At 38.3% G+C, this 71,552-nt stretch overlaps 6 protein-coding genes across 12 annotated transcripts in view; 4 read left to right on the forward strand and 2 right to left on the reverse strand.

Moving 5' to 3' along the window:
• Positions 1-1,290: 1,290 nt before the first annotated feature.
• rad54b (RAD54 homolog B) lies at positions 1,291-19,851 on the forward strand. Of its 2 annotated transcripts, XM_053487915.1 has the most exons (15): positions 1,291-1,413; positions 1,940-2,153; positions 2,703-2,928; positions 9,668-9,799; positions 10,210-10,506; positions 11,693-11,855; positions 12,795-13,020; positions 13,157-13,364; positions 14,534-14,673; positions 14,811-15,113; positions 15,967-16,118; positions 17,032-17,293; positions 17,908-17,974; positions 18,817-19,017; positions 19,420-19,851. In XM_053487915.1, the coding sequence occupies exons 2-15, from the start codon at positions 1,941-1,943 to the stop codon at positions 19,641-19,643; spliced, it is 2,814 nt and encodes a 937-aa protein (XP_053343890.1). In that variant the 5' UTR covers positions 1,291-1,413; position 1,940; the 3' UTR covers positions 19,644-19,851. The 2 variants fall into 2 exon arrangements, with proteins under 2 accessions (XP_053343890.1, XP_053343891.1); XM_053487916.1 differs by lacking the exons at positions 1,291-1,413; positions 1,940-2,153; positions 2,703-2,928 and adding an exon at positions 7,768-7,863.
• Positions 4,272-7,817, forward strand: LOC128514183 (fibrinogen silencer-binding protein-like). The gene is made up of 2 exons (XM_053487917.1): positions 4,272-5,405; positions 7,253-7,817. Exons 1-2 carry the CDS (start codon positions 5,008-5,010, stop codon positions 7,815-7,817), a joined length of 963 nt encoding a protein of 320 aa, XP_053343892.1. The 5' UTR covers positions 4,272-5,007.
• Positions 19,852-26,822: 6,971 nt separating the features above from the next.
• On the forward strand, positions 26,823-29,673 carry LOC128514381 (fibrinogen silencer-binding protein-like). Its single transcript, XM_053488216.1, has 2 exons — positions 26,823-27,257; positions 28,721-29,673. The coding sequence occupies exons 1-2, from the start codon at positions 26,860-26,862 to the stop codon at positions 29,298-29,300; spliced, it is 978 nt and encodes a 325-aa protein (XP_053344191.1). The 5' UTR covers positions 26,823-26,859; the 3' UTR covers positions 29,301-29,673.
• Positions 29,674-43,316: 13,643 nt separating this feature from the next.
• On the forward strand, positions 43,317-56,229 carry cdh17 (cadherin 17, LI cadherin (liver-intestine)). Its single transcript, XM_053487919.1, has 19 exons — positions 43,317-43,364; positions 44,914-44,973; positions 45,273-45,368; positions 45,669-45,806; positions 46,216-46,354; positions 46,451-46,609; positions 46,737-46,895; positions 48,813-49,012; positions 49,128-49,259; positions 50,787-50,937; positions 51,072-51,287; positions 51,755-51,831; positions 51,999-52,190; positions 52,306-52,550; positions 53,128-53,258; positions 53,544-53,768; positions 53,907-54,017; positions 54,115-54,231; positions 55,465-56,229. The coding sequence occupies exons 2-19, from the start codon at positions 44,929-44,931 to the stop codon at positions 55,560-55,562; spliced, it is 2,631 nt and encodes an 876-aa protein (XP_053343894.1). The 5' UTR covers positions 43,317-43,364; positions 44,914-44,928; the 3' UTR covers positions 55,563-56,229.
• Positions 56,230-58,859: 2,630 nt separating this feature from the next.
• pdp1 (pyruvate dehydrogenase phosphatase catalytic subunit 1) lies at positions 58,860-64,297 on the reverse strand. Of its 2 annotated transcripts, none has more exons than XM_053488291.1 (2): positions 64,228-64,297; positions 58,860-61,917 (listed from the first exon to the last, which is right to left on the reverse strand). In XM_053488291.1, exon 2 carries the CDS (start codon positions 61,881-61,883, stop codon positions 60,327-60,329), a length of 1,557 nt encoding a protein of 518 aa, XP_053344266.1. In that variant the 5' UTR covers positions 61,884-61,917; positions 64,228-64,297; the 3' UTR covers positions 58,860-60,326. The 2 variants fall into 2 exon arrangements, with proteins under 2 accessions (XP_053344266.1, XP_053344267.1); XM_053488292.1 differs by having other exon boundaries at positions 64,155-64,272.
• A 3,593-nt stretch (positions 64,298-67,890) lies between these two features.
• The window catches only part of hus1 (HUS1 checkpoint clamp component), a 12,542-nt gene continuing 8,880 nt past the window's right edge, over positions 67,891-71,552 (reverse strand). For all 5 annotated transcript variants that reach the window (XM_053488163.1, XM_053488161.1, XM_053488158.1 and 2 more), the window contains 3 exons: positions 71,361-71,460; positions 68,956-69,078; positions 67,891-68,284 (listed from right to left, as the gene is read on the reverse strand). In XM_053488163.1, coding sequence (XP_053344138.1) covers positions 68,202-68,284; positions 68,956-69,078; positions 71,361-71,460 — 306 coding nt within the window. In that variant the 3' untranslated portion in view covers positions 67,891-68,201. The remainder of the gene's footprint in view (positions 68,285-68,955; positions 69,079-71,360; positions 71,461-71,552) is intronic.

Consider the following 71,552-nt stretch of genomic DNA (forward strand, 5'->3'; position numbering starts at 1 on the left):
GGTTAAAACTATCACTGTCACTTATTTTAGACATAGATTAGAAATAAATGTTACCAATATGACCATCCATCCGTCTAGAAACCTCTGTAGTCAAACTAGGGACCATGGAAGGCAGTGGTGACCATTGTAATTATTCCCATTTTTACAACCGTGGTACAGACCTCCGATCAACATTCATACACACATTTAATTTTGGGAATGTCAACTAACCTAATCTGTCTTTGGACTGTGAGAGGAAACCAGAATACCAGGAGGAAACCTGCCAAACACGGGGAGAACATGCACACAGAGCTTGAGGTGGAAATCGAACCCCGACCCTGGAGGTGCAAGATGACAGTGCTAACCACTACACCACTGTGCCACCTACCAATATTACAGCATGTCCCAAAGTGTTTTATTCCTCGGATTAATGATTCTGAGAGTCACTTTAATACCTGTTAATATTTACCCTCTTATCAGCCATAAAAAGTCATTCATTCACATTCACAAGCATGTCTTTTCTCTCTCTCTCACTCTCTCTCTCTTTCTCTCCCTTAAGCTTACTTAAACAAAAATGCAGCTGTGTCATGCTATCAAAAATAAATCAATAAATCAATAATACATTATAAAAAAAAAAAAGAAAAACACAAAATCCTTTGTCTCAAAGGCTTGCTAAGCTGAAAAACATTCTGGCCATTAAAAGGCAGTGACATTATTTTGAAAGTGTTAAACAAACATCTCCAGGGTCCCCTGTAACAAACTGTAGTGTGTGCCCTGCGATGGATTGGCACCCTATTCAGGGTGTACCCCGCCTTGTGCCCTAAGCCTCCTGGGACAGGCTCTAGGCCCCTGCGACCTATCGAGGTTCACCCCATCGGCCAGGAGATGGCGCTAACATGCACTTCGATTTATGAACTCTTTTACGAAACAGTTAGAGGGAAAGCATGACTGATTTAGAAAGCTCAATTTTGCCATCATTAGATCATCACATATAAAAACACTGCGTTTGACATTTTGGAGAAAACATTATTAGGCATCGTTTGATGAGAAACATATCATTGAGCTCAACATGGAAAACTGCCCTCTCCAAGATGACAACACGGTTGACGTATTCGGCGTTTCAGCCGACCGGAAATGGATTGGGATATGTTTAAAATTTCATGAGGATTTAATGTGCAGGTTGTGGATTCAGATATTAAACATTTTAATTTTTAAGTGATAAACAAAAACAAACAAACAAACAAACAAACAAACAAATAAAAACGTTATCGCCAAGCGGAACAATTTTACGTCATTTCCGGTGAAACTGCGCGCGCGTTTCGAGAGGGACGCGCTGTACAGTGTTTATTATTTATATGGTTGTTACAAAGCTACAGAATAATGACTGATTCAGCGTAAATTTCGAAATACAGGCGAGAACAATCTAAACAAAAGGCAAGTGATTGATAAATTTTGACACACTTTACACATGTTTCTTGAAAATGTTTAAATGTCTTTACTGTAAGCAGTTAGCTTTCACGCGCTTCTCGGTTCTGCAGCTGTTAATGTACCTGCGGTTAGTCAGATTTCACCTTCACATATGTGTCGTTTATATATAAAAAACAAAACAAAGATCCAACACATATAGGTTCTTAATATTGTCTCAGTATAAAAACAGACTGTTTAATTAACACAGGATCATAATTAGCAGCATCATTTATACAGTCTTTGATTTTTAAAATTCTGGCCCTGGTCATGATTGAGTGACTTTCACATTAAGATTAGCCAGTGTATTTGTCAACACTTTTCTTTGGGAAGCAGGCTTAAACCTGAGAACCATGAGGAAACCAACACAAAAATTCCTCAGATGTTACCCTGAGCTCAGGATCTATTTTGTGGTGTTTGGGAGCTCTGAAGCAGTAACACTTCTTGAATAACTTGTGATGATTGTGATTGTTTTCCTCCTCGTCAACTACAACAGGATGCGTAGGTCTGCAGCACCGAGTCAGCAACTACACGGCAATGCCGCAAAGAAGCCACGGTTTGTACCTCCTGCCCCGGTGCATACAGGTACAGTGCCAATCGTGAACCGGGACCCAGTGACAGCATCCGACACTAGACCGAGCACGAACTCAGGACGAGTCAAACAGCCAACATCAGCACCCAAACCAGCACTTGGCAATGTCTTAAACAAGGTACATTATGAACTTTTGTGTGCATACACAGCTAGATTAGTGTGGAAGTCAACCTTGTGGTTAGGGATGGAGTGATTTAATGTATTTTGCTACATGAGCAGTGGACAAAGATGTGTCTAGGAATGTCTTCCATTTGTTAGGGCACTGGCTTATGTGTTTATGCTCACCGAACAAAGATTTTAAAAATTTTGGCTCAAAAACAGACTTGTATGGTGAATCCTAAATATAAAAGTATTTTAAGATATATCTTTAGTTATATTTCTAACAATTGATATAGTGAAGCTTTCTGCAAAGTCAGCGCCCCCTTTTTGCTATGTGTTTTTTTTGCCAGGTTATTTTATTAAGTTCAAGAAAGAAATTAATTTACTCAACTGATTATATTACTAGACCTTTTACTAAAAGTGGTCTGATAGTGGGTGATTTTTCCTTATTTTTTTTAAGGACGAGCTGCATTTATAGTACACCAGGTCTCTGCTGTGCCTTAATAACAATAAACTGGAACTGATTCGTAATCTCCGCACTATTAATTGAAAATCTTTTCCTGTGCAGGTGCAGAAAAGTTTGTCTGATAGGACTGTAGAGACTTCCACTGTTACCAAAGTCCCAGCTGTGGGTAAAGCTTTAGCCAGGGTTCTGAGTGCTGTCACTCAGGAAGAGAAGAAAGAAAACTGCCTGGAGTCTTTAAGCTCCCCTTTGGAATCAGGAGAATTCCCAGATTCGCCCTCACCACCGCAGCCAGAGATACCTATTGCAAGGAGCACCACCACACCAACCGGTAAGGTTCACCATTGAAGGAGCTGGAACAGTTTTTGCAGTTTACAAACACTGCTAACATCACAATTACATTTTAATTTTTTTACGGTATTTGGCAGACGCCCTTTTCCAAAGCCACTTACACTTTAATTCATTATAAAGTGCTAGTCAAAAGTTTGGATGCACGTTCTAATCCAATGTTTTTTTTGTTTTGTGATTTATTTTATTTTATCTACATTCTAGAACAATAATAAAGATTTCAAAACTATGAAATAACACATGCGTTAGATAATTAAGTAACAATTACCAATAACGGGTATTTTAAGACGCGAAGGTCAGCTGTTCTGGAATAGTTCTTGCAAGAACTGTATTTTCAAGTGCATTTAAACACCATGATGAAACTGGCTCTCATAAAGACCTTCCCAGGAAGGCAAGAGCAAAACATACATCTGCTGCAGATAAGACGTTTTATTTCTAGTTACCAGCCTCAAAAATCACCAATTAAGAAACAAATTAAGCACCTCAGATTAGATCCGTTATGAAGACTTTATAGAGCATGAGTAGCAGACACATCTCAACATCAATGTTCGAAGGAGATCATTATATATTTTGGATGCCTTCAGCATTACTTTACAATGTAGAAAAAAGTAAGAATCCGGAAAAACCATGGAATTTGAATGTGTGCCCAAAGTTTTCACTGGTAGGGTAGATATGAGCAGTTAAGGGGTTAAGGGCCGTGTTCAAGGGCTTAACAGTGGCAACTTAATGGTGCTGAAGTTTGTATTTGGACCTCCGTTCAGTAGTTCAACACCTTAACCAGTAAGCTCTCTGGTCCTCTCACTGGATGCAGTGTTGCTTCTCTTCTGTGTTTTGTACCATATAGAGCTGAACTCATGACTAGACACTTGTGGCCACTCTTAACTATTGGTGCTGTTATTTCTGATTTTATTCGCTTCCATTCTTTTTTATTATTATTTTTTAATAAACTTTCGTGTATCAGAACCCCTTTAGAAATCCAAAAAAAAAAAAAAACCTTTTAACAAGCACACATAACAAAATATTTGCCATGTTTGCCTGTTTAGACTTCTCATCCAGGTTTCAACAAGCTAGGAATGGTTAGATCAATCACAGTGGTAACCCCTAAATACCCATGTTACACTTTGGCCGTCCAATTCAGTATGTTCTGGATCAGCCACTGGATGATTATATACTGCAATATTAATGCTTTGAGTGATGCTTGAAAATCCTGGACAGTGCTCCGATTTCTCTTTTTATTGCATTTTTCCTATTTTTTCCTCACTAATATAAACATTTTGCACTGTTCTTTAAGCATGGCGGAAGGGGGGGTGCAATCCCTTTAGCATTTTCATATTCATTGAAATATTCCTGTCAATCAAATGCTGGGCAGAGCTTACAGCTGCACTGGGTAAAGACACAGAGACAGACTCTGTATAATTTTTTTTTGTGGTGCCAGCAGCTTGTTTGTTTATTTATTTATTCGTTTGTGATCACATTTCACAAAACATTTTAAAATTGTTTCAGGCTGAGAGCTCGTTTGTTGACCTTCTGTTTCACAAACCCTACTATAAGTGATTTGGCATCTGTCTGTTTACATGTTTTGGAATTCTTATTACAGATGTACCCTTCTATACCACACACAAACTTTAGATTTTTTTATTTATATATATGACACTACATAAAATAAATAACAACCATTTTGTCAATTTGTTTATTTCTTCCTTGCCATAGGAGAGAATGATTTTCCTGTTGTTGTGCAGTAGGGTTTGTTATGTAGGTCAGGCCAGGCTTAAGCAGCTTTACTGAACCTGCGTCAGCTTAAGCTTAGAGGAATTTGAGCAGAGCCCTCCCCTATAGGCGTGGGCCTAATCGAGGCTGGCCTAGTTAAGCCTGATTTTTTTTTTTTTTTTCCCCCTTCACGTTTCTCTGTGTGAAGAGTGACCATATAACTAAAGCAGCATAGAACTCAAACACTTGTTTTAAAAGGAAAGACAAACAGGCAGATAGTTCAAGGGAAAAGACAGGGGAAGAGGTGAGGAGAAGAAGCAGAGATTAGGGCATACAGGACCATCTTAGAACCAAGATGTCTGCTTTGTTAATGACAAGCAGCATGGTGGGCAAGGTGCGCTCTTCGAACTTTACTATGTCTGAGAAACTGGACCTGCTCCGCCTGATTCAGCCACATATCCGCATTTTGGAGGAGCATGCAAACAAGCATGCTGTTATTGTGGACAAGAACCGGTGCTGGGAGAGCATAACCGAGCGCTACAACAACCTGGGAGGAGAGAGGCCCCCCCGGACCGTCCAGGGGCTCCGGACCCTTTACAAACGACTCAAAGAGAGCGCCAAACAAGAACTGGTCCAGCGGAGCCAGGACCCGGCGGAGAATCGGGGCAGCATCTCAGAACCAACCAAACGCATCATGGAGATGATTCCACAGCTATTTCATGCAGGGGACAAAGAGCAAACCACGCTCCATAGGTAAGCACAAAGGATGCTTTTTGTACACATATAATGCAGCTAAAAGCACATGCATAAACAGTACACACATGGATGATTGAGCACAAGTGATAATGTGAGCATCATGTAGCATTAGTGTGATTAACTTAACACTCCACCTACCTTAATTTTGTGCTTATTAGACTCAATTTAATTGATTGTGTGTGTATATATGTGTATGTATTGTATGTATGTATGTTGTGTTTGTGTGTAAATATTAATTCTAAAAAAAATTATTGATACCAAATTGCATACTTAAATTACCACAAACACAACTACAGACTGATTTATCCATTGTGACAAAACTGTTTGAGGTTGATTTATAGCAATTTGTAAAACAACATTTGCTATCAAACTGTTTATATATACAATCCATCTAAAAAAAAAAAGCAGTATTGTGAAAAAGACCACCCCACCAGTTTAATTAAAAAATTAAACTCTCATGCATCCTAGATTCATTACATGATAAGTGAAATATTTCAAACCTTTTTGTTTGAATTTCGACTGTGTATCTCTTAGTCTAGTTCAGTACATGCAACCGCAATCATGGAGAAGCATTCTGATTTGACTCTTGTCCAGAAAGATTAAGTCACAGAAGCTTATCGCTGAAAGCTCTGGTTGTTCACAGAGTGCTGACTCAAAGCGTATTCATGGAAAGTTGACTGGAAGGGAAAAGTGTGGTAGGAGAAAGGGGTATAAGAACCAGGGATGACCTCAGGCTTAAGAAGATTGTTAAGCAAAGCTGCGAACAAGGGAAAGCTTCACATGGAGGAGAGCGAATGGTTAGTGCATCAAGAGCCACCATGCACAGATGTCTTAGGAAATGGCTCACTGTTGCATTCTGAGTATCAAGCCACTCCTGAAACAGACAAGGTCAGACGTGTCTTACCTGGGCTAAGGGGAAAAAAAAAAAAACTGAACCACTGCTCAGTGGTCTGAAGTCCTCTTTTCAGATAAAAGTAAAATCTGCATTTCATTTAGAAATTAAGCTCCCAGATCTGGAGGAAGAGTGGTGAGTCACAAAATCCAAGTTGCTTAAAATTCAGTGTGAAGTTTCCACAGTCGGTCATTATATAAGGTGTCATGTCATCTGCTGCTGTTGGTCCTCTGTATTTTTCTTCAAATGCAAAGTCAATGCTGCTGTCTACCAAGAGATTTTAGCCGATTTCCCTTACAGCAGGACTTGGCACATACCCACAGTACTAAAACTATTGCTACCTAGTTTGCTGACCGTGATATTACTGTGTTTGATTGGCCAACCAACTCGCCTAACCTTTTAGTCTGTTGTAGTCAATACTTTTAGAGTATTATCAAGAAAACGATGAGAAAAACCCAACCCAACAGTACAGATAAGCTGAATGCTGCTATTAAAGCAACCTCATCAGCTGGAGATTTTACTTTACATGTAATGAATCTACAATACATGACTTTAACTTTTTGCATTAAATTATGAAAAACTTTTCCATGATACTCTAATTTTTAAGATGCACTGTATACACCTCTCCTCTGTGCTCTTCAGAAATCATGATTGCTTAATTTCAAATCCATAGTGGTGGGAGGTGTAAAGGGGCAAAAAAATATAAATATTGCATCCTTGTTTGTCATCGACCCGACATGTTTGTTTGAGTATAGACAGATTATGATTTTTTTTTTTATATTATCTTTTAATATTTTATTATTTTCTTGTTTTATTATTTATTTTATTATAGTCAAAAAGTGTGATTTTTAGGCTTACTTTTAGATTCCATAGCATGAAAGTTTATGTTGAGTTTTACTTATATTTTAATATAAAAATAATACAATCGGGCTAACTTATTTTTTTCTGTTAGATTGCAAAACTCCCCAGTCGAGCCATCCAGCCGCAGTTCGTCTTTTCCTGCCATGCCTGAATACACACCTGCGCCCAAAGCAGTGAGAGTGGAGTCAGATGACGTTAAACCTCCACCTGATCTCCAGCTTGTAGTCCTGCATGATTCACCTGTTAAATTAACACCACCACTTTGTCAGGATCACGTCGCACAGACTGAGAACGAAGTTGAGGAGGAGGAAGAGGAAGAAGAACTAGCCTCTACTGTTTATGCAGCATCCTTCTCACCTTGCCCCTCCTCCGTGCATCTCCCTGCAACACCTCCAGCTCCCGTGTCCAAACGCAGCCTATATGAGAGGGGCGGTGTTTTGTTTAGAAACCCTGCCCTGGAGGCGGAGTCTTTGCAGATGATGCGAGAGGAGCATGAACTTTTACTGGCCAATCACAGGAAGCTTGGACAATATTTAGATGAGAAACGGGCGGGGGTAAAAAGAAAACAACAGTTGGAGGAAGAGCTCTTGAAATCAAAGGTCAAAGTGGAAAAATTAAGGGCTGCACGACTACTTCATGGACTGCCCCTAATGTAGCACACACGGAAAAAGTAGTGTTAATTTTAAGACAATGACGCTGCTGGTATGTACAGTTTAATAAATTACCATTTCATTTTATTTACCTTTTTTTCGATATATAGAAGATGTAAAATGTTAACTGCCTGCAAATTTGAGGCAGATATTAATGTATATTGTTGTGTTTTTCAATAATAAAGACTGATTTATTTATTTGTTTGTTTATATGTTGTAATCATGCTTATTTTATTTCCTCTACTTGCTCTAATTTATTAATAGATTTTCAGATTTTTTTTTAAACAATTACTGCTTCACATTGCATAGGGTACACAATCTGTAGGTAAATAATGTGCACAATGACTTATTTTATTATTTTTTTAAATATTGTGTTTCCCATTACCCAACATTGAAAACATGATTTTAAGCCGTCAACGATGAACAGTTTTTGTCTGCACTGGTATTGTGTTACACTAGTGACCAATGCTGTAAGATGAAGATAATTTGCTGTAGACCTGTAGCTCTTGTCACTCACAGGTGCGTACACACTCACACATTTACTCATATACTACAGGCGATCTAAAAATGCCAGTCAGCCTACAACACATATCTTTGGACTATTAAAAACTTTTTATAGTAAATAATACATTTTTAAAAAAGAATCACTCTTTTAAAAAAAATGCCACATATAACTTGAGGTTGAATCCTATCTCTGTTTACTCTTTTTCTTGCTAACCACTATGCCACTGTGCCACCAAAATATTCAAATACTATTTATCAAAAACATAATAAAAAATCACAGTAATGAATATTTAAATTTGGTTTTCATGTTAACAAATCAATGTGTCAGTCTATAGATGTGTTTGGATTCTCCCAATCTTTACTGTAGAACATTTTGTTTGGTTCCTTCAGGATCAATAAAGAATCTATCAATCAATCCATTAATCACCTGGATTATAGCACAAGAGAGTGAGTTAGAGAGAGCAAAAATACAATTTGAGTTTAGAGTAATCAAAATACAATGGTTCTAGAAAACTTGGAGAAATAAAAATAATTCCTGTTTGCCTTTGGAATATTCTAATACCCATCAATATTACTATAAATAAAACCAACAGAATTAAACTTTTTAAGATTTAAGATTAAGTCATCCATTAATATTGGTAACACCAAAGTGGTCTCCTCCTAAATTGAGGATTGAGGATAGTCCTTTAACTGTCTTTACCTTTGATTATGCTGCTCTGTGATGGCCAATTCGAGTATGAAAATAATTCCTCATGCTCCCAGAACTACTTTTTTCACGATCTGAGTCCTGAAATATGCCTGTGTCATCAGGAAAGAAACGCTCCATTAATGTAATAACCTGGTCAATTAGTACATTGAGGTCATCAGCTGACTTCATTTTATTGCCACATAACGTTGCTGAGCCTAGACCTAACCAACTGAAACAACTGGTACAGTGGGCACTATGCATGAAGCGTACATCTCCGCTGACCCTGCCAAGCTCTTTACTGTAGAATAGTTAGTCTAGTCAGTCTACCCTCATCAGACCACATGACCTTTTCTCATTGCACCGAGGTCTTACTAGTCAAGTCTTACTAACAAGTGATTCTCTTATAATCAGACTGCTGTTTAGTCCCAGTCCTGGAGTTCTTACGCAATGTGCATGTGTAAATGCTCTTACTTTCAGTAATAAACATGGCTGTGATTTCTACTGTGGATTTTTTTACTCATGTTTTTTTTTTCCAGCCACATTTTGCAAAGCCCAGTGATACATAATGCTAATGTTTTTGTATTGTGATTATATATGAATTTATATATCATATGTTTATCCCATGTTTGTTATAATTTAATCGGGTTTTGCAACTGTGTTACAGCACGGTACTACAATGTCATGTGGTGCAAGGTATCATCTAGGAAGCACAAACGCTGGGAAGGTGATGCTGTGCTCGTGGCCACAGGACGCAGTGTTGTCCTCAAAGACATGGAGGGAAAAGATATCGGACGAGGTGAACACCCCACTGCACACATTTAGGCTTAAAGTTTTAACAAATGGTATCCTCTTAAAGAGGGTTTGATCTAGAGCCTATCCTACGTGCAATTCGTGTGAGGCAGAAATACACTCTGAATGAGACTCCAGGCTGGCAACTTACACTAGCCGATCCACTAACCAGCTTGTTTTTGAGAAATCACTTTTGTTTACATTTTGCTCGTTTTTACACTCATGGTTACCTTAAAAGTTAGATTTAAGAATTAACTTAAGAGATAATTTGGTATGTTTTTCAGGCTGCTCTTTATTCGCTTTTCTTTGTAAAATATTAAGCTATCAGCATGTCAGCTAAGCAGCATAGGTATACATTTACTTTTCTCATAATGTGTTTTTGAGCTGCAACTTCATTTGTATGAATGTGTATTTAAGGCTCAGGTTACAAAGCATCTGAGCTGGAGAGTTTGTGTGAGGGCCAGACTTTAACGATAGGAGGGAAACAGATCGAGGTCATGGGGGTCATCTCGGATGAAGACTACGCTAAGGGCCGATGTTTTCAAGACACGATCGTGGAGGTGTCTCTCGAGACGGCTGCTAAAGCTCCAGTGATTCATCAAAGACCTCAGCTAGCCAAACCCTTCGCCAGACCAGCGCTGAAGGATGCCACCATGAGAGCGCCTGAACCTGAGGGGCCTGTCTATAAACCCAGACATGATCCTAATAGTCCAGGTATGTAACTGGCCACAGGAAAGTCACAAGTACAGTGGAATTGTAAATAACCTTGGATTATAAGCATAATTCGTTCTGAAAGTGGGCTTGTATTTCAAAACACTTGTAAACCATAGCAAATTTTCCCATAAGAAATAATAGAAACTCAAATTGTTTGTTCCACAGCCCAAAAAAATAAATACATAAAAATAATTATTACAAAATATAAAGTAAAAATAAAACAAATTAACCTGCACACGTTAACGGAAAGACTGTTTTATCCGAAAAATTGACAAGGAACAGTGCTAATGGCACTCGCTTGAGCGCATAAAAATAAAATAAAAATAAAACGAATTATTTTGTCAGTGTGTGTGTGTGTGTGTGTGTGTGTGTAAGAAGAGGCACGGTGTCCAATGACGCGCGCACAAACAAAGTGCAGGCTGATACAGAGAGACAAAACTTTACCTTAAAAAAAAAGGTAAAAATAAATCCCAGCAGATAAGTGTTTTCGTTTATGCGTGCAGGCGCTGTGTGTATGTGTTTGTGTTTGTGTGTGTGTGTGTGTGTGTGTGTGTAAGAAGGGGCATGGTGTCCAATGATGCGCGCACAAACGAAGTGCAGGCTGATACAGAGAGACAAAACTTTACCTTTAAAAAAAAGTAAAAATTTAATCCCAGCAGATAAGTGTTTTCGTTTATGCGTGCAGGCGCTGTGTGTATGTGTTTGTGTTTGTGTGTGTGTGTGTGTGTCTGTGAAGCGACAGAGCAGGCAGTGTTTCCATTACAGAGAGAGAAAGAGACTGACTGTGTGTATGTGAAGGTGAGAGGAGAAGTGGTGTGTGTGTGTGTGCGTGTGTGTGCGTGTGCGTGTGTGTGTGTGTGTGAGTGAAGGCGAGAGGAGGAGGAATGTGTGTATGTGTGTGTAAAGGCGAGAGGAAAAGGTGTGTGTGTGTGTGTGTGTGTGTGTGTGTGTGTGAAGGGGCACGGTCTCCAATGACGTGTGCACACTTGAAGTGCAGGCTGATACAGAGAGAAAAAGTGGATTTTTAACCTCTCTAATGAGACTTTCTTTTGCACACACACGCATACAAATACAAAATAAAAAATGTTTACCCACAATTCCGCAGCCTAAGAGAGAGAAAAAACATTGGTTCAGTTGTACATTAGTACAAAAATTCCTTTAAAAATTTTGAAATTCCTTTCATTAGGAGCCCTTGTGATGCCTCGGCCTCCAGCCAACCATCAGTGGCTTTGTAATAAAAGTGGACTCCCATTAGTGGACGTAGTTGTGGACCCACACCTGACAAATCATCTGCGACCACATCAGAGAGAGGGTGTGGTCTTTCTGTATGAATGCCTCATGGGAATGAGGTAAGAGTCTTTGTTTATTTGTTTGTTTGTTTTTCCCACCCTGCTATAAAAATACACTTTATAGACAATTCCATAATCACTGATTTGTGTCATTTGTGGCAATTAAGCCTGGAAATAGAATCTGCTTGTCCTGGGTACTAAATTGACCAATTTGCCCTTCCCTAAGGAGGAGCCATTGGTGGGAAAGGGTATACTGTAGAACAGGGGTCTCCAAATCCAGTCCTGGAGCGCCGGTGTCCAACACAGTTTGGTTATTTTTCTTCTCAAACACAGCTGATTTAACTAATCTGTTAATTACTAGGTTCAGTGGGTGTGTTTAAGTGTTGGTGAATTACAAACTGTGCTGGTGACTGGCCTTCCAGGACTGGATTTGGAGACCCCTGCTGTAGAAGACTAAACGACACCAAGATTATTGTTTGCAACCCAGTGATGATAAACATCTGCGACAAAGACAATAGAGAGAAACTTTTTGAAGAGAGGGTATCGCTAGTTTAAAATGCAGCTTTTTTGAAAGCACTGATATACACAGAATAACCAAAACATTATGGCCACTCAACCACCAAGTAAATATAATGATTATTTTTTTAAAGAATTTTACACAGGAAACAAACTGTCAGTTTTTTATTGCATGTATGGGATGTATGAAAATACATTTGTGGGTCTTGTGAAATTCATGTCTTGTCTTTTTGGTCACATGGGGGACCAACAGTGTATTTATATTGGTCATAATGTTTTGGCTCATATGTGTATTTTGCTAATTTTATTGTTAGTCTATCAAACGCATTAAAGCAATTAACTAAATCCAACCAGGATTTTTTTTCTACAGTGTTGCCAGTTAACTTAAAGCTTTTGACTAGCTGAATGATGAATGTATTTTATCTAAGGGGTACTTCAGGAGGTCACTGAATTAGTGTAAATGTGTTGTTCTGTATGCTGCAGGTTGGCTGGCCGCTGTGGAGCCATTTTAGCGGATGAGATGGGTTTGGGGAAGACACTGCAGTGTGTGTGTGTATTGTGGACTCTACTGAGACAGGGACCCTATGGTGGGCGACCAGTACTGAAGAGAGCATTGGTGGTTTGTCCTGGCAGTTTGGTGAAAAACTGGGCTGCTGAATTCAACAAATGGCTTGGCAGAGAGAGGATCAGCGTTTACACCGTTGATCAGGTTTGTCTTGTGGTTCACAGTTAGAAGTTTTCTTTGTTTATTCTGGAGTGTGAGCTTAATTAGCTACAGTAATTCATAAGCCAGTGAATAAACATACCGTATGTGAGTGTGTACCGAATGTTTTTGTTTTGTATAGGACCACCGTGCAGAGGACTTTATATCCTGTCCACGGTCTCCTGTGATGGTGATCAGTTATGAGATGCTACTGCGCTCTGTAGACATTTTGAAGAAGCTGGAGTTCGAGGTGGTTATCTGTGATGAGGGTCATCGGCTTAAAAACAGTAATATCAAGACAGCTGGTGCTCTGGCCTCTCTGGCCTGTGAACGCCGGATAATACTTACGGGTCAGTCAGACAATCCCACAAACTCCCTTTACTTTCTTAAATGTCTATTTTCTGTGGAGGTGCATTTGAGAATATTAAATAAAATTCTGAATATATTGAATAGAATTCTAAATATGTTGAGTGAAACTTGAGAATATTAAATAAACGTCTAACTTTATTGAATGAAATATGACATCAAGGCACAGCCAGCATCTTGTGTTTTCGGCAGAATGAGTGAGTCAGCTAGGAATTTATTAGCAGCAATTTTATATAATAAAGACATGATTAACACACTGGTAAGTGCATGCATAACCCACAGTAGTGAGGAGGAAAAAAAGCTTGATTGGCTGATACTGAGTTGACAGTGTTCTGATGGTTCATGTCTAAATGCATAAAATACATGCAAGTGAATTGACGTCATTCAAAAAGGAGATTGCATGTATGTATGTACTGTATGTATGAATCGAGATAGTGATTTTATTTTATTTTTTTCAAATAATTGAGAAGCCCTTAATAACAGTATTTATTAGTGTTTTTTGCAACTAGAAGTCTTAAAGTTGTATAATTATTAAGGCCCAAGCACTATAGGGTGTGCAAAACCCTCTTGTTTTCGTAAGGATTATTATTTTTTTCCACTCTTTTGGGTTTTTTGGGGGTCTTAACATGCTCAAAAACTCATGAAATTTGGCAGGCAGGTTAGAATCTGCTGCCATTAGGATGCCTGAGAGTTGCGTGGTCCGCGCACGAGATTTTGCTTTATAGCTCATACACACTTTCCTGTAGGCACATGAAACTCAGTACACATTTAGAGCTCATTGAGCCGAACAACTTTTTTTTTTAAATGCACCCGATGGATTTTAATATACTCTTTCTAGGGAATTATAGCAAACCAGGCCAATGTGATCTAAAGACACTGAGGATGCAAAATTGCAGAGGGATTTTTGATATCTCAAACGGGTCAGCTGTGACGATGCCTTAAACATATGCTGAAAAGTGATTGTTGATGGCGATGGCACACCCATAATGCTTGGGCCCGTCATCGATGCTTGCAACTATATTTTGATATTTTAATCAAATTAACTGTGAACTGTAGATAAACAGACAGAATTACAAATACAGTATAATAGAATACAACTATTTTTATATATTTGTTATTTTTAGCAATTTTGGTATGTGTTTAAAATCAACAGGCACTCCTGTTCAGAATGATCTGCAAGAGTTCTACTCCATTATTGAGTTTGTGAATCCAGGCATTTTGGGTACTTCAGCAGCATACAGAAAGATTTATGAAGAACCGATCCTCAAATCCCGCCAGCCCAATTGCATTGAGGTAGCGCACACACCAAAATAATAATTAATTTTTACTTTGTATGTGTGTATTTTTGTGTCTCAGACCTGTTTAGGCACACAGTTTGGAAGTTTAATTATTGTGAACATGTACAGATCTGAAGCTGTGTTCTGTTTTAGGAAGAGAGGTCCATAGGTGAAGAGCGGGCAGCAGAACTTGCTCGGCTGACCGGAGCATTCACTCTTCGAAGGACTCAAGAGATTATCAACCATTTCTTACCTGGGCGGATGGAATGGACAGTGTTCTGCCGACCCACAGAGCTGCAGGTGCAGCTGTATAATGAGCTGCTGTCTAGTCGACCTGTCAGGGCCTGTTTTGCTGCCGCCAGCACATACGCTTCCACACACAGCCCTCACCTTGTCTGCATTAACGCTCTGAAGAAGCTTTGCAACCACCCTGGTCTGCTTTACCACACAGTAAAGGTTTGTGATAGTGCGCAGACAACTGCTTATGTTACTTGTAGATGCATATTTCTCTTATGGCCTTATGTAGAAATATAAAGAAACAATTATTATTATTATTATTATTTTAACTATGTCATCACCTGTATTTAATCCTCAGTTTTTATGTGTTTAAAGTGCCAGAAAACCAATTTTTTTTTTAATGATTGTGAAATTCATGGAATTTTATTACTTGGGATTTCTTTAAATGTATAAAAGAAATATAATTTCAAGATCATGGCTAATTTTTCTCCCGATCCATTATCTGAAAGCTTACCGAATACTTTTCTTTAGCGCCAGTAGGGGCCATTTGTTATACTGTAATTTTAAGCCATGTAGTGAACTTTGGTTTGTTGTAATGTAGTAAATAGAACCACTCAGTTTAAGTTTAAGTACCGATCTGGGTTTGGAGGCATGGATGTCAGCCACGTGTCATAGGATCCCAAGGTTTCAGACACTTGGGAAGCTGAGCCTGGCCCGTGTAGTCCAATCCGATAGAAGACCTAGTGTAGCTCAAATTGCTAAAAAGTTTTATTCTGGTTTCCACAAAGGTGGGTTTTGGTTGCAGAAGTCAGGAACCTACTTAGTATTAGCTGAGTGGTCATAATGTTAAAGCTAATTGGTGTATATACAGTTAGTAGTGTTTGCCATCTCATGGTTGTTAGGCAACATTATTCTTGTAGTGCCAGTGAAAAATGTAAAGCTGATTTGTACATTAAAACTGGCTGAATACCTGAATGATTTGAGGTAAGAGGGGAATTGTTTGGAATATCAATTTGGATGGTTTGCATATGTACTGCAATATTGTGTTTCTTTATCTTTGCTGTAATTTCAGGAGAAGAAGACTGATGATTTATATGACAGCCTCTCTGTTGACCATTTCCCTGAGGCATATGCTACTGGTAGTTTTTGCACTGGAGATTCTGGGAAATTGCTGGTGCTCACAGACCTTTTGGCTGCTATAAAGCACGTCAACTGCACAGACAAGTACAGTCATGCACATCTTTTTACTTGGTCATAAATTAGAACATAATAACATATTCCATATAACATATATGAAATATGTGCCTTGCTTAATTATTTACCCCCAGAACTTTTTTCATTATATAGTTTCACTAGCTGAGATTGATATTAATTTAATGTGATTAATATGTAGAAGGTGCTAAAAAATTCTTTGACTCGAAATTCAAAAAGCGATCAGTGGCCATAGAACCAACACTGGCTGCACTTATAGCTACAAGCTAAATTGGTCTTCAGAACTGAGTGACTACACTGCTGTAAGCTACTGATGAATTCTGTAGTGTATAGAGCTCTATGGTCTTGTCCAGATACACTCAAATGCTACACCCCAAGTATGCTAAGCATACCAATTATTAAAATTCATATTTATATTCATCAGTTTGTCAAATAATTGTTGAAAATTGGAGGGACTATTGTATGTACAAATAGCTTTTTAAATCCATTGTGGTGATGTACAGAGGCAAAATCACGGAAGTTGTGTCCATGTCAAAATACCTGTGAACCCGACGGTGTGTTATCTTTTAGGAACAGATGTTTTTTATATTGAGATTACATCATATTTTGCTTGCATACAAGTTGACCCCATACATCATTTTGATTTTTCATGATAGCTAGTTGCACTATAAGTAATTACATGAGTTTAACAGCAAAGGGTGTAAATTGTGATAATTTACACTGGTAAATAATTTTCCAAATTGTAATGACACTCCCAATCCATATTGAATTAATTTCTGTTCCATGTTTTAACATTAACAACTTCAGTGAGGTATGAATAGTTATGCATAGCACTGTATTTAAATATGTCTGTTTTGACTTTGGGCAAGAGGTGATTGAGTCCTCCTTTAATTTTTTATATTTTTTTACTTTCTCTTGTTTGCAGGGTTGTTCTGGTGTCTAATTATACAAAGACTCTTGATCTGCTACAAGACCACTGTGCTCACCTTGGTTACACCTGGTGTCGCCTTGATGGACAGACACCTGTTGCCCAGAGACAGCGGATTGTAGACTCCTTTAACCATCCGAGTTCCTCCAATTTCCTGTTTCTTCTCAGTTCAAAGGCTGGAGGAGTTGGGCTCAATCTTGTTGGTGCCTCACATCTGGTTTTGTATGACATAGACTGGAACCCAGCTAATGACATACAGGTTAGTCCAAGAAAAATAGTTATGTAAACTATATTACGTATTAAAATATAATAATAACATGTGGCACTGTGGCTTAGTGGTTAGTAGACAGTGTCGCCTTGCAGCTCCAGGGTCTGGGGTTCGATTCCCGCCTCAGGGTGTGTTAGGTTTAAAAGAAGAAAAAGTGTGTCCGAGCTAAGTTTTAAGCTGAGAGAAGAGGAGCTGCAGCTTCTTGTGTCTGCTGCACCTTGATACACTTACTTGTCCAGGCATTATGTTTAAAGATCTCTGTTTATTCTCAGTAAAAGAGAGCACATTTAAACGGTGCTGCGTCCCGAACATCAAAAGAACGGAGTCAGTCTGTAGTGTGTAAATTAGCATGTGAGTGTGTGTATGTGTGCCCTGCGATAGATTGGCACCCCATCCAGAGTGTACCTGGGATAGGCTCCAGGCCACATGTGACCCTGTATACAGGATAAAGCGCAGTAGACAATGACTGAGTGACAATAGTCTAAAAATGTTTCCTCCTTACCATGTGTGTTTTGTTATACTGACAGATTCTTGTAAGCATTGATTTTGTTCATTTGAGTATTGCTTGAGTAATGTATTTTGCTATATTTGTATTAATGCTGTAGGCAATGGCCCGAGTCTGGAGGGATGGGCAGAGGAAAACAGTTCACATCTACAGATTTCTAACAACAGGTTGGACAATAACATTAATGTTCTCACTGTTTTTCTTTCCTAGGCCATCAATGCTCTATTAACGACCTTACTGCATCACTGCAACACCTGTTTCCTACTTAAACAATAACATACTGTGCACTACACTACCATAACATCACTACTACATCAATTTACTTATTGAGTTCACAAATAAATTTGACCCTTTTTACTTTTAAATGCTTTTAAAAAAGGATTTTTTCCTGTTTTCTTTTTCATCAGTCAACTTTGCAATACATTAGGTGGTCTGAGAAAACCGGCATAATGTTGCTGGGATGAATTGTGTCAAAAAGTCTAGGCAAAACCTCTAATTGAGATTTGTCAGTTTTGCAATTATATTATTTTGTAATGGAAAATGTAATAGAAATTGTCAAATCTAAATGTTTTTTTTTCAGTCTGCTGCCTACATCCAATTGATGGGGGACAAAATCTGTTCAGTTACATATGAAAATTCTTTTGTGTGGCAATTCAGGTGTCGCCACACAAAAGCTTCACAAAGGATTGTTATTATTTATCTTTTGAAATAGTTTTTTTATTTAATTTGTATGCTCTCTAGTCCTACGGTGGTATTATTTTATACAATTGTAACGAAATCTGTGAAAAAATGTATATCAAAGTGGGATATTTACGACATCATGATTCAAAATTAATCGGAATACAAATCAAGTCGGCACCTACTGTAGGTATCGTGATAATATCGTATAGGGTGTTCCATTGTGATTCCCACCCCTTCATAATTTAGCTTTAAATTCACTTAAAATTAGCAGCTGTCCCCTCAAGGAGAAATCAACCTTTTTTTCAGTGTAAACTTTTTCCTCTGTTAGGCACCATAGAAGAGAAGATTTACCAGAGACAGGTGAGTAAGCAGGGGCTTTCTGGAGCTGTGGTAGACCTTGGTAAAAAGGGTGAGCACATCAACTTCTCGGTTGAGGAGCTGCGTGACCTTTTTACCTTTGACCCCAATACCGACTGCCTCACTCATGACCTGCTTGGCTGCAAGTGCTCAGGCGATGGAACAATGGCAGGTAATGCAGACAAACAAATTCAGCATTGTTTGTATAAACAACTGTCTAATAAATGTTTCGTTGAAGCATTGTTCTGTGTTTGTGTGAAGGATGTTTTTTTCAGTAATGTACATGCATTACAGTCAGAACACATCTGAGGTTTTTTAGGTTGCTCCTTTGATTTACATTCTGATTTGCTGCAGTGATTTTATGCACTGTTTTGTGTATAAAACTGAGTACAATGTGAAAAAAACAAAGCATTTTGCAATTAATATACATATTTAGGAAAATAGTAATGTATGTTAACTACAGTACATTACATAATTTCTTTAAGGATATGAATTATTTAAATTTAGTCCATTTACTATAAATTGATATTTAATTAAAGTTAAAAAAAATGTTTTCTTTTTTTATATTTGCAAGATGTGGTTGAGGACGTAACGATAGCCACAGGAAGGGCATGTCAGTTGGGTCGCCGTCCCGATGCTGCCAACATCCCACAGAGAGTCAGCATGTCGGAGCTTATGCAGTGGAAGCATTTTTCTGGGACCGTCTCGTCATATGGTGATGTTTACTTGGACCATGCACAGAGTCATATCACATTTGCTTTTCAGAGCACTACTTCCAAAACCCGAGATATGGAATAAAAAACTTGCATGCAAAAAAACATAAAAAAGTGGATTTGATAGATGAAATAAATCAAATGTAATTAATATGTAAGTACTGTATATGTAAGGCTAACAAAATGTAATGTGCTTTTTTAAAAAATAAAAGTGTGTATTAAAATGTATTTGAATGTTTTAAAATAATTTTAATGCTACAATGCCTCATGTTCTGTTTTGCATCCCTCTTTAAATAAGGAAAAAATTCAAGATTTTGTTGTTTGGTTTTACCAATACTGCATAAAAGAATGTCTGAGAATTCAGAGTTTTTTTTTCTTCTGGAAAACCCTGAACAGCATACAAGAACAAACATTTAATTGAACGTTACAAAGTCATTATACAAACTTCTTGACAGTTCTTGATCATTAAACTCTGTGACATCACATGCTTTAATCACCTAAGAATTGACTATACATTAGTTATAAAATGTATATATATATGTATTTAAGAATGACCTACAGTAGGTCTCTGCTGTGAACTCGTGCTGAACTGTCAAAAACTGTCACGATATGCCTACCAACTGTTACAAAGTACCTACTACATCTAACAATTTGCTATTACTTGTCAAGAATGATTTCTCACATGTTAGCTGTGACCAGTATACCCATGTTTTGGACATCTATAAGCTGTTCATCAGATTATCATACAGGGTTGGTGTGGATGTACAGTATAAAAATGAAAATAGTACAAATTATTGTGTTGACAGATTCTCTCTCTCTCAATCTGCATATGTGAAAAGGGAGAAATTTATTACACATATCCCTTAGTTGCTTCATCTGCACACTTCTGTAATGCTGTAATCCTAATATAGTATTTGTTGATGACACACACACACGGTCATTACCACACTATGGGCAATTGTGGAACGCCAAGCAGCCTAATCCGATTCTGGATTATTCATTGCATAAATATTTATTTATGGCCCATGTCCCTCTACCTACATTAATCTTAAGACCTTAATGGGGAACAAATTGGGGCATTAGAGCTTACTACCTAGTAGATGGGTGTATCTGGTATACAACAGATAATTTACTTTTTTTTTTTCTTTAGGTGCGCCAACCTGTATTTACAGAAGCTGTGCGCACTTCTGTGAACGTCACCATACAATACGTAGTATCTATTTACATTTAGTATGTTAGTGCACAGGCTTGGATTTATCTATGGATTTACTATTTTGTAAAGCATAATATTTAGCAGTTTAGTAAGAAGGGCTCAATTTAGACATTTTAGTGGTGTCTTTACAAGCTCTCCAGTAGTGATAGCTCATAGCTGTCCATGTCAACACTAAACAAGGTAAAGTGCCTTGCAAAAGTATTCATAAGTCTTAAACTTTTCCACCTTGTCAAGTTACAACCACAATTACAACAGAAAATGTTTTGAGGTATGTCCCTGTTAGCTTTGTTGGTAGCTAATGAAATTTTTGTCCATTCTTTTTCTTCTTCCCTGGAGCATATGTAAACAGCCATTTTTAAGTCTTCCCACAGATAATAAGTTGGATTTAGTCCTGGATTTTGACTGGGCTATTCTAACATGTAAATATGCTTTGATCTAAACCATTCCATTGTAGCTCTGGCTGTATGTTTAGGGTCGCTGTCCTGCTGGAAGGTAAACCTCTGCCCCAGTATCAAGTCTTTTGCAGACTAACAGGTTTTTGGCTCCATCCATTTTCCTATCAACTTTGACTGGCTTACCTGTGCCTGCTGGCTGCTTCTCTGACAAATGACATCTTAATCAGCTTTTCAGTTTAGGTAGATGCCAAACACTCATTTTATGAGGGGATATTAAAAAGTTTTGAGATTTGCACGCGCATCACAGATCTGGTCATTTTCACTGTAAGTCCTTTCTCAAACCTGGCAGTAGAATTCGCTATTGGATGGTCTGGAAGAATTTCTGATGCACAATGCTGTTGCTTTAACTCAGGTTCGTACCCATGTACCCAAGTTTCATCTCATCTGATACTCGACATGAAGGACGGATCATCCACAGGGTGTCCAATGCATTTATGTGATTTAAATTAAAAGTTATCATACTGCTATTATTTTGAACACCACTGTATATGCCATTTAAAGCAAATCTTAATTTTGAATAATTAAAAATAAAAAGTCTACCAAACAAACCTTCTAGAGAATTTAAGTTCAATTCTAAAACCGCTTTCTTAACTGCCGACATTACTGTATGCCACAGGCATATTCTACTTTACCTCTGTTTTAACATTTACTTCCGCACTTTCGGTTTGGGAATCACCTTTACTGGTCAAATTATCTTTGTCTTCTATTTTTTGTGGCATATAAATGTTCACATTGAAGATACTTTAGGAAAATTAAAACAACAGTCTTTTTACACGTTTTTGAAAGGTGCTTACTGGGCACCTTGTATGTAACATATTTATCTATAAACTGAACAACTTGTTCAGAATTTCTATGTTTGTGGAGCATTTTTGATGCAGAATAAACAATGGACATGGGGAGAACCATTCTGTTAACGTATTATATTATAAGGGACCTATAGTATATAGTAAGTCCATAAAAATACCCTGTAAAAATTTCACCTATAGGCTGTACAGCACCTCCTTCAAAAAAACATGGCATCTAACATCAAACATGCGAGTTGCATTAACAGGATTACGTCATAAACTTTTCAGCGCATTCTAATTGTTCTACGGTTTCATCTCCACCTTCATGTATTAAAATATGTTAACTTGTCCATCTGCTATCAACAAAAGAGAATGAACAGTGTCATGGCTTCATTAAAATTAAGCACTAGCACAAGTATTTCACTGGGTATAGATTTGCTACATCCTTGCTATTTTCTTAATGCAATAGATACATTACACAGAACCTGTTCAATTTTTGATGGGTACTGGGCATAAAAAAATATGTTCAATTGCATCTGTCATCTGCATGCAATATTTGATTCTTAAAATATTGTGACAATGTTAATCTCTCCGACACAATGTTCCCTTTTGTCATTAGTTTTCCCAGTTAAAAAACATTAGGAGTCTATCATTTTCATCATAGGTTTATTTGTAAAGGATAGAGACAGGATATCAAAAATACGAAAAAAGCACATGATATGAAGAATATAAATTGAGTAAATAAGTATTTGATTCTCAAGCTCTGATGGACAGGTCCCTGTTGTCCTTTGACAGCTCCTTGGTCCTACCCAAAGGTGAGGTTTAAATGTAAGATGGAGATTTTGTGGACAGGTGTTTTTTTTTTATACACATAATGTATTGTTTGTCAGGAGCACCTTCATAAATTCATATGGGGCAAGGTTCAAAATGCCATCAAAGTACTGATCGAGTACTTCTTGTGTGAAATCTACAGGATGTGTCCGTAAACACATAGTGCTGTTGCTTATCATGTAGCTTCTCAAGTAGCTCCTCAAGTAATTAATTCTCAAAATTTTGATTTGTGTTGTGTTTATCGTTGTGTCTATTAAACTTATAGATTTTAATAATGGTTCATTAAATATCATTATAATATTTGTTGTCCACATACTGGTAGTTAATATAACCTTTATACATCAACTTTGGCTTTAACTTTAGCTGGCACACAAGAAATAAAAGGAAATATAGGAAATAAAGCAATTTTCAGGTGTGGGTTGCAGGTCCAGATTATTAACAGCAACTTTCAGCTGACATTTTACTTTTTCCCAATTTGGAATAACAAGTGAACTAAACGTTTACAAAAAAATTGCCTTTACAAAAATGTGCCTTTTTACAGGGAATAACACAATTATTGCTACACTTGTGCAAAAACATTATGTAATGCATTTACTAGCTAACATTTCTGAATCTTTATTATAATTTTGTGGTCTACAGCACAATACATGCATTTTAAATAACAGTCAGTGGCGAACGCAACAGATTCTGGCCCAGAACTAACTTTATCTAAAAACTGCTTTTTGACAAAATCATACCTGATAATTTTGTTTTAGTTCTTTAGTTACATTCAGTTCAGTTTTATGTGTATAACGCTTTTTAAACAATGGGGATTTTTGCAAAGCTTGACAGAAAAAAAAAAAATCAAAAGTTGTCTTTTCCTTTTGTTAATTCTTTTTATATTTTTAAACACACACATGAATGCTTCTAATACCTTCCTTGATTTAGACATAGGACTTTCTTCGTTATCATTTCTTGAACATGCAATAATTTCTCCAACAGCATCACTGTTAACAAACTGTGACGTATCTGTTGAGGTTAAATGTACATTAATGCCACAGATACAAAGGTTTTCTGCGCTGAGGCTTGTCATTAAATCTTCAATATTGAAATACAGGTTGTGCCAATGTGTGTTGAAAAGGACAACTAATGTTCCAGTGTCTGATGCCAAACCACATGCATTATGAATTTTACAGAGACACATATAAATCATTGTTTTGCAATAGCATACGTGTCCCTTTTTATATTGACAAGACAAGATTCAAGACTACAAAAAAATCTCCCTTACACCTATTTCAGTGATTGTTTTACTATTACTTTGCATGTTTTACTGAAAAGGCCACCAAACCAGTAAGAAAACGGACACATTTATACAAACACAAGCAGAAACATCTCTTCAGCTTTCTAAACACAAAACGTGCAAATAGCTGACACAGTTATATTTTATTTCTACTGTCCCTACGGAACACCTGTGAAACGCTCACCGTATAAGCTATTGTTATGTCATATTATAACACATTTCCTCTTCAAATACATGGCGCATAGGAAAAGTATATTAAATTCCATTGGATGCGTTTTGCGAACAACCCAAGATAACTGACTTCCTGTTAAATAGAGCCCATGACACGCAGCGTGAAAGTTGCTCAGCTCATTGACATTTATTTCAAGGTAAAGAAACAGATCTGGTGGACTCATGGATGTTGAGTATTAGGGTGAACTGGTATGTTTAGATGCTGTCTTCCCCACTCTCATTGATCACTTAGGTTAGTTGACGGTGAGATGACTGTTAGCTTTACATTTTAGGGAGCCCTCATGTCTGTGTTTCCTTCTGACTTTCCCTTAGTTAGTAGGTCCTGCTGGAGTCTCTGCTTGCACTCTACACTAAATATATATATTCACCTTATACATTATGTGACTGTGAACATACCTAACTGTTATCTCTCCTCTTTCCTCTTCTGTTCTCTCTCCCCTCTCTCTCTTTCCCTCTCTGTCGAGCTACACATGTCGTTCCTGAGCTGTCAGTGATCCAGACTCCCTCTGCCCTCTGAACTGGACCTGTCTGACCCATCCTGGTGCCCCGCTTCTAATTATAGATCTCGTCACATGGATTCCCCGCCTGTCTCTTTGGGATGCGTCCGGTGTCTGGGGACGGTTTAACACTACCATGAAGACAGTTCTGCCTCGACTGATGTTGACAGCTGTTTCTCTGAGGACTTGACTTGGCTGCAGTTGCTCGATAGTTCAGGACTGGAATTTCCTACGAGTCTACCTTAGCTTCCAATAACTACCTGGACTACATATTAACATAAATTAACATCAACTGTTATACTGAACTGCCTGCCACCTAACACACAGTATGAATGCAGATCAACTCCTGCTTTCTGTTTCACCCAGATGAGGATGGGTTCCCTGTAGAGTCTGGTTCCTCTCAAGGTTTCTTCCTATTACCATCTCAGGGAGTTTTCCTTGCCTCTGTCGCCCTCGGCTTGCTCACCAGGGACAAACTGACCATGTTGATTCATACACACTCACATTCCATACAAACTTAAATAATTCTTTTGATTGTGTAAAGCTGCTTTGCGACAATGACAATTGTTAAAAGCGCTATACAAATAAAATTGAATTAAATATAATTATATTACTTTAATTTTATAAACAAATGATGATTACAAAAATAAAGGATATATGACATAGATGTGAAATGTTTTAAACATTTAAAATGAAAAGCTAAATTATACATTCATGTGTCTCACTTATGCCCCCTGCTGGTGAAGCTCTAAGCTAAAGCCCTTGTGTTTTGTCCGTTTTAATCTCTTAAAGACCTATTCTTATTTCTGACCACACATAATCACCTGTACCATTGTTAATGCGCTTTTGTGGAGTTAGAAATCTAAATTATGTTCTCATAGCACACTGGTTTAGGTCTAATAATTAATTTAGAGCTAAACAATGTAGTTTTTACAAGCACTGATCTTTAATAAAAAACGATAGAATGAACATAATTTGATTTATGTTTAATCTAAGGGTTTACGCACCCGTCTTAGTTTGTAATCTACAGCGATATCCAGCAGAAACCTTAACATTTATACTACACGAGCTCCGGTTTGAACATGAACTCCTCCGTCCCTCTGTGTGCCCGCCCCATGACGCAAATGAGCCAATCAGCACGCGGGGTGCATTTGATTGACATCCCGATGATCAGCGACGACTAAGCAGAGCTCAAAGCAGAGCTCAAGCATAAGAAGCGCTCTTCCGAGTCGTCGCCTTGAAATTAGGAACAATAAGTGTTTTCTGGCACATGCTGTCTTTACAGTCGCCATATAACTATGTAGTGAGGGGAAATACTGAGAAAACAGCGTTTAATTCTCGCATGGAGTTTAATAAACTTTATTAACGCGATTCGCAACAAAGCGGTTCGTGGCTGCGTCCCAAACCGCACACTACCGCACTACATAGTGTGCCAGATTAAAATAGTACAAACCATGGCTGGTGAAAAGCCACCGCACTAAATAGTGTGCAGTATTAATCCCGGGCTTGTTCTTTTGTCCTCTCCTGCTTACGAATAATAAAAAAATGGCTGCTGAAAGTGCAAAGCATTTTGTCATGATTAGTTTAGTTATTTCCAATAAAAAACACCTTTATATCCTCCATGCAATATGAGAGGATGTCTTTTTTCTGTTGTAATGCAGTGGTCTTTGTTATGTAGGTCAGGCCAGGCTTAAGCAGCTTTACTGAACCTGCGTCAGCTTAAGCTGAGAGGAATTTGAGCAGAGCCCTCCCCTATAGGCGTGGGCCTAATCGAGGCTGGCCTAGTTAAGCCTGATTGTTTTTTGCTCTTCACGTCTCTCTCTCTCTCTGTGTAAAGTGTATGTGGCTGTGTAACAGAACCAGCAGATACTCACATGCAATTATTTCCAAAGAAAAGACAAACAGGCAGATAGTTCAGGGGAAAAGCCAGGGAAAAGAGATTAGAGGGAAGAGGTGAGGAGAAGAAGAAGAAGCAGGGATTAGGGTGTACAGGACCATCTTAGAACCAAGATGTCTGCTTTGTTCATGAAGAGCAGCATGGTGGGCAAGGGGCGCTCTTTAAACTTTACTATGTCTGAGAAACTGGACCTGCTCCGCCTGATTCAGCCACATATCCGCATTTTGGAAGAGCATGCAAACAGACATGCAGTCATTGTGGACAAGAACCGGTGCTGGGAGAGCATAACCGAGCGCTACAACAACCTGGGAGGAGAGAGGCCCCCCCGGACAGTCCAGGGGCTCCGGACCCTTTACAAACGACTCAAAGAGAGCGCCAAACAAGAACTGGTCCAGCGGAGCCAGGACCCGGCGGAGAATCGGGGCAGCATCTCAGAACCAACCAAACGCATTATGGAGATGATTCCACAGCTATTTTATGCAGGGGACAAAGAGCAAAGCACGCTCCATAGGTGAGGACAATGTATACATGTTTGCATACAGATAGATGGATATAACAAGATAAACACAATACAGTACACAAAACCACATGCATATACACATACACAAATAAAGGGAGATTGGGCACAGTGTGGATAAGTGGATAACATCATGTAATTTATTTAAACTACCTTTAGTTATATAAAGTGTACATATGGTGTAATATATGCTCATAAAAATGTTTCATAATTTATTTTGAAAAGTGAAACTTTTCTACATTCATTGAACAGGAAGTGAAGTTTTTCGAACCTTTGTGTTTAAATTTTTTTAAATAATGATTATGGATTGAAGCTTATGAAAATCCAGTATCTAAAAAATGTAAGAATATTTCCTAATTTTCAATCAATAAGTAATTTTCAAAACAGAAATTTTAAACTTCTGAGAAGTAGTCTGTTCATTTATGTACCCAATACTTGGTTGGGGCCCCACGTGATAGTCTTCAGCCTCCTAACTGAGTGGTAGTAGCTCCTTAATGTGGGAGCCCCCTAGTGATGGGGAGAAATTGGACACGACTAAATTAGGGAGAAAATTGGCTGAAAAATAAGAAACTGCATCATTCTGCATCAAAGCGGTATGGCATGGAGGCGATCAGAACATGGCACTTTTGAGGCATTATTGAAGGCCAGGTTGCTTTGATAGCAGCCTTCAGCTCGTCTGTATTGTGGGATCAGGTGTTTCTCATTTTCCTTTTTACAGTACACTATAGATTCTCCATGGGGTTGAGGTCAGGTGAGTAGGCTCTTAAAGCACTGACTCCAGCCTTATTCTACTCTTTGTGAAGTGCCCAAAGTTCTTGAATTGGTTTTGTTCCTTTTCCTACCACATTTTTCTTTTCCACTTAACTTTTTATGAATATTCTTCAAACAGTACTTTGCAAACAGCCAGACCTTTCAGCGATGCCTTTGTATGAATAGAAAATTATTTAAACTCAAAATTAAATATTCTAATAATATTAGATACTATATTTGTAAGTTTGAAGGACTGCCATAATTTTTGCATATTTATTTATTGATTTATTGTTGAATTTAATTGCACTGTAATTTTTTATTTACATTTTTGTGATTTTAGACAAAAAAGGTTTTAAAATATTTCACTTTATATGTCATTAATGTAGAATATCAGTTTTACTTTTTTTATTTAAATTATGAAACACACACACACACACACACACACACACACACTGCCCGATAAAAAAAAAAAAAAAAGGATTTGGATGTAAATATTCTGGAGGGATATTTATGATGCATTCTTCTTGTAATTAACCATATAACAGTAAGTATCAACATCTTTATTATTGCAGCTAAAATAAAAAACAAACAAAAATATTGATAATTGTGATATTAAACTTACTCACAAATACTGTTGTATTGAAGGTTATGTTAAATTTTGCTTCTGTTGACATTTGACGTAAAAATACCTTAATTTGTTCCATAAGGTTGCAAAATACTATGAACTCTCCAGTCGAGACACCCAGCAGCAGTTCGACTCTTCCTGCCATGCCTGATTACACACCTGCACCCAGAGCGGTGAGAGTGGAGTCAGAGGATGTCAAACCTCCACCTGATCTTCAAATTGTAGCCCCACATGATTTACCTGTTATATTAACAACATCACACAGTGAGGATCCCAGCGCACAGACTGAGAATGAAGTTGAGGAGGATGAAGAGGAAGAGGAAGAAGAACTCATTTCTAATGTTTACACACCCTCCCTGTCACCTTGCCCCTCCTCTGTACATCTCCCTCCAACACCTTCAGCTCCCGTGTCCAGACACAGCCTGTACGACAGGGGCGGTGTTTTGTTTAGAAACCCTGCCCTGGAGGCGGAGTCTTTGCAGATGATGCGAGAGGAGCATGAACTTTTACTGGCCAATCACAGGAAGCTTGGACAATATTTAGATGAGAAACGAGAGGGGCTGAAAAGAAAGCAACGGTTGGAGGAGGAGCTCTTGAGGTCAAAGGTCAAAGTTGAGAAACTGAGGGCTGCACGGCTACGCCATGGTCTGAACCTAATGTAGCAAACACACAAAAGGCTGTGTAAAGACAGCGACACTACTGACTACCGATGTAGTAACCATTTTATTAGACTTATTCTGTCTATAGAAGAAGGAAATATCTTAACTGTCTGTAAATTCAGACATCGTTGTATTTTGTTGCAATAATAATGAGGTACATTGTTTGGTGCTGTAGTCATGTTATTTTTAGAATAATCCTTTACAACTGCTTCACATTACATAGGATACTCAAATGCAAATACATTCTGTGCCAAATGACTCCTTTATAGCTTTTTAAAGAAGACTTGTTCTGTAAACCAGCACTGGACACATGACAGCTAAACAAAAGCACAGACTTTCCTGCTACACTGTTCCTCTGTCTTCACCACTCCTCTCTTTGTGCCAAACCACCTTCTTAAAAACTAGTTTTTTACTTTTTTCTGCCTTTGTTCAATGAAAGTTTTTTCCCGTAATTTAATAAAAAAAAAAAAAAACTCACATTCCATGTTAATGATCATCTCCTGGACAAATGGCTAGATCGATAGATAGAAAGATAGATAGACTTCTCATTTGTCTATAGGACATTGTTCCAGAGGTCTTGTGCTTAAAGCTTTTGTGTTCATTTAAGACGAGAGAGGCGTCTCTTGGCAGACCTTCCAAACAAATTGTACATGTTCAGTCTTCTTCCAATTGTGCTGTCATGGACTTCAACATTTAATATGCTCACTGAGGCCTATGGTGTTTGAGATGTTGCTCTTGGATATTTTTGTATTTCTCTGAGCATTGCACAGTCTAATCTTGAGGTGAATGTGCTAGGACGTCCACTCCTGTGAAGATTGGCAACTGTCTTGAATGCTTTCCACTGTCAAAAATATTCACTCTAGAATGTAGAAATGCAGATTGTTTGGAAATGGTATTAGAATCATTTCCAGATTGATATGCAGAAAGAATTGCTTCTTCAAGTCCATTGCTTATGTCTGTCCCTCTTGGTATTGTGTTAACACCCACCTCAATGCTCCAGACCAGCTTTTAAATGCTCCAAACATCTGCTTTTATAGAGGTCTGCAAACGTGCTAATGATCAATTAATCAAGGGCTAATTATTAGCAGCACCTGACTGCAACTTACCCTCTTAGGTCCTGTGGAAACAGTAAGGGAGTACTTAGTATTGCAGGCATATTTTTCTTTTTGGATTAATTTTTTGTGAAATATGTAATGGCACTCTGAAAAAAAAATTGTCAGAGATCTTATTTACCTAATACCGCTGATGGTAAACCACTAATGTTCAATTGTAGCAATGCAAAAAGTGATAATAGTGTTGGGAACTTATTTTCTTCCTTTGTCGAATCAGAGACCAGAAGACGTTGGGATATCCTTCAAGCAGAAGTTACTCTTTACTGAGAACTTGCTGAGCGTCACTGTAGTCATCCAAGTCTGACTAAAACTCATCTCTGGAGAGTATTATACTTTACCATGGGGAGTGATACAAAGAGGTGGAGACAATCTAAACAAAGCATAGTGTAGTACAGGAATCAGCCTGGTACCGGAAGTTTCCCAACCCTGATCTCATCAGTATAACAGTGGCTTTCAAATGCATAGGTGCTAATCTAATCAACCTGACAGTATCGCCCAGACCTTCACATTATCATAGAGACTATGATAGGCCTTGAGATTACCATTCACATTGACTTTGGGACCCTACCCAGTGGTCAGGAAGTACATAAAGACAAAAGGTTAATGTCTCAGACATCTGGACTACCAGACTTGATCTTCCTAGAATGTCACCAACTTTACTTCAAAATATAAACCCCAATGTACATAACTCATTATTTCAGTTTATATACTACTACGTTGGAAGCCCGATTTAACATTTCATAAATTTGTAATCATACAATAGCATCAATAATAATTTGTGCAAATTGGCATCTCTATAAAGCTTGTCAGCAGTCTTGTCTCCAGTAATTGAAAAATATGCTCTGTTGGGTTGAGAGTAGGTGACTCACTTTGATGAAAGAATAAAGAATAAAAAAATATTCCATTTCTTCACCTTGAGAAACTCTTGGGTAGCTTTCACTGTATGTTTGTGTCATTATCTCTCTGTAATATTAAGCAGCATCCTATCAGTTTTGGAGCATTTAACTGAGTCTGATCGGAGAGTATAGCCCTATTGTCTTCAGAATTAATTTATCACCAGTCAGGTCATCAATACGCACAAAATTGTGCAGTTATTCACTTCAGTTGTCTTCCATGCCGTTCCAGGCCCTTTGCGGTCAATGAGATTTTTATTTCTTACCGCTAGCTTTTATAAATATCAGGAACTACTAACTGCACTTCTACTGCTCTTTATGAAGCACAAATATCAGCCACTAGATGATGCTAAGTTTGAGAAAACGAGTTGTACAGCTCTTTGATCTCTCTCTCTCTCTCTCTCTCTCTCTCACGCTTTATACTGCCTGTATACAAGTTGTGTGTAATAAAATAATAAATACATAATGAAATTGTTACCTATACCTATGTATAATATAAAACTTTACAACTTTACAAGGGCAAAGTGCTAAATACTACACCATGCAGCTTACTATAAAGTCTCTTTGTATATTAAATGGAATCTTAAGCAACCCTGTAATCTTGTGTTCTTAGAAGTTAACAGCTGTGAAGACAAGGGGAAATTGATTGTTTTTTTTCTTGCAAACTTTACCTTTTATGATGTACGATGCAACTACTGCTCAAAAACTGTTTAGTAATATTTGATTTTTTTTTCAAATATAAAATGAAATTATTTTGTATCAGTCTTTGCATCAGCATGAACTCTGTAGCTTTTTTCAATTTGATATATTGTGACTGTTTTGTCCTTTGGCATTTTTTTTTTCAGAGCTCCACATATTCAATTTTGCTTTATTTACTCACTCATCGTCTATACCGCTTTATCCTGTATTCAGGGTCGCGGGGACATGGAGCCGATCCCAGTTAGCTTAGGGCATGAGGCAGAGTACACCCTGGACAGGGTGCCAATCCATCGCAGGGCACACACACACATACACACACTCACACACCCATTCACACAATACGGGCGATTTGGGAACGCCAGTTGGCCTAATCTGCAGGTCTTTGGACTGTGGAAGGAAACCGGAATACAGGTGGCAAACCCACCAAGCACAGGGAGAACATGTAAACTCCATGCCCACAGTGACGGGAATCGAGTCTGGCCGGGAATTAAACCCGGACCCTGAAGGTGCAAGGTGACAGTGCTAACCACAACACCACCGTGTTGCCCGATTTTGCTATATTGTACATTTATTTTAGATTTGCAGATTTAATTTACTGTAGCAGAATTCTAGTGCATTCAAAGTTTGCTTAGACAATTTCAGAAATTAATGTAATAACTTTAAGAAGCTTAGGATTTATCATAATAAAAGTTAATGAGAGTGCTTCAGGAGGAAAAGGGCCCGTGTTAGAGGCAGTACCTTTTTACTCTTAATACCATCTGAAAAGCCACCCAGGAATAAAAAAAAAAAGGCTCTTTAAAAGTCCAGTTCCTTAGTTCTAAACAACTGAAAATACCACAGGCATCTGCCAAAACATGTATATTAAAAAACCAAACAAGTGCTGCATCTTTTGAAAAAAGTGTTAATAACATCCAGGAGGACTGGGGCTTGAGTTACATTTAGGCAATTCTCGGACGCCCTTTTTATCTCATTATATGTTACGACATTGATTATTTGCATTTAGTGCTTTTGTATGGGATTGGGGTTGTGTCTTTTCCTTGTTCTTGCAGGCTCCACCCACTTCTGCCATTTCCTGTAAATCTATTGGTTGCTGCTCTGCCTGTCCTTTGTTGGGTTCGCCTCCTCCCAGATGAGACCCAGAGGCCAACTTAAGGCCTTTACTGTTTATCCTATAATTAATGTTATTCTGTGTATGACGCCCTTGCTACGTTCCTGGCTACACTAACCCTAACCCTAACCCTAACCCTTTTGATGATTGCTTGATTTTTGTTTGCCTATTCTGTGTATGACCTTTTTGCTTGTTTTGACTACGCTTTTGTGTTTGCTCCTCTTTGTTTTTGTTAGCTTGGATTGTAAATACCTTTGTATATATTTGTATTAAATTCATTATTTAGTAGCAGGGTAAGGAGTCGACACCATTTTGTTTGAGCCTATAATAAGAGCCTTGTGGTTGTGGGTTTTGAACCTGGGACCTTCTGAAGGCCTTAACAATTGAGCTACCCCTGACCAAGTAGACTGTAAACATGGAAAAGTTGAGAAAATTTAAAATATTGAGGCAACATGATGCAATACATTTCTGAGTTTTCTCAACAGCCCAAAGCTGGTTATTAAATTATTTTCAGCTAACTTATATGCTTATATCCTGCCAAGTTGATTTGTTTTGTTCACATTTCTTTTTATTGTTAATCCCCCCGCTTTTATTTTAAATAGATAATTGTTTTGTTAACTTTGTTAAAAATTCAAACAAAAATTTTAACAACATTACATGTACTTTTTCTGCAAGTACAGACCAAATCCATCTATGGCCTGAAAGACCTGCAGTGAAGAAGAGCTCTTACTCCAAGGCCAGTACAATATACGATACCAGACTAATAAACTATACTTGCACTGTTTCCTGTAACGATTGGCACTAAATGTGGAGAATAGAGAGTGATGTCTTAAGATAAGAACACAACCCAGCTGTAAAGCCTGGAAGCAGTATCATCATGCTGTAGGGTGTTTTGCTGGAAAAGAAACCTGTGTACATCAGAAAAGAAATGTCATTATGAGAAATGGACACACAGAACATAACAAGGATTTACATTTAGAAGTTTTCAGTCAAAACTCCCTTCCTCGTATCTAACACTCTACTTCTTAAGCTCAAATACATCATTAGCCTTTGCATCGCATATAATACCACATACTGACAGCTCATACTCTTCAAAGGACAAAGCCTGTCATATTTTCAGGTTACCATAGAGATTTGTTGATTATAATTACCTTGTACAATCCATTTGGATGGATCCATCCACTCGTCCACCAGCTCCATTATCAACACTGTTAAGACTATCCGGTTTATCCATTCACTGTTTCACATTTGTCACAAACTGTCAATAAAACGCCCGTTCGGGTTTTTATATGATCATCGTCTGTTGAGTCTGTATTTCCGTAATAGAAGGTCAGACCTCAACAATGAACCCGATGGGCCTGGACCCTTTACTCGAGCTGGTGGAGTCTTCACCTCCACTGCACCACTTTCGGCAACAACCGCTTCTTCACCGACACCACCCGCTCACGCCAGTCCTATGGCAGCACCAGCTGGCTTTAGCGCCTTTGGTGGTGATGCAGGATGGCAGCGTAGTGCACGATTACCAAGAGTTTACAGCCTAATTCCAGGAGATGTATACTCATTCGGCAGACTCTTCCACCACTGGTGCGAAACTGTTTAAACACAAGCAAAGCAAAAGTTCCATTACTGACTTTGTTTTAACTTTCAGAACCTTAGCCGCCGCCAGTGGATGGAATGAAGCAGCACTCCTGACGAAGTTCCGGTAAGGGCTGGATACACATCTGAGGCAACTCGCGGCACAGAACAGCTCGGTGGGATTGGAGCGGTTCATCTGAACTCCCATCCAAGTGGCAAACCGTCTCCAAGAATGCACCATCGAAACCTCCATGCATCACGAGCCATCTGCAGTTCTCTGCCCAACAGGAGTGTGATTCATTCCAGAACCCATGCAAGTGGAACCGCAATCACTCTCCAGACTTACACCCACCGAGAGACAGCGCCAGCTGATCCCCAACAGCCTCCTCGTCCATTGGTGAGCAAGATATCTTATCTAGGCAAACCTATGGCTGCTTTAAGTACTGATGTAGTTCTTGATACTTTCTCTCTTTCTGTTACAGTAAAGGCACTCCTGGATTCGGGGTCAGCTGGCAACTTCATCTCTGCCACTTTGTGTTACCAACTCAATATCCCCATGATCCTCCACCCAACACAGTTCAAAATACGCTGCGTCACCGGTGCCCCACCTTGGGGGGGATGGGTTTGTTACATCACGCCTCCTATCAACATGCGAGTGGGATGGCTAAATCGGGAAAGCATTAAATTTCTAATTCTGGAATAATCCACCTCCGATGTCATTCAAGGACGTCAATGGCTCGCCGAGCACCAACCCATCATCTCTTGGGATAGTGGAGAGATCCTAAAGTGGGGGTCAGAATGTATGAGTCGATGTCTACAGGCAAAACCCATCCTATCCGTTTATACCACACCTGTGGAGAGCCCCATCGTCCAGCCCTGTGTGACTATCCTCATTCACCGCATTACTACACTGCATTCATGTGATCCAGGTTCTCAGGAGACTCAGACAACATCAACTGTTCTTAAAAGCCTAAACTTCTACAGGAGATTCATCCGAGATTACAGTTCCCTTGTTTCCCTCCTTACCGATCTCCTAAAGGGCAAACCCAAAACTCTCGTCTGGAATGCTAAAGCCACCAAGGCCATGTCTACACTCCAAAAGGCGTTCACTTCAGCACCTGTCCTTGTTCTTCCGGACCTCAACAAACCATTCCTGGTAGAAGTCGACACGTCTCGGTCAGAAGTTGGAGCCATCCTCTCTCAGCAGCAGGGGAAACCTCCTCAGTACCATCCCTGTGCTTTTTTCTCCAGAAAGCTTTCATCTGCCAAATGGAACTATGACGTCGGGAATCGAGAGCTCCTGGTGATCAAGCTGGCATTAGAGGAGTGGAGACACTGGTTGGACGCTTTCCTGGTCTTAACGGATCACCAGAACTGGAGGAATATCTGCGGGATGCCAAACGCCTCAACCTGCGGCAAGCCAGATGGGCACTATTCTTTACCCGGTTTCGTTTCACCATCAGTTATAGACCAGGAACAAAAAATGTCAAGGCTGACAATCTCTCTCGCCACTATGAAGCGGAAGACACTGCAGAAACACCTGAACAAATTCTTCCCTCAACTCTGTTTGTCTCTCCAATTCAGTGGGAGAGTTAAGAAGAAATTAGGGGGAGGGAATGTCGGGACTGCGCAACCACCAAGCCCTCCAGACATTTGGCAGCAGGAAAGTTATTACCCCTTCCAATTCCCGGAAGTAGCTAGAAGTGGACTTCGGCCCTCATTCCGAAGGCCATACATGCATCCTAGTAATCGTTGATCGATTCTCCAAATCCTGCTACCTAGTTCCATTACCAAAACTTCCCTTGGCTAATGAGACGGCCGAAAAACTCCTCAACCAGGTTTTTAGAATTTACAGCATTCAGGAGGACATTGTATCCAACAGAGGTTACCAATTTATCTCCAGGTTCTGGAAAGCCTTCTTTAACCTCCTGGGTGTGACCGTAAGTCTGTCTTCTGGATATCATCCCCAAAGTAATGGACAAACCGAACGTAAAATTCAGGAGATAGGCTGATACCTCCGTACCTTTTGCCATAACCACCAATACTCCTGGAGCCAGTTTATCGCCCTGGGCCGAGTACGCGCAGAATTCACTCCGGCAACCCACCACAGGACTCACTTCCTTTCAGTGCGTACTCGGCTACCAACCACCTCTCTTCCCATGGAACAGAACGCCATCTGAGTTACCTTCCGTGACTCACTGATTCCAGGAGAGTGAGAGGGTTTGGGACTCAGCTCACCAACAACTACAACGCGCAGTTTAAAGATAACGCATCGTCCCCGACGTGAGGAAAGCAAATACTCCAACCTTCCGACCTGGACAAAAGGTCTGGCTATCCACACGCAACATCCGTCTTCGACTGCCCTGTAAGAAGCTGAGTCCCAGATTCATTGGTCCCTTCACCATCCCACAGATCAACCCCATCACATATAAGTTAAGTCTCCCACCCACATACAAGATTCACCCTACATTTCACGTCTCATTACTAAAACCTTATCACTTACCCAGTTTTCCTGTGTCTATAGAGTCTGGTCCCAAAGACGAACCCCCACGGCACTGGAGCTGGAGGACGGAACCATCTACGCCGTGAAAGAAATCCTGAGGTCCCGCCGTCGAGGTGGTCATCTCGAAGATCTCGTCGACTGGGAGAGGTAAGACCCTGAGGAGAGAAATTGGGTCCCACGAGAAGACATCCTTGACCCAAACCTTTTCCGGGAATTCCACCAACAACACCCACAAATGCCTGCTCCCAGAGGATGGGGTCGTCCACCCCGGCGACAGGACCAGCGGCCCTCAGGAGCGGCCCGTGGAGAGGGGGGGGTTGTTTTGTTGCGGAAACTCCAGGCTCCACCTTCAATCTCCGTTCCCGATCACCCGAGTTCGGAGCACACACCTGATTCACATTAGCACCACACCATAAATACACCTCACTTCTCCTCAATTAGCACCTCACTCAGCGTCTCACAATTTCTCCCACACATGCTCTAAGCCTACAAATGTTTAAGTGGCCAGTGTGTTGAAAAATGTGCAGGACATTGCCAGGCCTCTGTGTCAAGTCAGCAAAAAACACTTTACCAATTATCATTTATCCAGACCATTACTTTGCCTGCTGCAGATCAAATTAAGAAGGAGACCTAGAAGAAAGTGGACAGTGAAGGTGAGTTTTACTTTTTGCACCGAATTTAAAACTAAATGCATAGTTATTATTAAAAGGGAGTTAGAATGTTAAAAAATGTTAATTAAAACAACAAACTATGGTCAAAAAATGAAGTACATTTAAGCTGAAAATTACACACCTCATGTTTGTATTAAATTTTAAAAGGAATTTTAATTCTACCTATGTATTAGCATATTTAGATAACTAACACTAGTGAGGTTGAAAGTTTTTTTGTTAGTTAGTTAGTTTGTTTTTTAATGGTAAAAATCAGTCAGCCGGTTACAGCCGGTATTTTTATGAGGCTGGTCCTAAGTTAACCAATGTGGTTTATCAGTTAATGTTACTGCATGATCAGTTTTTGCAAACCAGTAGTTTTATTATTGACTAGTTCAGTGGTTAACAATAGTTACCAGAACATGTAACTTTAGAGACATCAGTTAATTATATTGTATAAATAAAGACCAATATGTTTGTTTGTGGAAAGGTTATCTTGGTAATTATATACACTTTACTTTAACTGGGTTCTTTTCAGAAGCGTGCCACCTTAGAAACCTTTGTGGAGAACAACAAAGAAACTGCAGGAGAATGTTCCAGAGTCTCAATCAGCACCACTTCATCAATCAGGTCAGCACCAGCTCACAAGCATAAGCTCAAGCCCACTTCTCACCCTTTAGGCGAATTTAAATTCAAAATTTATTTGTCACATACACAGTCATACACAGTACGATATGCAGTGAAATGCTTATACGACTGCCAGTTACCTTAAAAGAAAAAATAGTAAAAGCTTATACATAAGAAATAATAGAAATGAAAGAAATACTTTAAAAAATAAAATTAACTAGTAAAATATGCTGTACAAAGTAAAATATACTGTAATAAGAGAAATGCGTTAGAAAAATAAGATTAACTAGTGCAATGTACTGTACAAAGTAAAAAGTAAAAAATATACTTTACAAATAAGAACAAGAAATCTATAAAAAAGAAAAATATCAATATATTAAATATAAAAATATTGAAAAGAAAATAGAAATAGAAATTGGTCAAAAACAAATTTAGAATTTTTAAATGGCTGTGGTGTGCAAGTATGCATAAAAAGTGACTTTCTAAAGTGTCTTATTTAAAGTGATTCGTGCATTATTTAAAGTGATTTGTGCATTATTTAAAGTGATTTGTGCAGTGGAGTTACAAAAAGATGGTAGTTAGTCTTGTGTTGTTTAGTGGTTGAGAGACCTTATCGCCTGCGGTAGGAAGCTCCTCCTCAGTCTCTCTGTGTTGGCCTTCAGGGAGCGGAATCGCTTCCCAGACCGCAACAGAGAGAACAGTCCATTGTTGGGATGGCTGAGGTCCTTCACTATCTTCCTGGCTTTGATCCAGCACCGCTTGCTGTAGATTAAGTGCAGGTCAGGGAGCTCGGTATGGATGGTCCGCTCAGCTGATCGCACCACCCTCTTTAGAGCTCGTCTGTCCTGCAAGGTGCTGTTTCCACACCAGGTAGTGATGTTTCCCGTCAGGATGCTCTCTATGGTGCAGAAGTAGAAATTCCTGAGCACCTTGGAGGGCAGTCTGAAGTCTCTCAAGCGTCTTAGGTGGTAAAGACGCTGCCGGGCCTTTTTTACCACGGTGTTGATGTGACAGGACCATGACAGGTCCTGCGTGATGTGAACACTGAGGTATCGAAAGCTGTCCACTCTCTCCACTGGGCTCCTGTTGATGATGGGGGACTGGTAGTTCCTCTCCTGCTTTGTACAGAAGTCCACTATCCGCTTCTTTGTCTTGCTGACGTTCAGAAGGAGATTGTTCCTCTGGTACCATTTCTCCAAATTTCCAATCTCCTCTAGGTAGGCCGACTCATCATTGTTCGTGATCAGGCCCACCACGACTGTGTCGTCAGCAAACTTGATGACGGTGGTGGAGTTGGTAGTGGCCACGCAGTCATAGGTGTACAAAGAGTACAGCAGGGGGCTCAGAACACAACCCTGGGGGGCTCCAGTGCTGAGAGTGAGGGAGGCTGAGACATGTCCGCCCATCCTTACTGCCTGTGGTCTGCCAGTCAGAAAATTGGAGATCCACTGACACATTGATGAGCTGAGTTCCAGGTGCTCCAGCTTGGTGGTGAGTGTGGAGGGAATTATGGTATTAAATGCAGAGCTGTAGTCGATGAAGAGCATTTTCACATAATTCCCCCTCCGAGTGTCCAGGTGAGTGAGAGATGTAAGGAGGAGATGAGAGAAAGTGTCATCTGTAGAGCGGTTTGGACGGTAAGCGAACTGTAGTGGGTCCAGTGTGTCTGGTAGTAAGGAAATGATGAAGTTTCTGACCAGGCGTTCAAAGCACTTCATCACTACTGAGGTGTGGGCTACAGGGTGATAATCGTTGAGGGAAGCAGGATGAGGTTTCTTCGGAACAATGATGGACTCTTTGAAGCATGTGGGGGATCACCGACTGAGATAAAGAGATGTTGAATATCTCAGTTAACACAGGTGCTAGCTGGTCTGCGCAGGCTCTGAGGATACGACCCGAAATGCCGTTTGGTCCTGCTGCTTTCCTGGTGTTCACTCTCTTGAAGGGTCTCCTCACGTCGTGCTCGGTGATGATGAACGCGCTTCCGGTGCTGGCAGTGTCTTCCTGTCTGCAGCCGTTAGAGCCGCTAGCATTAGCATCGCTAGTGTCTTTAGCTGCAGCCTCAAAGCGAGCATAGAAAGTGTTCAGCTCGTCTGCCAGAGTCATGTTCGCGTTCGTCATACCAGATGTTGGTGCTTTATAGTCCGTTATTGTCCTTAGTCCTTGCCACAGGCTCCTAGAGTCACTCTGTTGGAGTTGTGACTCTAGTTTTCTCCCATAGCGCTGCTTCGCCTCTTTCACCGCCTTCCGGACGTTATACGACGCAGCCTTGTACGGTTCCATGTCCCCCGACGCAATTCCCGTGTTGTAGACAGCGGTGCGAGATCTCAGAGCATCGCGGATGGTTTTATCCACCCACGGCTTCTGGTTGGGAAATGTTCTGATTGTCTTTTTCTCCACAGTATCATCCGCTAGTTTCCCAATGAATCCCACAACTGCTTCCGTAAACACGCTGATGTCATCAGAGCTGTATTTAAACATGTCCCAGTCTGCGTCATGGAGTGCGTCCTGTAACGCGGCCACCAATTGGTCCATCCAACGCGCGACCTCCCTCTGAACCGGAACTTCTAGTTTCAGCCTTTGTTTGTATTTTGGCATAAGGAAGATGGCGGCGTGGTCGGATTTACCAAACGAAGGGTGAGATTGTGCCTTGTAGCCGTCATTGACCGTTGTATAACAATTATCTAGTGTCCTTTCACCCCTGGTAGGGCAGGTGATATGCTGATAAAAGTTCGGCGCTGCACGTTTGATAAAAGGACGACACATGATGGACAGTAGTTCCAGGTTGGGTGTGCAGGAGCGTGTAAGAGGAACAACGCTCACGCTGTTGCACCAGCTGCTGTTCACCATTAAACACACTAAACTCCCCTTGACTTCCCCGAGTCCCGTGTCCTGTCCATGCAGTGAACCGAGAAGAACTCGGCCGGCTGGATGGCGTGGTCCGGCACCGCTGGGTTCAGCCATGTCTCGGTGAAGTAGAGGGGATTGCAGTCCCGAATGTCTCTCTGGAACTTTATCCTGGCCCTGAGGTCATCGAGTTTGTTCTCCAGTGACTGGACGTTGGCGAGCAAGATGCTAGGCAGAGGTGTGCGGTGTGTACGGGCTCTCAGCCTGTTCCTGACGCCGGCTCGTTTTCTTCGTGGCCGCCGCTTCGCGTTGCGTCCATTGTTCTCCCTCAGGATTTCACTCGGCCAGCTCGTATCCGGAGTTAAAAACGTTGAATTGTGAGTACATTGTACACTAATAGAAACAAGGGTGTCTCTATCATAACTAATGTACTCAATGGTGGTAATTTGACTGGTTTTAAAACGCTAAAAACTAATTTAAAAAACAAAAACAAAGAAAAGGTGGTCGGAGCAGCCAACCTCACCAGCGCCATCTTCCAGGCAGTTGTGAATGGAGTAGCTGAATGGTGTTTAGGTAAATCTTAAATTTTTTAATGCATTTTTTTTGTTCCATTAGATACTAAGCAACTTCAGGAGCTGCAGACTTGTTGGACATCCACCACAAGAGAAGACTGATGTAGCTGGTAAGAAAAAACTCTTCCAGCCCTGTTCTTGTAGCCCTGGTTACAGCAAGCAACCAATTTTTTATCTACTTTTTGACAGATTTTTTTCACTGGTAGATTGTCACAATGCTGTGGATTTTGTATAACTCGTGTATAAATCATACTTTGAGTTGAGCAGTGTGATAATATATGTTTGTCAGGTTGTGTGACATTTTGTATCAGTATCATTTAGTGTCTTGATTTGCCAGATTTTGCTATTGTCTGTTATATTGTGTAAATTGTATATTTATTACATAATAAAAACTGTATATTGTATTTTGCACATTAAAGTTTATTCCATTCATGTATTTATTTTTATGGGGGTCAATTTACAAATTAGGGGTAAGAGTAAACTGTAATATTTTTAATATTGTTAACCTGCTGGTTTTATTGTTGTGGTGGACAGAGGTCAGTATGGACACTGACTGTGTTTGTTGTTTGTTTTACATGTTCAATAAAACTATAATATTTCTTATTTGTGTTTCATGCATCTCATGTATATCTGGCTTTAATCTCATTATGGTCTTGTATATGGTTCATTTGCATAATATATTATGCTTAGTTTATGAAATTACATACATTAAGATATATATTAAAATATATTTCTCAATATATGAAAAGCGTCAATTCCTTATGTATTTTTCAACATATTGTAATATAGTAATACAATATATTATTTATTTATAATATATATTGTAAATATATTTTAGATCAAAACACTAAATAATTAAATGTTTTGACAGTATATATACAGAGAAATATATTTTCTTTGCATAAGGGATGTTCTTTATATTATTGGCGTAATTGGCTTTATTGCATATCTCATCTGCTGAAGTATTGAAAAATCAAATTGCACGATTGTTCAATTATTTACAGACTGCTCAGTGAATGGCATTGTTTGGAGGAGTTAGGAAAAGTACATGATGCTAAGAGAAAGGGAAAAGTCGAAGGGCAAAGTCTGTGACCTTTTAGTCTGGGTTATTTAAGATAGGAAGTACATACAGATATACAGCAATGTAGTCACATCTTAAGGAAGAAGCAATTCAGATCCTATTGAACATTTCATGTTTTCCATATGTGGGTACGGCAAGACCCTGAGAGATTTAAAAAAGACTAGGTTTAGTGTGCATGTGTTTTCTATTTGCAAGCTTGTCTTTATCAGACGACTTTTACTGACTTCTAAAGACAAGGACTCCACTCCCATGAGCACTGGGCTCCACTCCCCTAAGCAGCGGAACCTTTAGATAATGATTAGGTTCAATAAAATGAGTTAAAGTTTCACAGTAGCAGGAAGTTCTCCAAGCTTTTGAGCTTTATCCTGTCAGTGCTGTGCCAGAAGGGGATCTGACCTGACAGGTATGTTTCACTCTCTTACTCCAATGTTCCTTTTCGGTTAAAGATGGTTTGTGGAGGTAAACAATATCCAGAGTGGTAAGATATTAAATGACATTTTGTGTCTGACAGTGAGAGAGAAAGACTGTCAAGATGGGAGCATACAGTATGATGTGATCTTGATTTGACTTTGCTGCAGCTTTCCACAAGGGTTTTATCTGACCTTGATCTTATATAAAGTATTTTCAGTAAAATGGTAATATTCCACATGTACATCTATTTGCGTTGTTACGGCTTGAACAAATAGAGAATTTTAAGTTTTTCGTTTCTAGCCATGCATTATGACAAGTTTACTGAGGTCACTGGGGAAATATGGTTTAAGAGGCTGGAGGACTTTGTAGGCCTAAGTTGAAAAATATAGACATGCTTCAAAAGTCATCTGATTTCTTTTTATTTAACTATCATCATCATCATCATCATCATCATCATCTAAAATTCATTTATCATATTCATTAAAATCTATTAATATAGCTTATTGTAAATGACATTGACCGCAAAGAGATGTGGTCATCGCTGGTTATGATTTCTCTCTGATGGATTTATCTACTGTATGGTACTTTTTTTATTGATCATTTCCAAATCATTTACTCTTATCTGTTAGGTAAAATAATGTATTTAAGTCAAGGATTGTTCTAAATTTTACATATGTACAATAAGTAAAAATGACAAGTGCAAAATATAGAAATATATAAACCAAACTATAAGTAACGAAGCGCGGGGAGAGACTGAAAGCGTTTCAAAGTCACCTTCTTGCACTTTTGAGGCGTGTCCATGTCGACGAACTGCATTCGTTACTGCTGATTCTAGTCAAATCTTGTATATAAAAACATTATTTATTTATTTAATAATTATATTATTAATTTATATAGTTTCATTAAAAAAGAGAAATCCATTATCACTTAAACAACATGAAAGAAACCTATTTACTTTTTTTTTTACTATGTACAGTATAATGTAATTACATCTCCAGGCGGTCATTTAAAAGTGTATACTTAGAAAAAAAAAAAGATTAAGGTATTTGATTTAACATATCAGATCAAAGTAACAAAACACATTAACAGCGTAGTTTCTATTTAGCGAGTCAGTAGGGCATGAGTAACACACTGACCTTGGGTTTGAAGTTGATAAATAATTTGGAAAGAATGTTGTTTTTTTAAGTGTCCATAAAATTTGTTTATAATTTTAAATAATCTTTGATCTCATAATAAAAAATAAATAAAATGTAAAAATAATTGCCAAAGACTGATGATTTAAACAATTTTACGCACTGCATTATTTAATGTTTAGTCCAATAGGAATGTACAGGTGTATATTTGTTCATAACACACTCCATTTGGCCATTTGTCCTCTAAGACATATAGTTATATATATATATTTTTAATGTGACTAGGTTATCCTACTATAGCCAGAAATTAGCTGGTGGTGCGGGAGTTCTATATTTGTAATTATTCTGTAATGATATTAGACATATATGTAACTAATATTTCTTCGTAATTGCTTTTGCTTTTTCCAGGAATTGTTTCTCAGTATGGCAAGCACACGGCTGCTGCTCCTGACTTTTCTTGCCTACTCTGTAAGTGTGTGTGTTTAAGATGAACTGCTCTAAACACTTAGCAGAGTGCAGGCTGGTTACTAACCACTTAAGCCTTGCAACACCTTGCACTCGTGTGGTCTCATTTCCTGTAAATCAGTAACTGTACTAAAGTCCACTCTAGGCTGTTATTTTTAATCACTAAATACCAATTACAACTAACCATCATTTAAAAATATGCATGAAAATGATCCACTTAATACCCACTTTAACCTCCAGTTTTATGCAGGATGAAAATGTACTAACGTGAAAATATTTGGAAAAAAAAATGTTTTATACAGGCTTATGGAGCTGGATTAGATGATAAGAAAGGACCATTAGATCATAAAGTCTTGGATGTGCCAGAAGGCACACCAGCGAAGTATCCTATTTTTCAGGTAAGCAAAGATCGACTATTCATACTGTATTTGCTTTCTTCTTTCATAGTACAGACTTTTTTTTTACCCTTTCAACAAGGTTAAGATGTTTTTATTATTTAATAGATAAGTACTATAACATTATATTTTAGTTTATGATTTTCAGAATAATTACAGCTATTACATTATACCCAGACATGAAATTTATTAGAATGAAGCTACACTAATGTGTTTATGTTAACACATCTTTACTGACCTTCATGCGGTGTCAGGCGTTTATTAGTGACGTATTCCTTTAATGTGTTAACTCTCTGGGTCCAGTTTACATCCACAGCAGAAGGCGTTTCATCATATCATGTGAGCGGTGACACAGAAGGGAAGATTAGAATATCTACTGATGGTTGGCTGTACCTTGAAGAAGCACTGGAATGGAGCCCGGAAAAAAAACATACTCTAAATGTAAGAGAAATATTAGGCACTCACTCACTTATCGTCTATACTGCTGTATCCTGTATTCAGGGCCAGGGGGAGGGGTGGGGGGGGGGGGTGCTGGAGTCTATCCTAGGAGAATCTAACCTTATCCTAAGGTGGGAATCGAACTTTCAACCCTGGAGGTGTGAGGTCACAGTGCTGACCACTACAACACTGTGCTGACGCCCATACATTATATTTAAGTTTCTTTGTATAGCACTGTGAACAATAAAGTAACAATTGTAGCAGTACTAATTGTAATGTAAAGATATTAGGTATACCAAAGAAATGGTGAAAGTCCATTCAGGTTAGAATAGCCAATCCATGTACTGCCACTTGGAAAGTAAGAGAAAACCAGAGAAAAGTCTTTAAACATTTATAAATGATTTTATCGTAGGTTGAGGCTCTTTCAGCTGATGGTGAAATCGTTGATGGACCCTATACAGTTGTTCTCCTAGTTGTGGATGTCAACAACAATCCTCCTGCCTTTAATCAGAGCCAGTACAGTGGAACTATTAGAGAGCTTTTACCTGCAGGTGAGACGTAATGTCCCTTCTGAGATGTTCAAATTCCTAAAAATAAGATCAACAGCTTAATACTAATTATAATGTTGTCTTTCTGTTTCAACATAGGAATTCCATTTGTACGTGTGTTCGCCACTGATGCTGACGATCCAGACACACCTAATTCACAACTGAGCTACAGCATTGAGAGCCAATTTCCCAACCCTACTGATGCAGCTTTATTTACTATTGACCCAAAGACTGGGGAAATTTCCACCACGAATGAGGGTAAAGAGTTTCTTATAATAATAATAATAATAATAACAATAATAATAATAATAATAATAATAACAATAATAATAATAATAAAATATTTTTGTGTTTGTGGGATTGTGAAAATATTTGTGTATTGTAGGAGCTGCTTTAATAAGAGCCAGAACTGGAGTTATGTACAGTCGTGGGGAAACTCGGGGAAATGTTGACGTTCTGAGGAGGAAGTTTAATGAATTCTGCTTGCCAAATAATGACATCCCCTTTGAGGACAACCCCTTCTTCACTTGTGTTCAACGTGCTGGTGCGAGCATGGCATGCACACACACACACACACACGCACGCACAAATATCTTATGGTGCCACATTAACAATCAGTCATTAGATATTTTATTTTGAATTTCAGATCCTGTCTAACTGGCTCTTCTGCTTCATTTTCATGAATTCATTATGAATTTTTGATTCATACAAATTCACATTTCATACAAACTTAAATAATTCTTTTGACTGTGTAAAGCTGCTTTGCGGCAATGAAAATTGCTAAAAGCGCTATACAAATAAAATTGAATTGAATTGAATTGAATTTTCCATAACTGCAAAATTTCTATGAATATAAATGATGTGACTATAAAAAGGTGTGTCAAGGCTATAGATAATGGCTGTTGCTAGGGAAGCATTGACACCATTCAGTTTAGAGCTTAATTCTGGGTCTCTTGTGGTACTTGTTAATACCGATACTGACATGACTAACTAACTTCTTTGCATTATGTAACTCGGAATTTCACAGGTCATTTATTTATCTCTCTTTATGTTTCCCTGATTTACATAGTGGCTACAAAAAGCAAACGTTGCATACTGTATGCATGTACTACACAGTTACACAAGTTGCCTGAGATTAAGTAGGGTTGTAGTGGAGAGATTTTTTGTGCGCTTTTGTTCTACTTTTGAAACACACATACAGTTATGTACAGCATTAAGTTTTTTTTGCATGTTTCATTTTGTTTTTCTGACCTGAGCCACAGTCTTAATGCAGTGTGCTGCTCGAAGTGAACTCCTTTAGCTGAAATTTATGTTTAATGCAAGATTCCCTAATTCCTCTTCTTGTTAATTTCACAGAGCACAATTTGTGATCTGATTTGCTTTGATGCTCATCAAACATTTTAAGATGTTTCCAGTTGTCATAACATGTTAGTGTAACAATTAACACTAGGCTAAGGTCACTTATCACTTTAGTGGATTAGGAGGAAAAGAGCATTGAAAAGAGCATGTGTGAAATGATGTTCAATACCAGTACAGATATTGACGAGTCCCTAGTTGTGGCTTTGCTGTCATGTTATTTAATATGGCATTATATTTCTGTTTTAATGAATGGTTTTTTTTTTTTTTTAATCTGAAAAACAGTAGAGTCAGGGCATAAGTGAAAAATTAGATCGTGACAAAACTTCTGACTTGGAGAAAACATTCATGCAACATGAGCTTGCTCATTGCAGTGATTTTAAGCAGTAGCGCCTGAGATAAAGTCAGACCTGATTGCTGTGCATAAATAGCATCACTGAACATTGCCTATTACAGTGGCCGAAAAGTCCAAAACAAACTAACAAAACCCAAAACAAAATAACAAATTAAAAAACAAAATAACAAATAAAAAATAATAATAACAAAACCTAAAACAAAATGACAAAACCCAAAACTAATTTGTTATTTTGTTTAGCGTTTTGTTATTTTGTTTTGGGTTTTGTTAATTAATTTTTCATTTTGTCATTTTGTTTTCGGTTTTCGTTATTTTGTTTTTGGATTTATTTTGTTCTCGTTTTGTTAATTCATTTTTGATTTTGTCATTTTGTTTTCGGTTTTGTTATTTTGTTTTTGGATTTATTTTGTTCTCGGTTTTGTTAATTCATTTTTGATTTTGTCATTTTGTTTTGGGTTTTGTTATTTTGTTTTTGGATTTATTTTGTTCTCGGTTTTGTTAATTCATTTTTGATTTTGTCATTTTGTTTTCGGTTTTGTTATTTTGTTTTTGGATTTATTTTGTTCTGGGTTTTGTTGATTTGTTTTGCACTACTCGGCCTCCGTACAGTTGCCTAAGAGTCTGCAAATACACAAATACCTGTAGCTTTGTCAAACATGCAAATAATCCATAAATTGTTTCTATTATATTTTTTCGTAGTAGGGAATTAGGTCTTAAGTGTTTAGCTCTTCTATTCCTATATTTGTGCAGAGACCAGACGACTGAATGCCGTACAGGATCCAGACTACATTCTTATTGTGCGAGCGGAGGACTTAGGTGGTGGGGTTCCGAATGCGCTGAGCAGCATTACAAGAGTCAATATTGTTGTGATTCAGAATCTGTGGATTAGCCCTAAACCACTTCTCATCATGGAGAATTTGAAAGATGGATATCCCATGCTGCTTACCACGGTCAGTTCTGGTTTCAGAAAAAAATGTAACTCTGAAATTTATTTGTCAATTTTTTTTCTAGTTTAGAGTTACTTGTGTATTTTATGAATGTAATAATATTGTGTGTGTGTTTTAGGTGCGTGCCAATGACCCCAATGCACTGTACAGGCTGGTGCAGAAGGAGAGAGAGATTCCATTTCCTTTCACTATTAATGAAGATGGAGAGATCTACATCACTGAGCCACTGGACAGAGAGATCAAAGACATGGTAAAGATACACAGTAATTACTTACTAGTGGATTATTGTACTGGTATACATTTATACCTATAAAATCCCTCATGAATAAATGGTATTTAATTCATGCGAGGTCTTTATTAATTATTTTGGACAAATATTTTGGGTTGATGTCTAGTTGAAACATTCATCTTTGTTTATTCTTTTTAAATCAATGAGATTTCCTCTAATATGTCTCAATAGATTGGTCCGTTAACTTATTATCTCAGTGTGGTTATGGTGTTCTGGAGCTTATATTCCCAAACCTTCTTCAAACATGATGTCTTGAATTATTGCCAAAGCACTCTAGTTTTTCTTTCATTGAAACAGAGCATACTATTCTGATTTGAAAATAAGGAGCGGAGGAGCTTCAGTTCAATGCTTAATGTTTATTGTATAACTGTTGTCCATGTTGCATTCAGGTCATTCTGAATAATTTATTATTAGTCTGAGAGCACATGTGATCTTGCTTAGTGCACTTCTACTTTTGTTGACATTTGTTGTGGCTCCATGAGCCGGATATGAGCCTGCATATCAAATTACGTGTACATAAAGAGATGTTTATGGTATTTGCTATGGCCCTGTATATTTATGGTCTTTGCTAGGGCAATTTTTCAAGCGTTGTTTAATAACGTTGTCTCTGGGAACTTTAGGAAGCTCTTTCAGCTTTATCATGCCTGCTACTTGTTAGATGAAATCTTCACAACCAGTGGGAACATATTTTATGACACCAGCCACAATTCTTTGTCTTAAAGACCTTCTTCCTTCTTCCTTCCCTAGATTTAGCTTTTTGTATCTTTTAAATCCAAGGCAAAAGACATAGTATATGTAAATATGTGCTTGTATATTTAGAAAACTGCCAGAATATTTATGTACCATACTGTATATGTAATTTTTGTTTAATGCAAGGTTTTACATACATTCCTTAATGATTTCTGCTTTAGATCTCTTAACTTGACTGGTGAGTCAACCAGAAATTTTCATGCCTTATAAACCCTTTTAAGCTTTCCAACACTGACCTTAAACTCATAAAGTAACCTTTTACACTGTATGCATATGTAACATGAAAAACAACTATCTAACAAAGAATTGGGAAGGTCCACAAGAGTTTAATTAGTTTAATTACTAACTCATTAGTAATTAAATATGTCACGTCAGTCCAAATGGATTTTCTTTTGCGATGGTATTGTGACATTGTGACTAGTGCCATAGACTTAAAACAGATGTGTTTCAAAGAGAAAATTCATGACAGTCTCTCACTTCAGATCTCTTTAAACATTCATACAGTCATACAGAAATAGCAGTGATTTATGGCATAAAATATTTATAGTCCTTGAATTACTATGCTCAGCTGATCTACTGAAATTCCTTAATGGGTCCTCATCTAGATCACACACTGCTAGGTGAAGATTGTGGTCAAAAATAAGATGAATATATATTTTTGTCATTATGCTAAGAAATATTTGCATTATTTTTATTGAAATGTGATCTAGACTGACTGTGAGCTTTTGTGTGCATTAGTACATCCTGGTAGTCCTGGCTGAAGATGAGCATGGCAACCAGCTGGAAGCTCCTATGGAGATCCAAGTTGAGGTGGGAGATGCGAATGATAACGCTCCTCAGTGTGTTAATGCTGAAAGTGTGTTTGAGGTGCAGGAGAATGAGAAAGTCGGTAAGATATGTAATTATACACATATAGAAAAATCCAATAAATACCAACAGCATTTGTTCTTTACAAGAAAAATTGTAATTGGTAATTTTTGCATTTTATCCTAAATCATCATTTATGTTGTTTATGTTAATTAGGAAGCCAAGTTGGAGATCTGATGGTTCATGATTCCGACAAGGAAAACACACTGAACTCCCTTTTGACCTACAAGCTTTTGAGCCAGACTCCCACCAGTCCATTTGACGGAATGTTCAAAATTGATGAAACACGTGGGAGGATCCAAGTAGCCAAACATAACTTCCGTAGAAGGGATGTGCCGCAGTATCACCTTAAGGTTTCGGTCACAGATGGAGGTAAGGTTTAGGCTTGGTGGTTTCAGCAGGGAATTATGTCTATGGGTAAGGAATCAAGCTCATGAATGCATGGGCAGATCTCCAACATAAACAAAAGGCACATAAAACCTTAGTGACAAGCCCTTACCCGTCAACAAGGTGTCGGTTATCTTTGTGTGTATCAAAGGTCAAGTGTGTAGCTAATTAGTATAAAGGGTAAAAAGTACAAATGGCACAATAACACTTTTTCTTTTCTGATACTGGGACGGAAAACTTTAGTATTAATGAATACAAGTATCCGACCAAAATGGGTTACTTTAACAACTAATGTAAATATTCAGTTCTATAAAAAGTAAATATTGTTTTCAAACCTATTTATAGTCTTTGCTATTAGTTATGGGAGATGATATTTGATATGTTATGTCTGATATCGATGCACCAATTGATGCTGTTATTATTCTTAAGCAGCAAAACTTGTTTATGTCTAGTTCACAGCACAAAGTGTGATGTCATCATCAAAATCATTGATCTCAATAACGAGGTCCCCATCTTTGAGAAGAATGATGTAAGCACTTTTACTTCTTCGATTTTTATTTAAATACTATATATATATATATATATATATATATATATATATATATATATATATATATATATATATATATATATATAAACAGTATATATATATATAGTGTCTGCTCTTATTGGCTGTGCTTGTTCACCCTGGTGCAGTATGGGAGATTTAGTGTTTCAGAATTAGCTGAAGTAGGAGACACACTGCTAACCATCAAGGCTACAGATGCTGATGATCCAGGAACAGGCAGCTCTAAGGTGGAATACCACATCACTGCCGGTGATCCTGAAAGTGTATTCGCCATAGAAGTTAATGATACCACTGGAGAGGGCAGAATCTACATAGCAAAGGTAGGAGGACTATTTGACAGGCTTTGCTGGAATTGTATGTCCTTTGTTTTTATGTTCTACTTATACCTTTAACTGCTCTTCATCAGAATCATTCACATCTCTCTCCATGTTGTAGCCATTGGATTATGAGGTTCAATCGACCTATAATCTTCACATTGATGCCCGTAATCCTGAGCCGCTGATCGAGGGGGTGGTGTATGACAATCGTTCCACTACGGTCGTTGTCATTGAGCTTGCCGATGAGGATGAGCCTCCAGTGTTCACTGTAGATACTGTGAATATCAACATTCCAGAAAATATCACTGTAGGAACTACCATCTTGGCAGCCCAAGCTGAAGACCCAGAGGGACATAAAATCATGTAATAATCCCATTCAGTTGAACTTACTGTATAACGATTTGTTAGTGCACTAGTTACAGTTGTCAGTGTTACAAGTGTAACATGAAGTGCAGTAGATCAAGCAGGGAAAAAAAAAATCGATCCACTGAGTATAATGATTTTTTGCGTGGTAATTCATGTATCGCCTCAGTGACTCCAAAATCGATTTTTATCTTGTTTGCATTTAAGTTAAAAAAATTTATAACCCAATAGGGGTTGTCAGACAGCACAGCATGCTAAATTTGTTTAAAATTGTAATAAAATCCCCCCTCCATGACCATGACATGACCATTGGAATAGAGTTTTGAGCAGCATGTATAGTTTTCCCTCACCAACATTGTTATTGTTGTTTTTAAAATGCCTTCGGAGGAGAAACAAAAATGAAATATATTAAGCAAAAATAGACAAACACCATAACTATAAGGTTAGTGCATTTTAAATCCAAGTGATGCCTAAAAGCAAACGGAAAGCGTGGCATAAGCAAGTTTACTGTGCTTACTGTTGAGAAGAGATGCAATAGAGTTATAACCTTTACATTTTTGTTGTCTTTGTGTGTTAGGTTTAAGATGGAGGGAGATGAGCATGGCTGGCTGGAGCTAAATCCTGAATCAGGCGAGTTGAAGACTAAAGCAGAGTTGGACAGAGAAGTGGTGGATCAGCTCACTGTCCGAATAATTGCATATGAATCAGGTGGGAATGAAACCATACAACGTTAACCCTTACATATGTACTTCTAAGGGTCATAGTGAAGAAATTGCAAAGGTTTCATATTATTAATGTCTAATCTACGTCAACATTATTTCATGATAAAACATGAAATAAAAAACAATACTTTTTATATGTTCCATATGTTAAATTATCTTCTTTTATTGACTCAAATTGGACAAATGTGACATAAAACACAATGTAATCTTGTAGGCTACATGTACTGTATAAATGATGAATATGCATGCTCTTGTGTTTGTGGTGAATTAGAGGGTCAGATGCAGCAAACTGAGAGGGAAGTGTCCATCCAGCTGATGGATGTAAATGATAATTATCCTAAGCTAGAGAAGACTCAGGGATTCATTTGTGTGAAGACGCCAAAGCCCTTGATACTGACTGCCAAAGACGGAGATGCTGAGCCATTTGGGGAACCTTTTACCTTCAGTCTGCAATTGGAGCGCAGCTCTCCTAACTGGGAGATCACCGCAATAAACGGTAAACGGAATGCATAGTCGATGTTGAAAGTTGAAGATAAATTATTGGGGAAAAAATTGAAGCTATTAACCTAAAATATGTCCTTTGGTTTAATCTGGACCTAGTAAAAGAGGAAAACTATTGCTTTGTGTTGTGTAGGTACTTCGGCTCAGCTTGTGCTGAAGAGGAAGCCCACCAGTGACCAGACCTTCAAAATCCCTGTCAACATCAAGGATAATGGAAACATGGGCATTACACAGAGGATCGAGGGTAAGGACTTATTTTCCAAGAGTTATCAACTATCTACATGGCATAAACTTTAAGAGTGCTGTGTTTACTCCCTGTTCTTATTTCTTTTTTCATACAGTTCGAGTTTGTAACTGTACTAACCTGGGCTACTGTTACATGGAGCCAGAGACTCATGCCTGGAAGTTTGGACTGTCCACTACAATGGCCATTCTCGGAGGCGTCCTGGGATTTATCGGTAAAGGACAAAATATATACATTCAGTATCAATATAAATATTCCCTTTAAGTTTTTTGGAAATTAACTTTCAGTTTTTCATGTCTTTTAGTGACAAATTCTTAGAATTTAAAATCTAAACTAAAACAAAAATTGTTTCAATTGTTCAAATTGTTTTGATAAAATGTACTTCTGTTTTCTTAAATAAGACATTTAGTGTCTAATGTATATATATATATAAAGTATATTATTGGCACGGCATCATCCAGAAGGTTTTTGCAGACCGTAACACATTTTGGTTGATATTGCTAATACAGTATAATGCTGTCTATATAATATAATAACTTTTTGACAATCTGTGCTCTGTTAGTATGTAAATGCTTATAGTATTAGAAAAATACAACAATAGATATTGCAATGCTATGTAGAATAATATATTTATTGTCATGAACACAATCAGTCGTAAAAACACTGTATTTTAAATATACCACAATTTACATGTACTTTTGTTTTTTTGAGATGAAAAGTCCCCAATTTCAGGGCCAAATTTCTAAACTTCTTTAAAAATAAGAATTTGAAAGGACATTGCCCTGTGCATAGATGTTCAGTGTCCTGAAAAGAAAGCGTTTATTCAGCATTTTTTACGTTAGCCAATGTTTAATCAAATGTGCTATACACTTAGTGTATGTAATGTATATGTGTGTAACATGCTTTCTATATAAACCTTAAAAATAATAAGTTGAACTATAGAAAGCACACACAGAATATTAACATTTTATATAAACACATTTGTTAATAATAATAATAATAATAATAATAATAATAATTTATTTTAAAATTAACAGTTATAGCACAGTTATAACGCTGTTTAATAGTGGACAAATGTAAATTAGACCAAAGGTTTGACTGTTGTTTCTTGAAACAAAATCTCACTCACCCTTTTCCAGTGAAATTCAATAGCATATTAATGAGAAATGCATATAGAGTATTTAAAGTGATGCAACGGAAACTTGTTTGCCTTAATATTAGGGAATCTTGAGTTGGCCAGGAGCACAATCTTGGGCCGAACTCCCGAAGCAGTCAGAGTGACACTCTCCTGTCAAGGGTGTCTGTTAAAATGGGAATGTGAAATATGTTGAAATTAAATGCTGGATGCTTTTGAAAATTACATATTAATTATAAAGATTCATATGGTGGATTTTCCCTTTAACCCTCTATATGTCAGAAATGTATTAATATTTCTGTTGCCTTGCAGTTTTGTCCCTGGTTATTATTATGTGCCGCATAAAGAAGAAAGAAAAGACGAAGGAGACGACGACGACGACTGACGGGGAAATCAACCCGATGCTCTAGATGCTGTGCTCAGTGAAAGAAATACTGTATGCATACTGGATTATTCATATCACATGCACGGTTAATAACATGTTGTCTTTTTGAACTCCTTGTGTTTTTTGTATTCCATTTGGCAGGTAATTTAAATGAAACAAAATGTTGAGCCATGTAGTGCTAAGACTGGAATTGTCCAAGACAAGGTGTCATGTAGAAACCATGCGACTGTGCCATGTAGAATATTAGACTCTCCCAAACATCTTAACTCAATTACACCTTGATCGATTTTTAAACGTTAGTACAAATTTCCTTATTTTAGCCAAGAGTTTGAAATATGACTAAATTATTGTAATTTCTCCATCTTTAATAACTCGACTAAATGCCCTGAAAGTGTTGATTTTCTGAGGTTGTGTGTGTATCTGACAGTGTATGTTTGGTCAGTGAAGATTTGCGCTGCATTAATCAGTGCTCTGTTAGTATGTAAATGCTTGTAGTATTATAAAGATACAACACTAGATATTGTAATGCTATGTAGAATAATATATTTATTGTCATGAACACAATCAGTCAAAATGTAAAAACACTGTATTACCCTTACACTTTCTGACCCAAATTTTAGTTCCAGTCAGCATTAAGAAAAACTTGGAAAGCCTATATATACACACACACACACACACACACACACACACACACACACAGGTCTGCATTACTTTTATGTAGATAACATCTTGTTTGAAAAATAAACATCTTGTTTGAGAAAGAAGATGAAAAATGTATAATTATTTAATGACATTACAAATAATTGTTGTAATTGTTTGATGGGCTGTTAAAGCCCATCAAAGTCAAGGCTTGATGTTTTGCTGAGATGCAAATATTTTCAATCTTTCCTAAAAAACTGTGGAATTAGTGTTGTGTGGAGTTTGCATGTTCTCCCTGTGCTTGGTGGGTTACCTCTGGGTATTCCAGTTTCCTCCAACAGTCCAAAGACATACAGATTAGGGTAACTGGCGTTTCCAAATTTCCAGTGTGCACCCTGCGACCATGTAGAGGATAAGCAGTATAGAAGATAAATGAATAATTAATGACTTTTTTTTAGAGATTTAAAAAATAGAACAGAAATTAGAACAGAAATGTATTAGAAACCATACAAAAAAACCCTGACTATAACTGTTTGTCCCTGAGCAAGCCGTGGACGAATGTGATAAGGACTAACTCCCTGAGATGACAATATGATGTTAGGAAGTAACAGAGATTTGTTACAATAAACTGCCTGTTTTATTTAGCTGATATGCCTTTTCGGAAGAAAAGCTTTAGCACTCTTGGTTTTGCACCTGTCGCCTTGCACCTTGGAGTCTGTGTGCATTTAGTTTGCATGTTCTCCCTGTGCTTGGTGGTTTTCCTCCGGGGTCCTTGGTGACCTCCCACAGTCTAAAGACATGTGGATTAGGCTAATTGGTGTTTCCAAATTGCCAGCAGATGGTCCTCTGGAAAAGGAAATGGCAACCGAACTCCAGTATCCAGGATTTTGGTAAAAACCAAACATTACCAAATATTCAGGTTTTCTAGACCCACCTGTGCATTGCGTATTGAGATGATGAAGATCCCATTTGGTCCTTTATTGGACATGCAGCTTCATATTATAAATAAGTAGAAACTTATATTCCGTAAACTGTCATTGGAATGGTATAGACATAAAACAGCACATAAATGTGAATGCAGATCCATAATTAATTACCGAAACCAGTCTTCTGAGAATAAAAGATGTTATGCTATAAAATTCTCCCACCTGTGATAGCCCAGATGAGAGGACCTGAATGTAATTTACATTTTTTTATTACATATTCAAGTTTTAGTTCAGTTCATGTGATTCAACATAATATTTTGCTATGGGGAATTTTGACACTATTATACCTTCATAAACATCAACTGTGAAGTTTCAAAAAATTTTCTTCGTTTCGATTTTTGATGTGAACATTAACCAAACACTTAATAGAAAGACTGATAGATAGATACTTTATTGATAGAGGAGGAAATTCCAAACAGAGCTGCTGGATGGACTGCAACTTGGGTCAACACCCAGAAGTTAATTCGCTCTATGAGGAGCTGTACCTGCATGATTGTATGCACTGTGTTGTTACCAGACTGGTGACCAAAAATATGCACAAGTGAGAAATCTTAAATGAATGAATCACTGAACAAGTACCCTGGTTTTAGAAATCATCAATTTAGACTTCTTTTAAATTATAAATAAATGACATTCAATATTTTATTATGTTTAATTATCCTTGTACTGGATAATAATAATAATGTATTTGCATGATTATTCAAACTTAAATAATTAGAAGTATACAGAAAATGTTGATTTGGTAGGCTGAATACTATCTGACCTCATTGAATTTTGACAGATAAGAGCAACCTGCCGTGATTAGACACCAAGGCCACTTTCAGCCTAATTTTACTACAATGTTCAGTTTTTTTCACAAAGTGCTTTTAACAACAATCGTTGTCACAAAGCAGCTTTACAGAATAAAAAAATATATATACTGGAAATTAGTTGAACAAATATGTATAAATCATAATCATCAGATTGTCCCTGATGAGCAAGCCAAGGGCAACAGTGGCCAGGAAAAACTACCTGAGATGACAACAGGAAAAAACCTTGAGAGAGTCAACAGGGAACCCATACTCATTTGGGTAATGATGGATAGCAGAGATTGATCTGCATTGATCACACTGTGTGCTGTGAGGCTGGAAGTTAAATGTAATAGGAAATGCATACAAGTTTATATGCAGCCCCTGCTTTACTTAGTTAATCCTGCTATTTACTGACTACACTGTCCTTCTTCTAGCCAGAATTGATGTAGTAAAAATTTACTAAAATGTATTTATTTACTAAAATCTGTTTTATACAAAAAAACAACAACAACACAATCACAAGACATTCTAAAGAGACATTTGCTGTATTTATTGTTAAAATATTTATATACAAAAGGCCAGAGAGTTTCCATATTCATACACAAGTATGTATAAGTTATACACATAAATAGACCGGTTATAAGATGGGGATATTAATGCTGCAAATGCATTAAGCCATACAACTGATCACCTGGTGCGAGAAAAGCCATTTTAAAAGGTAACCAAGTCTAATTAAAAACTCTATCTTTAGTCTTGTTTCCTGCTCCGTTAAATGTATTTTAACCAGAAAGATACCGATTGTGCTCTTTATTTTAATAACTACACATACCTTTTATCAAGTATTCCCATCAACCTAGTTATAAGCTAATATAGTCCTTAAAATGGCTAGAGTTTAAAAAAAAAAAATTAAAAAATTACACAAGGCAGTTTATAATTTAAATGTCGTTTACATTTAGGTGCGTCTGTCAAAAGCTGTTAAAATTTCTATTTCAGTTAACTGCGGCACAGTGAAGCTAATGCTATCAGTTGGAAATCAAAGCTAAATTTATTTTGACCTACTACAAACAAGCAAAACTGTAACACTTACTGGACTGAAGGGCATTTGCTGTCTGCAGTCACATTGCACATTACAAGCACAAGAGAAATAACAGCTGGCCTGCTGTGCATTTACCCTCCGATATGACATTCATTCTGTAGAGACGATGAACAAATGTCCAGTCCACAAAACAATGCATTTCGTTGAATGAATGTTATGTTTGTCCATAAAGATCAAGAGTCTAGAGTTATGCATTCATACACAAAAATACTGTTGATTCCTAGTGAATATCAGTAACTAACTGTAATCAAAATCCCTCAATGATACAGACCATGAATGCCTGAATTCTCATAGTACTACAACAAGGACCATGCATGTATACTTTGATTCTGCTATTACCAAATATTGATAAATAAAATACTTTATTTTGGCCATTCATTTGATAAAACTACTTATTATTATTATAATTTTTCTTCTCATTATTATTACACTACTAAAAACAGATGCCAAAATACTTAACACAAAAGAACTGCACCATCTATCTCAAAGACAGCTCTTGATTAAGATCATGGTGACAATCATGATTTTACTAGTAATAAACGGGTTATACTGCGTAATCTGCATTAACCATTACCCCACTCAATGCGAAGATGCACTGAATTTTTTTTAAGGCTCATATAATGTCTAATACAAAGTTTTATGTAGGTTTAAAAAAATGAATGAACAATCTTTCCCTTACAGGGAATTTAGGCATTTGGCAGACGCTCTTATCCAGAACGACTTACTTATCTCATTACACATCTGAGCAGTTGAGGGTTAAGGGCCTTGCTCAAAGGCCCAACAGGGACAACTTGGTGGTTGTGGGATTTGAACATGGGACCATGCGAACCGTAGTCCAATACTTTAACCACTGAACTACCCCTAAATTTAGCTGATAATTTGCATCAGTGTTTAAGGAACTTATAATAACTACAATAATTATCTGATACTAACAATTATTTCAGAGCTCCATTTGCAATATTAGGTAATATGAAAATGGTAATATTCTCCTTTGTTTTTGGCTTTAATGTCATCAGGAAGCAGCATGAATGATAAAAACCAAGTCAACTTCACTTAAAATTTTTCACTTCACATTCTTACTGTACTACTTATCTCAGACAACTGCAGAAGGAAATGTGATTAGGATACATAAATATAATACTACAGCATGATGTGTTACCCCTACACCCACCCTGACACCCGCACACAAACTCCATCCCCACCACTACCATATGGCTCATTAAATATGCATATTTGTTTACAAAAGGAGCGTAACAGAAGTAAGGAATATAGTACATTCAGTTCTGCTGAGCTCCTATGACGTGTGGGTTAAACTGCACTATAATGATGGTGATATCATCTCTGTACATGCGTGCTAGCTCCTCCGGCAAGCTGAGCATCTTGGATAGCCTCTCGTGATCCACCATGCCGAATTCATTACTGCCTACAGCATGGCGAATCAGGTGTGTTGCTGCGTTCTGGTCTTGAAAAGTAGAGGAGACGCGCGCTTTTCTTTCCTGCAGAAGCCCCTGCATTTGGCCCAGCGTGACCCTGTAACCACCCACGCTGATGGGTTGCTGCTGGCGCACTCCAGTCAAGTGCTCACCCACAATACGCACAACCTCTTGCCGGTGCAGCGTCTCCCACAATCCATCCGAACCGAGTACCAGGAAACGGTCTTGTGGCCGAAGCCGATGATATGTCACCTCAGGCTCCGCTGTCAGATAAGGTGGCGTGTGGTAGTTGGGCGGCACAAACTTGGCATGCTCGTTCTCGTGAAGCTGGTCTGGGCCGGACTCAAGCACGCGCCGCTGCAGTTCCACGCTCCACTTGAACTTGACATCACCGAATGCACGAAACGGCATGAGGAGACCTAGTAGTCTGTCCTGCCTCACCACCGTCTTGGCCTCAGTGTGTGGGTGCTCAGCACGGACGCGTTGAACCTCTGCCTCATTCTGTGCGTTGTGGTCATTGGAAAGGGTTAGTGCCGAGAATGAACCATCGGGCTCCTGCACTCCCAGAACAGCACGGCCATCACCCGCGTTTGCCACGTGTAAATCAGCACCATCTACGTGAGCCACACATGCTGTAGCACCTGAGAAGGCTACGCGTAACACCCAATAGTGCAGGAAGGCATTGGCATCCCCCACCTGTGCCTCCAAAGAGATGTCATTGTCCAGGCGTTTGAAGGCGCTCGCCAAAACCTCAGAGACCTCAGGGTGTTCACCAGGTATGCTTAGGTCCAGCAACTCTTGCCAATAGGTGCGCAAGCTGTTAAAATAAAGACTTGACGCCTCTCGGCTGAAGTAGTCATTTGGGTGCTTGTGCCACTGCAAGATAGGCTGAAGGGCCCTCCCGCTCTCCAAAGCGTTCTCCAGCTCGGCAAGAGTCTCCTGCTGCAGCATGGCCACAGCAATGTAGTAGAAGAGCCTCTCACTTAACGCCTGTGCACAGGCACAGCCTGCATGCCCATCGAAAACGCCGAAGAGCATACCACGTGTCTGCAAGCATGTTGCTGCACTGCGCCGGTCCTCAATGGGTGCATTGGCTGGGAGTTGATTACTATCGAATCCCATGACTGAGCTGAGGTTTTTGCCATCAAACTCAGGCACTTTGAAGCTGTACTCATTGGCCTTTAAGATGCTGTTCACTTGAGGTGGTGTGAGGTAGTATGTGAGCTGTGCAGCTGATGTCCTGTAACTCCGCAACAGGGGCTGACTTGGATCTGAAGTTGCATTTTGTCGGTAGAGACTCTTGCATGGATGATTGACCCCTAAGCAAAAAACGGATGGCACTTTAGTACGACCAAACCCTGTGATATGGATTACCCGAAACAGCTGGGAGGTTGCCGCCATGAGAATGCAGCGGTACAGACGTTTGTCAATGGACCTAGAGAGAAAAGCATACAAAAGTATATATATTTAAAAAAAAAGAGACATCGTGCAATACAGTTTCATTTTAACAGCCTATATAGCAATCAACAGAGCAAAAATAATACTGCAATAAAAAAAACCTACAAATCCTGATTTTCACTTAACTTTCCCAGTGTCATCCAGAGGTTTAAACTTCTTCCCGGTCTACCATGGTCATTTATCAGTTTTAACATTTTAGAGACATTCTCTAAAATTTTATCATTTTATCACCTTTAGGGAAAAATTATCAAGAAACCCAGAAAGTGCAAAGTTCTCTGACCTTCTGTTGTGGAAAACTTATCAGTTACAAAGCGCTGACACTGGAGACTCGGGCCACTAGTGTAAACTAAATATCGTCATACATTTTCATTGTACATAATACAATGTTTTCCCACACAGAGATTACTTGGGCAGGCCACCCAAAATTATTGATAGCCTAGGGTTATAGCATTAGATTGTGCTGAACAATAGAATTTGTCTTTGTATTTTACACAATCCTTACCCCATATTTATTTATTAAAACATAGTACTCACTCACTCATCATTTATATCGCTTTATCGAGGTATTTAGGGTGGTGGAGGGCCTGGAGCCTATCCCAGGAGACTTGGGGCATGAGGTGGGGTATACCCTGGACAGGGTGCCAATCCATTGCAGGGCACAAACTATGGGCAATTTGGGAACGCCAATTAGCCTAATCTACAGGTCTTTGGACTGTGGGAGGAAACCCACTAAGCACAGGGAGAACATGCAAACTTGTTAATTGTTCTACATGGCTACCACCACAAGTACATTTTACACCTGTGGAAAACACTGTAATAACAACACACTTAATATAGTCTTAAATTTAGCAGACAGTTACCCATACAAATCCCTGTGTGTTCAGACATAGTAATGAATGGAACCATAACATTTATAAAATATCTCTCTTATTTTAATTACAGCCTGAGCTGCTCCCCCAGGTTGCCATTATTGGGTCCTTGAGCAAGGCTCTTAACCATATCTGCCCTAGGGGACAGAAGTGATGTATATCGTATCATGGCTGACTCTTCGCTCTGACCCCTAGTTTTGCTGAGATATGCAAATAATTTTTTTATGTTCAATAATGTATGTAACAAATAAATGCTTAACTTAAATTAACTATTGTAAGAGCTGACTTTATAGAAGATTAACTAACACCTTCTGACCAATCAGTTTCAGGGACTTAACAACACTGCGGTATAGTTTGAAATATTCGAAGAACCCACTAGGAGTGAATAAGCTTTTAATAATTTGGTATAAATTCTGAAGGTCAGCAAGTTCAATTTAAGCTTGTCAAGGTAGCAGCTATTCAGATATTTTTAGTATCACTCCCCCCAGACCCTTAAGATCTTGACCTTGGATAGCCTTGTCTGTAATTACCGCTCCACACAGGCAGCATTACATAAGACACACTGACATCTCTTTGATTGATGGCCGGCCTGCAACATGCTGCTCTTGCATGCAGGACACAAAGATTTTAAAACACAGTGTGTCCAAAAACAATAATAAAAAAACAAGCAAAAAAACTAAACAAAACACAGGAATCAATGGGAATATGTCCAGCAAAACAATAAAACTGTAGCGTGGAAAATGTATACTAAAAATAAATAAATACAAAGTTAAGCATATGTACCTTTACTATTGTGGGCTGCTGAATGTTTAGATATCAGGTGTGTTTTTAAAGTTGGGACAAAAACAATAACACAAGGGGGGGGGGGGGGGGGAAGCACAAAACTAGAATTCTTAACTAAAAGAACGCCTCAAGCTATAACCTCCAACCAAGAGGGTTACAGATAGATAACATGACATAGAGACGGACAGCCAGGTCCTGCTGCATACTTGAGCCAGAACCTGGGCGTAAACACACACACACACACACACATTTATATATTTACTAAATATAAACTGAACCTGGTAGTTGACCAAGAAGCATCACATATGCAATAATCTGTTGCACTTACATTACGAACTGCATTTATAATCACCCTACAAACATCATCTATTCCTAGAGCCCGTTCAGAGGGAATGTTCCCCGGTGCTAACGGGCTAACTGCAGCGCTGTATGGCGACTGTCAGCTACCAAACCCTTCTGGGTTCAACCCATTCGGAGCTGAAGGAGCTCACTTTATCTGTTTACATTACCCTTCAGCTTTACTACTCACAAACCCTCCCACAGCGATAGACTCTTTACCCACCTACGGTCTTTGCCTCGCAGGATTTTGTCGCTCTGCAGCAGAAAAGCATCACAAAACTAAAATACTAACTCACCTCGAGCCCGCAACAGCGAATTTCTTCTCAGTACTGGATACTTCATCGAGTAAAAGGGGTCTCTACAGGCCGGAAGTAGGCGGGTTACAGTGGTGAGAGCCTAATATAATTGGCTGCAACCTCCGTCAATTATTCCACACAGTATGGTCATCGCTAATATGGGGTTGCCAACTCCCGGTGACCGAGTTATTTATTTATTATTGTTATAGTTATTATTTCCCCCGAAAGGAAAATTATGTGTTGAAAACACTTAAACACATCAGTTTCCTGTTGTAAAATAAATAAATAAACAATCCGTCACCATGACTTGGCAATCGCATATGAGCAACTAATTTTAAAGAAGTGTGCAGAAAATGAATAGTTTGTTACGTAATCACGCATACCTGGCAACCCCGGACACCGGAGCAGCCAGCCTGGTATCTTGCAAGAAATAAATAATGACTGTTAAACGCACTCAGCAGTTAATAGCTGTGTATGTGAATATGTTTAAAAATGCATTTAAAGCCTTTTAACCCATACCTCAAAAATACTACTGACCTATTTTGAGATCCTAAAATGTTTAATGTTGCTGTTTGTCAGATATAAGCCCGTGTTCCGTTGAATTTGCTCAGTGTTCTCGATGTTGCACAATCATGGTTAAGCTCGACTCACACCCCGTTTAACTCCATAGACGTAGAAACACAATGGGAACTACAACAAGCAGCAACAGAGGCTCCCTGGAGAAAAGAATCACATTATTCCATGTCCAAGAGGAGCAGCAGATACTTTTAACTTTCATAGTTTCATTTGTAGTTTTATTTAATGTAAGTATTATGCATAGCTGTAGTGCTATTTGTTTAAGTAATGGAGCACATACATCATAAATTCATTTGAGCAGTTATGGGTTAAGGGCCCAACAATACAACTTGGGGTTGAAGCTGGTACATTCTGATCAGTAGTCCAATGCCTTAACCATTAAGCTACCCCTGCTCACATTAGTTGCTCATAGCATTTCAGTGAACTGTGTTGTTAGCCAACTTTTACTAATAAAAACTAAAAGGCAGCAAAACATACTTTTTGCTGCAGCTAAACAGGTAAATGTTATGTTTTCATAGGCTATCCTGTTAGGTGAGCATGACCTGCTACTCTTCCCCAGAATAGAGGTTTTGAAATGCAGCTTTATTTGCTCAGAACAAATAAGTCAATTAAATCATCAATCTTTCCCTTTGTTGCCTAAGGCCATACTAATTACAACCTGCAACATCCATGATATCACCTAATACTATATTAAACTACATGTTTGGCTTACTGCCATGCAACATTCTCAACATGATAAAACTATTCATAGAGTCATTCTAACATCTGGTCATATGGTCAGCTGACTAATGCATGTAGAATAAACTTGCCACCTTATTGACCATATTTACATACACAACATGCACACGTTTTGCCCTCTAGTACTTAAACAAATAGTAGTAGACATCTGATTGCTTTTGTTTGTGACTTTACTGTACAAATCGTCTGCTTTTTATACAACCATCATATTTTCCTTAGTGCTGCCTAAGTATTGCTTGCTACTCTGTGGTAAAAGGCAAGACATGAATTTAAAAATGAAGCGATCCATTATAAAAATTGTGAAAGTGATAACTGAGCTTTCATAACAATTGGTTGTAGGTTGCCAATATTACTGTTGTATTCCAAACTGGCATTAAAATATTCTAGCTCTGTGTAAATACACTGGCAGACATTTAAGTCAACCACTGCACATTGGATGGCACCTGGTGGTGGGAGCATGTTGCGTTGCAGTTTCTTAAGATTTTTTGTGTACAAATCCATCATACAGAACAATCTCTACTGTGCCTAGTATGTAATTGAACCATATATTTGTCACAATTCAAAGGCATGTCTAAGCAAAGACTTGCCTACAGGGTGACATAGGATGCCACCTTGGCCTAACAAGATCCTGGATACCAAGTACCAACAGGTACAGTATGTGCACTCTGCATGTAAGGTGTGCAGTTGACACTGTTTAAAAAGGTTCTTCTAAAAAAAAGTGTTTCTCAAGGTCATTTATAAAGGCTATATCAGTGTCATCTTGTGACCTAACTTTCGTTCTCCATATTCTTCTCTTCCAATAATTCTGGTACAATCAGGCGTTTTTTTAGGTTTTGAAAGCACAGTCTAATCTGGCCTACCTGTTCTTGAATAGTACCAGTGTTTTGCATCTTGAGGTAAGCCCTCTGTATTTACATTCATGAAAGTTTCTCTTGATTGTAGACATTGACAATGATATGCCTACAACCTCCAGTGGTCTTGATTGGCGAGATGTTTGGAAAAACGTTTTCCTTCCCCATGGAAAGAATTCTACAATTATCCATTTAAGTTTTGTGGGCTTCCGGGCTTTTTAGAGTTGCAAAGTTCACCATTCCATTACTTTGTTTAAAGCTCCAAACCCCAAAGCTCCAAACTTGGCCACTTCTTAAGTTTTTGCTATTCCCTTGATAGGTCTGTTTTTTTTTTAGTTGACTCATGGCCCCCTTTACTTGCATGAACAACTTTTTGGACTGCATATTGAGAATTCTCATGAATAGGCAACATTCAACAAATTTACATTTAGGCATTATTTTAGCCAGAGTGACTTACAGTTTCCTTCATTGGGTTGGGTTACTAGATTATTAACTAAGTACCCTCAGTCAAACACATTTGGGAGGCGAAATTTATTAATTTAGTTTCTGGGTGTGAGATTAGTCCAAGTACTAAAGAAGCAGATATGTCTTAAGTCGTCGTTTAAAGCTTTCCAAAGACTCAGCTGTGCGGACTAGAGGAATCTGGAGGAAGGTCATTCCACCACCGAGGTGCCAGAGCAGAAAAGAGTCTGAATGCATGTCTTCCTTGATCCCTGAGAAATGGTGGGACCAGGCGATCAGTGCTGGAGGATCATGGCTTAAAATCTATTTAAACTGTGATCTAATTTTCATTATCTAGATTCAATATCAAATAGCCAACAACCTTAACACTTTAACATTAGACCATTTATTTCCATAATTTGTTATGAAATAACTAAGAATCCACAATAACAACTGGACACCAAACTGTTTATCAGTCAGGTAAATAATAGTAACTTATAAATAATCTGCTATAAAGGTTAGTGCAATCTTACCCTTTTCTTGTATAAATTATATACAATATATTCAGAGGTAGTAACTCCGATCCATATTCGAAAACCCGAATGTCTTTTTGGGTATGCGTGTACAGTATGTGCGTGCATATGTTTGTCTGGAGATTGCAGACCGCTCAGCTTGAGGTTTATCATTTCAATGGAAACACATTTAATCTTGAAAATGGTGTTAAAAATCCTAAACATGTTTAAGACACATTAACATTTACTTTAAATCCTATAGGACTGATACAATTTTTATTTTGTAAAAATCAAAGGTGGGTTTTACTCTCAAAACAATTGGCTTTAAAATTTAAACTGTAATCTAATAAGTTAACATGTTCTAAATTCTCTGACTTTATCTGTAACCTTCATAAATAATTAGCTTCCCTATGTCCAGTATGATCTGCTAGTCCTATGAAAAGTATATAGGTTTCTGTAACCCTCACCTTAGCCTAGTGACAATATGATTGATAAGCACACAAGATTTGAGTAAATGTTCAATGATAAGTGAGGAATGTTAACTGTGACTGTTAACAATTGGTTAACTTTATTGCAAAAGACACTCTTGCATCATAACTTTACAAAACATTACACAGCATTAATTTTAAACTTTTTAGTGTGGAAAAAATGAAGCAATGAACAGGAAGAATGCCAGAATTTTTTTTTTTTTATGAAAGCTGGTTAAGAAAAAAAGGGGGGAAAAATCTACTTAGAAGTCAATGTCTGATTCTTTACACTGGGTGCAAAATACTTTTAACAAATGTGTTCATAAGACACTGTATTTTATTATAGTATTGCATTAGTGTATTTTTTCAGTAATTATAAATATTTACATCTATGCCACAGCTGGGATGAAGTACTGAAGAGACACGTCTTCCTGAAGTAGAATTAGATGAATAATCCTCTTGTCAACAATATCTGTGGGAAAAAAATAAAGAATATCCAGGAATCTGTTGACTCTTTATTATGTAAATAGTTGCACAAACATATAATGTAACATTATAAAACAAGACTCTATATTCTCCAACTATTTATTTATTATATCCAATTTATATTTACAGAATATAAAACAAATTCACTAAATGCTTGTTCTACGAATCACTGTAAAGTCTGATTGGGCGATTAAAATTGCATTTGATTGAGCTATAATATATGGTACAACCTTTAAAGCTCCAGTTGTGGGTCACATGATTGATTGTTATCTCACACTCTTTTTATATTATAAAGATTCTAGACAGCAGAGTACAAAAATTTTACTTTGTAATAGAATAGTATTAAATTAAATCAGACACTGAAATGTCAGACAAAATAAGAGAGCACAGTGTGACACTGAACCAGTCACACTTTTGCACTGTGCCTTAGCCAACCTCTGACTTGCCAACAATAACTATGCACTATACTAAATATACAGTACACGGTACCTTCCCCTCCCCCCTTTATCATGATTAAAGTACATTGACCCCTTGCACAGATCCACTGTCCCTGGGTTTGTGTGGACTGTTACTAGGTCACACTCCTAAACCATTTTGTCTCTTTTTGCTCCATCTGTAATTTGTGTCACTACGTATTTTCTTGTATAGGGTACTCACTGCACATGGACTTGGTTGGGTTGACCTGCTGCCCCATAAGGAATTGCTGAAGTTTCCTAATATCCACTCGTGCATGTGCCATGGCCTCAACATCTCTGCTTTGACTTTGAGACTGTGAAGCACCTGTGTGAAAACAAAGTTAAGAAAATTAACACATAAGAGTAACAAAGACGAATCCAAATTATCTAATCTATATCTTTTTATCTTAAAGTATCTTGTCAGTATTAAATCGTGGTCCAAAATAATAAATTATATGCATCTCTAGAATGCAAGCTTATGAAATCAAATTAGAGATAAAACATTTAAGCTTCCTAATTCTGCTTAAACTATTTTCTACCAGAGCAGTGAGCACTTAATATCAGTCTGACACCACGGATGATCTGAATTTTTCCCCTATTTCTTTTGCGCTTCTTCTATAGTTAATATTCTGCCACAATTGCCCCTGTTGAAAAAATGCTATTATTTCCTCAGATCAGAAATCTATTATTTTATTTTATTTCTTTACCCAAAAATATAATATCGTTACACTTGCACTATACTGCCAAATGTATTCGCTCGCCGGCCTTCACATACATATGAGCTTGAGTAACATCCAGTTCTTAATCCATAGGATTTAATATGATGGGCCCCGCCTCATTTGCAGCTATAACATTTTCAACTCTTGCAGGAAGGCTTTCCACAATGTTAAGGAGTGAGTTTATGGAAATTTTCAACCATTCTTCCAAAAGCGCATTTGTAAGGTCAGAGACTTGGACGAGAAGGCCTGGCTCACATTCTCCACTTTTAATTCATCCCAAAGGTGTTCTATTGTGTTGAGGTCAGGACCTTGCTTTGTGCACTGGTGTCGCAGTCATGTTGCAATGGTGTGGGGCTGTTTTTCGGGAGTCAACATTATATTACACCCAATGGATTAAGAATTTGATGTTACTCAAGTTCATCTGCATGTGAAGGCAGACGAGCAAATACTTTTGGCAGTATAGTGTATATTTAATTACAGTAACTTTAACATTTAATTAAACTAAATCGTTTAAAGAGTAAAGTGAAGTGCAAATTTTCCACAGCTGCTGATGATTTGGGATGCCATGTCATCTGTTATTGTTGGTCCACTGTTTTATCAAGTCCAAAGTCAATGCAGCGGTCTACCAAGAAATTTTTAAGCAATTCATGTTTTCATCTGATAAAAGCTTTAAGGAGATGCTAATCTCCTTTTCCAGCTCTGGCCTCTTGTGTGGATAATCCTGACTTTGCTTTAAATGTAGTATCTACTGAATACGGGAAGTTTGACCTGCGTCGCTCTTAGGAGTACAGTTATCGGTGGCTCAGAACGGCTATCCCAGATGGTGGGCGTTTGCATCCGTGTCGCCGGCCGGTGAGGATCAGTTATTGGGGGCTGTGTCCAAGAAAATCTATGCCTATTAAGTCAAGCCCCAAAGCAGACTATAAGCTGGTATGTGCTGCCTTGTTGAACACTCAATCACTCACAAAGACTCTCATTTTGAGCGATTTGAATTTTTTTTGCTCACGGAGACTTAGCTAAAACTAGGTGATTACAGTGCCTTCTCTCAGCTCATGCTTGAGTATGCCGCGAGTGTCCATCACGGTAGAGGGGTGACTGCGGTTTTCAATCCAAATTTCAGCTGCCTTTTATTCCCGTATAAAAGCTACAATAGCTTTACGCTAAACCTGGCTTTTTTCAGACCTGTACTGTGTGCTATTGTCCACCTAAATACTATAAGCACTTTATCTCTGAGTTTTCAGAGTTACTTTCTGAATTAATGCCAGAATATGACAGCTTACTCATTCGTGGAGATTTTAACTGATACATGACTTTCAAAGTCTTTAAACTCCTTTGACCTGACACAATCAGTAAATGACCCTACACATCCGCATGGCCACACACTGGACCTTGGAATTTCACTTCCATTTGAGAAATAATTGATATTTGTATTTCGAACCACTTCCCTATTATCTTTGAATTTACTGTTCAACTATCTACTATCAAATCTTGTACTTCAGCCTGCCGCCACCATTCTATCACTTCGACCACAGTTGGAAAGTTTGCTGCTGCGTTTATGAACACTAGTTTTTACATCGAGGACGAGCTAGCCTCTCCCCTGTGCCCAGAGGATTTTATCTCCACCTTCTATTCCGAGTTTATGGGGACCGAGTTTGAAAAATGTGGCAGAACAATTCCAAAAGAGAATGTAAGGCAGTTATGCTGTTCATTGTTACAAAATTTCACTATTCTAGTAGTGTTCTGTCAACATTACGCAAGCAAATGGGGATGAACAAGTTAAATGATGATCCAGAATGACTGATGAGCTAAAAAAACTTACCACTCCTATTGCACCCCAATGTAAATTAGTATACAAGCACATGTGAACTTCCTTAATTAACAAACTCACCCCATGGAGGATTGCCAAGGTCTTTGAAGTGTGTCGTGACAGACACGAGATCTGTTTCGATCTTCAAATTCATTTCACCACTTAGGTTAGCCTCCACTACCTGAGAGAGAGAGAGAGAGAGAGAGAGAGATGGTATTCTTAAAGATTGTGTTAAAGTGTTTTTAAAATAATAGAAAACAATCTAATAGGTTA

The sequence above is a fragment of the Clarias gariepinus genome, chromosome 26, assembly GCF_024256425.1.
Source record: "Clarias gariepinus isolate MV-2021 ecotype Netherlands chromosome 26, CGAR_prim_01v2, whole genome shotgun sequence".
NCBI lineage: Eukaryota > Metazoa > Chordata > Actinopteri > Siluriformes > Clariidae > Clarias > Clarias gariepinus.

Bases quoted from the DNA above. Each gene is read 5' to 3' on its own strand.
- rad54b (XM_053487915.1), top strand. From the start codon at position 1,941: ATGCGTAGGTCTGCAGCACCGAGTCAGCAACTACACGGCAATGCCGCA. The intron at 17,975-18,816 runs GTTGGACAATAA...TTCCTCTGTTAG, and splicing joins CTACAGATTTCTAACAACAG to GCACCATAGAAGAGAAGATT. The intron at 19,018-19,419 runs GTAATGCAGACA...TATATTTGCAAG, and splicing joins AGGCGATGGAACAATGGCAG to ATGTGGTTGAGGACGTAACG.
- LOC128514183 (XM_053487917.1), top strand. From the start codon at position 5,008: ATGTCTGCTTTGTTAATGACAAGCAGCATGGTGGGCAAGGTGCGCTCT. The intron at 5,406-7,252 runs GTAAGCACAAAG...TTTTTCTGTTAG, and splicing joins GAGCAAACCACGCTCCATAG to ATTGCAAAACTCCCCAGTCG.
- LOC128514381 (XM_053488216.1), top strand. From the start codon at position 26,860: ATGTCTGCTTTGTTCATGAAGAGCAGCATGGTGGGCAAGGGGCGCTCT. The intron at 27,258-28,720 runs GTGAGGACAATG...TTGTTCCATAAG, and splicing joins GAGCAAAGCACGCTCCATAG to GTTGCAAAATACTATGAACT.
- cdh17 (XM_053487919.1), top strand. From the start codon at position 44,929: ATGGCAAGCACACGGCTGCTGCTCCTGACTTTTCTTGCCTACTCT. The intron at 46,896-48,812 runs GTGCGAGCATGG...ATATTTGTGCAG, and splicing joins CACTTGTGTTCAACGTGCTG to AGACCAGACGACTGAATGCC. The intron at 51,832-51,998 runs GTAAGCACTTTT...ACCCTGGTGCAG, and splicing joins CCATCTTTGAGAAGAATGAT to TATGGGAGATTTAGTGTTTC.
- pdp1 (XM_053488291.1), bottom strand. From the start codon at position 61,883: ATGGCGGCAACCTCCCAGCTGTTTCGGGTAATCCATATCACAGGGTTT.